General features: G+C 61.3%; 4 protein-coding genes and 4 long non-coding RNA genes across 17 annotated transcripts; 3 read left to right on the top strand and 5 right to left on the bottom strand.

Annotated features, from left to right (window-relative positions):
* Positions 1-1,460: 1,460 nt before the first annotated feature.
* Positions 1,461-3,535, bottom strand: LOC127464769 (uncharacterized). Of its 5 annotated transcripts, XR_007901611.1 has the most exons (5): positions 3,484-3,535; positions 2,900-2,941; positions 2,358-2,399; positions 1,801-1,863; positions 1,461-1,488 (listed from the first exon to the last, which is right to left on the bottom strand). It is a non-coding gene; the product is annotated as an uncharacterized LOC127464769 (long non-coding RNA). The 5 variants fall into 5 exon arrangements; XR_007901610.1 differs by lacking the exons at positions 2,900-2,941; positions 3,484-3,535 and adding an exon at positions 3,047-3,094 and having other exon boundaries at positions 2,358-2,420; XR_007901612.1 differs by lacking the exon at positions 1,461-1,488 and having other exon boundaries at positions 1,773-1,863; positions 2,337-2,399.
* Positions 3,536-8,562: 5,027 nt separating this feature from the next.
* On the bottom strand, positions 8,563-10,193 carry LOC127464776 (uncharacterized). Its single transcript, XR_007901617.1, has 4 exons — positions 9,930-10,193; positions 9,582-9,764; positions 9,349-9,524; positions 8,563-8,705 (listed from the first exon to the last, which is right to left on the bottom strand). It is a non-coding gene; the product is annotated as an uncharacterized LOC127464776 (long non-coding RNA).
* A 10,713-nt stretch (positions 10,194-20,906) lies between these two features.
* On the top strand, positions 20,907-38,178 carry LOC127464775 (alanine aminotransferase 1-like). The gene is made up of 6 exons (XM_051775255.1): positions 20,907-21,289; positions 24,315-24,394; positions 26,770-26,894; positions 29,521-29,692; positions 32,371-32,430; positions 38,018-38,178. The coding sequence occupies exons 1-6, from the start codon at positions 20,959-20,961 to the stop codon at positions 38,162-38,164; spliced, it is 915 nt and encodes a 304-aa protein (XP_051631215.1). The 5' UTR covers positions 20,907-20,958; the 3' UTR covers positions 38,165-38,178.
* A 3,865-nt stretch (positions 38,179-42,043) lies between these two features.
* Positions 42,044-63,085, bottom strand: LOC127464770 (alanine aminotransferase 1-like). Its single transcript, XM_051775248.1, is given in 13 exon segments — positions 42,044-42,422; positions 44,272-44,384; positions 45,662-45,817; positions 47,657-47,831; positions 50,258-50,394; positions 50,504-50,583; positions 53,237-53,297; positions 53,299-53,382; positions 53,384-53,482; positions 56,479-56,609; positions 57,847-57,955; positions 58,073-58,162; positions 62,864-63,085. Coding segments are annotated over 13 exon segments (1,533 nt in total). The 5' UTR covers positions 63,071-63,085; the 3' UTR covers positions 42,044-42,331.
* LOC127464771 (collagen alpha-5(IV) chain-like) lies at positions 44,358-45,645 on the bottom strand. Of its 4 annotated transcripts, none has more exons than XM_051775251.1 (3): positions 45,195-45,645; positions 44,911-45,120; positions 44,358-44,836 (listed from the first exon to the last, which is right to left on the bottom strand). In XM_051775251.1, the coding sequence occupies exons 1-3, from the start codon at positions 45,564-45,566 to the stop codon at positions 44,483-44,485; spliced, it is 936 nt and encodes a 311-aa protein (XP_051631211.1). In that variant the 5' UTR covers positions 45,567-45,645; the 3' UTR covers positions 44,358-44,482. The 4 variants fall into 4 exon arrangements, with proteins under 4 accessions (XP_051631211.1, XP_051631212.1, XP_051631209.1 ...); XM_051775252.1 differs by having other exon boundaries at positions 44,358-44,712; XM_051775249.1 differs by having other exon boundaries at positions 44,358-45,120.
* Positions 49,308-50,179, top strand: LOC127464773 (uncharacterized). 3 transcript variants are annotated; one of them, XR_007901614.1, is made up of 4 exons: positions 49,308-49,433; positions 49,574-49,793; positions 50,049-50,087; positions 50,150-50,179. It is a non-coding gene; the product is annotated as an uncharacterized LOC127464773 (long non-coding RNA). The 3 variants fall into 3 exon arrangements; XR_007901613.1 differs by lacking the exon at positions 50,049-50,087 and adding an exon at positions 49,948-49,986; XR_007901615.1 differs by lacking the exon at positions 50,049-50,087 and having other exon boundaries at positions 50,150-50,171.
* On the top strand, positions 50,676-51,328 carry LOC127464774 (uncharacterized). The gene is made up of 3 exons (XR_007901616.1): positions 50,676-50,765; positions 50,827-50,927; positions 51,229-51,328. It is a non-coding gene; the product is annotated as an uncharacterized LOC127464774 (long non-coding RNA).
* A 2,052-nt stretch (positions 63,086-65,137) lies between the features above and the next one.
* LOC127464772 (uncharacterized) lies at positions 65,138-67,419 on the bottom strand. The gene is made up of 2 exons (XM_051775253.1): positions 66,338-67,419; positions 65,138-65,823 (listed from the first exon to the last, which is right to left on the bottom strand). Exons 1-2 carry the CDS (start codon positions 67,298-67,300, stop codon positions 65,779-65,781), a joined length of 1,008 nt encoding a protein of 335 aa, XP_051631213.1. The 5' UTR covers positions 67,301-67,419; the 3' UTR covers positions 65,138-65,778.
* Between the last annotated feature and the right edge of the window lie 3,157 nt (positions 67,420-70,576).

The raw sequence follows: 70,576 nt of genomic DNA, 5'->3' as shown, positions 1-70,576 counted from the left end.
CCCCCAAATCCCCCGAACCCCCCAAACCCCACCGGGGTGACCCCAAACTCCCCAAACCCCCCAAACACCACCGTGGTGACCCCAAAGCCCCCAAACCCCTCCGGGGTTACCCCAAACCCTGCCGGGGTGACCTCAAAGGCCCTGAACCTCCCAAACCCCACCGGGGTGACCCCAAAGCCCCCCAGACCCCCCAATCCCCTCCGGGGTGACCCCAAAACTCCCGAACCCCCCAAACCCCTCCGGGGTGACCCCAAACCCCCCCGTACCCCGATGGGGTGACCCCAAAGCCCCCAAACCCCCAATCCCCTCCGGGGTGACCCCAAAGCCCCCAAACCCCGCCGGGGTGACCCCAAAGCCCCCCAAGCCCCCGAACCCCGCCGGGGTGACCCCAAAGCCCCCAAACCCCTCCAGGGTGACCCCAAAGCCCCTGAACCCCCCAAAGCCCCCAAATCCCGCCGGGGTGACCCCAAAGCCCCCAACTCCCCAAACCCCTCCGGGGTGACCCCAAAGCCCTCCACACCCCCAAACCCCACCGGGCTGACCCCAAATCCCCCAAACCCCTCCGGGGTGGGCCCAAAGCCCCCAAACCCCGTCGGGGTGACCCCCAAACTCCCCAAACCCCACCGGGGTGACCCCAAAGCCCCCGAACTCCCCCAAAGCCCCAAACCGGGCCGAGGTGACCCCAAAGCCCCCCAAAGCCCCCAAACCCCACCACGGTGACCCCAAACTCCCCAAACCCCGCCGGGGTGATCCCAAAGCCCCCAACCCCCCCGAACCCCTCCAGGGTGACCCCAAAGCCCCCAAACCCCACCAGGGTGACCCCAAAGCACCCCAAAGCCCCCCAAACCCTGCCGGGGTGACCCCAAAGCCCCTGAACCCCCCAAAGCCCCCAAACCCAGCCGAGGTGATCCCAAACCCCTCCGGGGTGACCCCAAACCCCCCAATCCCCTCCGGGGTGACCCCAAAGCCCCCAAAAACCCCCAAACCCCGCCGAGGTGACCCCAAAGCCCCCCAAGCCCCCAAACCCCTCCAGGGTGACCCCAAAACCCCCAAACCCACCAAACCCCTCCGGGGTGACCCCAAACCCCGCCGAGGTGACCCCAAACTCCCCAAACCCCGCCGGGGTGACCCCAAACTCCCCAAACCCCCCAAACCCCACCGGGGTGACCCCAAAGCCCCCGAAAACCCCCCCAAACCCCGCCGAGGTGACCCCAAAGCCCCCCAAACACCCCAAACCCCTCTGGGATGACCCCAAAGCCCCCAAACCCCGCCGGGGTGACCCGGGAACAGGGACCCAAAACCTGGGAATGGGGATCCAAAACCTGGGAATGGGGACCCAAAACCTGGGAACAGGATCCAAAACCTGGGAAGGAGGATCCAAAACCTGGGAATGGGGACCCAAAACCTGGGAATGGGGACCCAAAACCTGGGAAAGGGGATCCAAAACCTGGGAATAGGATCCAAAACCTGGGAACGGGGACCCAAAACCTGGGAATGGGACCCAAAACCTGGGAACAGGGACCCAAAATTTGGGAATGGGGACCCAAAACCTGGGAATGGGGACCCAAAACCTGGGAATGGGGACCCAAAACCTGGGAAGGAGGATCCAAAACCTGGGAATGGGGACCCAAAACCTGGGAATGGGGATCCAAAACCTGGGAATGGGATCCAAAACCTGGGAATGGGGACCCAAAACCTGGGAATGGGGATCCAAAACCTGGGAATGGGGATCCAAAACCTGGGAATAGGATCCAAAACCTGGGAATGGGGACCCAAAACCTGGGAATGGGGACCCAAAACCTGGGAATGGGGACCCAAAACCTGGGAATGGGGATCCAAAACCTGGGAACGGGGATCCAAAACCTGGGAACGGGGACCCAAAATTTGGGAATGGGGATCCAAAACCTGGGAACAGGATCCAAAACCTGGGAATGGGGACCCAAAACTTGGGAACAGGATCCAAAACCTGGGAATGGGGACCCAAAACCCGGGAACGGGGACCCAAAACCTGGGAATAGGATCCAAAACCTGGGAATGGGGACCCAAAACCTGGGAATGGGATCCAAAACCTGGGAACAGGATCCAAAACCTGGGAATGGGGATCCAAAACCTGGGAATAGGATCCAAAACTTGGGAATGGGGACCCAAAACCTGGGAATGGGGACCCCAAAACCTGGGAATGGGGACCCAAAACCTGGAATAGGATCCAAAACCTGGGAATGGGGACCCAAAACCTGGGAATGGGATCCAAAACCTGGGAACAGGATCCAAAACCTGGGAATGGGGATCCAAAACCTGGGAATAGGATCAAAAACTTGGGAATGGGGACCCAAAACCTGGGAATGGGGACCCAAAACCTGGGAACGGGGATCCAAAACCTGGGAACGGGGATCCAAAACCTGGGAACGGGGACCCAAAACCTGGGAATGGGGACCCAAAACCTGGGAATGGGGACCCAAAACCTGGGAACAGGGACCCAAAACCTGGGAACAGGGACCCAAAACCTGGGAATGGGGACCCAAAACCTGGGAATAGGATCCAAAACCTGGGAATGGGGACCCAAAACCTGGGAATAGGATCCAAAACCTGGGAATGGGGACCCAAAACCTGGGAATGGGGATCCAAAACCTGGGAATGGGGACCCAAAACCTGGGAATGGGGATCCAAAACCTGGGAATAGGATCCAAAACCTGGGAATGGGGACCCAAAACCTGGGAATGGGGACCCAAAACCTGGGAATGGGGACCCAAAACCTGGGAATAGGATCCAAAACCTGGGAATGGGGACCCAAAACCTGGGAATGGGGACCCAAATCCCGGGAACAGGGACCCAAAACCTGGGAACAGGGACCCAAAATTTGGGAACGGGGACCCAAAACCTGGGAATGGGGACCCAAAACCTGGGAATGGGGATCCAAAACCTGGGAACGGGGACCCAAAACCTGGGAATGGGGATCCAAAACCTGGGAATGGGGACCCAAAACCTGGGAAGGAGGATCCAAAACCTGGGAATGGGGACCCAAAACCTGGGAATGGGGATCCAAAACCTGGGAACGGGGATCCAAAACCTGGGAACGGGGACCCAAAATTTGGGAATGGGGATCCAAAACCTGGGAATGGGGACCCAAAACCTGGGAATGGGGACCCAAAACCTGGGAATGGGATCCAAAACCTGGGAACGGGGACCCAAAACCTGGGAATGGGGATCCAAAACCTGGGAATAGGATCCAAAACCTGGGAATGGGGACCCAAAACCTGGGAATGGGGACCCAAAACCTGGGAATGGGGATCCAAAACCTGGGAATGGGGACCCAAAACCTGGGAATGGGGACCCAAAACCTGGGAATGGGGACCCAAAACCTGGGTATAGGATCCAAAACCTGGGAATGGGGACCCAAAACCTGGGAACAGGGACCCAAAACCTGGGAACAGGATCCAAAACCTGGGAATGGGGACCCAAAACTTGGGAATGGGGACCCAAAACCTGGGAACGGGGATCCAAAACCTGGGAATGGGGACCCAAAACCTGGGAATGGGGACCCAAAACCTGGGAATAGGATCCAAAACCTGGGAATAGGGACCCAAAAACTGGGAACAGGAATCCAAAACCTGGGAAAAGAGATCCAAAACGTGGGAAAAGGCATCGGGATTGTCCCCAGGGATGGGGGGGGACATTCCCGGGGGTATTTGGGGATAGGGATTGTCCCCAGGGATGGGGGGGGGGGACATTCCCGGGGGTATTTGGGATCGGGATTGTCCCCAGGGACACGGGGGGACATTCCCGGGGGTATTTGGGATCGGGATTGTCCCAAAGGATGCGGGGGGGGACATTCCCGAGGGTATTTGGGATCGGGATTGTCCCGAGGGACACGGGGGGGACATTCCCGGGGGAATTGGTGCCCAGGAATTGGGCAGGATATCGGGAAAAGGGACAGGAAAAGGGGGATAACGGGGGGAAACGGGCACGGGGTGGGCACCGGGATTGGGGAATGGGGCTGGAAAAGGGGAATAATGGGGGGAAATGGGGTTGGAAAAGGGGGATAATTGGGGGAAAAGGGGCTGGAAAAGGGGATAACGGGGGGGAAATGGGGTGTCCCGGGCACGGGATGGGCACCGGGATTGGGAAATGGGGCTGGAAAAGGGGGATAACGGGGGAAACGGGGCTGGAAAAGGGGATAATGGGGGAAAATGGGGTGTCCTGGGCACGGGGTGGGCACCCGGAGAGGGGAAACGGGAATGGAAAAGGGGGATAACCGGGAAATGGGGCTGGAAAATGGGATAATGGGGGGAAATGGGGCTGGAAAAGGGGGATAACGGGGGAAAAGGGGCTGGAAAAGGGGGATAACGGGGGGAAAATGGGGTGCCCCGGGCACGGGGTGGGCACCGGGATTGGGAAACGGGGTTGGAAAAGGGGGATAATGGGGGAAACGGGGCTGGAAAAGGGGATAACGGGGGGAAATGGGGCTGGAAAAGAGGATAATGGGGAGAAAGGGACTGGAAAAGGGGGATAACAGGGGAAAATGGGGCGTCCCGGGCACGGGGTGGGCACCGGGATTGGGAAATGGGGTTGGAAAGGGGGGATAATTGGGGAAACGGGATAGGAAATGGGGCATAATTAGGGGAAACGGGGCTGGAAAAGGGGATAATTGGGGGAAACGGGGCTGGAAAAGGGGGATAACCGGGGGAAATGGGGTGTCCCGGGCACGGGGTGGGCACCGGGATCGGGAAATGGGGCTGGAAAAGGGGATAATGGGGGAAAATGGGGCTGGAAAAGGGGGATAAGGGGGGGAACGGGGCTGGAAAAGGGGGATAAGGGGGGGAACGGGGTGTCCCGGGCACGGGGTGGGCACCGGGATTGGGAAACGGGGCTGGAAAAGGGGGATAACGGGGGGAAATGGGGCTGGAAAAGGGGATAACGGGGGGAAATGGGGCTGGAAAAGGGGATAATGGGGAGAAAAGGACTGGAAAAGGGGGATAAGAGGGGAAAATGGGGCGTCCCGGGCACGGGGTGGGCACCGGGATTGGGAAATGGGGTTGGAAAGGGGGGATAATTGGGGAAACGGGATAGGAAATGGGGCATAATTAGGGGAAACGGGGCTGGAAAAGGGGATAATTGGGGGAAACGGGGCTGGAAAAGGGGATAATTGGGGGAAATGGGGCTGGAAAAGGGGGATAACCGGGGGAAATGGGGTGTCCCGGGCACGGGGTGGGCACCTGGATGGGGAAATGGGGCTGGAAAAGGGGGATAACCGGGGGGAACGGGGCTGGAAAAGGGGATAAAGGGGGGAAATGGGGCTGGAAAAGGGGATAATGGGGAGAAAAGGACTGGAAAAGGGGGATAAGAGGGGAAAATGGGGCGTCCCGGGCACGGGGTGGGCACCGGGATTGGGAAATGGGGTTGGAAAGGGGGGATAATTGGGGAAACGGGATAGGAAATGGGGCATAATTAGGGGAAACGGGGCTGGAAAAGGGGATAATTGGGGGAAACGGGGCTGGAAAAGGGGATAATTGGGGGAAATGGGGCTGGAAAAGGGGGATAACCGGGGGAAATGGGGTGTCCCGGGCACGGGGTGGGCACCTGGATGGGGAAATGGGGCTAGAAAAGGGGGATAACCGGGGGGAACGGGGCTGGAAAAGGGGATAAAGGGGGGGAACGGGACTGGAAAAGGGGGATAACGGGGGGAAATGGGGTGTCCCGGGCACGGGACGGGCACCAGGATTGGGAAACGGGGCTGGAAAAGGGGGATAACGGGGGGAAATGGGGCTGGAAAAGGGGAGAACGGGGAAAACGGGGCTGGAAAAGGGGGATAATTGGGGGAAAAGGAGCTGGAAAAGGGGGTAATGGGGGGAAATGGGGTGTCCCGGGCACGGGGTGGGCACCGGGATTGGGAAATGGGGCTGGAAAAGGGGGATAACGGGGGGAAACGGGACTGGAAAAGGGGGATAACGGGGGGAAACGGGACTGGAAAAGGGGGATAACGGGGGGAAATGGGGTGTCCCGGGCACGGGACGGGCACCGGGATTGGGAAACGGGGCTGGAAAAGGGGGATAACGGGGGGAAATGGGGCTGGAAAAGGGGATAACGGGGAAAACGGGGCTGGAAAAGGGGGATAATTGGGGGAACGGGGCTGGAAAAGGGGGATAACGGGGCGAAACGGGGTGTCCCGGGCACGGGGTGGGCACCGAGATTGGGAAATGGGGCTGGAAAAGGGGGATAACTGGGAAATGGGGCTGGAAAAGGGGATAATGGGGGGAAATGGGGCTGGAAAAGGGGATAATGGGGGGAAATGGGGCTGGAAAAGGGGATAATGGGGGGAAAACGGGGCTGGAAAAGGGGATAATTGGGGGAAATGGGGCTGGAAAAGGGGGATAATTGGGGGAAATGGGGCTGGGAAAGTGGGATAACGGGGGAAAACGGGTTGCCCCGGGCACGGGACGGGCACCGGGAGAGGGGCAGGAGGGGAACTGGGGCGGGAAAAGGGGGATAACGGGGGGCACCGGGGGGGGGGGAAAGGGGGGCTGAAATCGGGGGGGGGAGTGAGAGGGGGGGACAACCCCGGGCTGGGGGCAGGTCCTGGGGTGGCACAGCAAGGGCGGAGGGACAGACGGACAGACGGGACCCCGCCCACCCCTGCTCGTTAATTAAGGCCCCTAATCATTAATTAAACCCCCTAATCATTAATTAAGCCCCCGTAATCATGAATTAAACCCCCTAATCATTAATTAAGGCCCCTAATCATTAATTAAGGCCCCTAATCATTAATTAAACCCCCCTAATCATTAATTAAGCCCCCTAATCATTAATTAAGCCCCCGTAATCATTATTAAACCCCCTAATCATTAATTAAGCCCCCGTAATCATGAATTAAACCCCCTAATCATTAATTAAGGCCCCTAATCATTAATTAAGGCCCCTAATCATTAATTAAACCCCCCTAATCATTAATTAAGCCCCCGTAATCATTAATTAACCCCCCGTAATCATTAATTAAGCCCCCTAATCATTAACCAGGAGGCCCAAAACATTAACCCGGCCCCCAAAACAACAACCCGGCCCCCGCCCCCCCCCCGCCCCCCCCCCCCCCCGGGAGAGGGGGGGGTGTTTTCCCAGGGATCCCGATCCCGATCCCGGCCCCGGATCCTGCCATGGCGGCCGCGGGCACCTGGGGGGGCACCTCGGGGGGCACCTCGGGGGGCACCTCGGGGGGCACCGCGACCCCCCCGCACCCGGAGACCCCCCTGCTCGAGGGGGGGGAGGAGCTGGCACGGGTGAGACCCCCCCCCCCCTAATCCCCCCCCCGGGACCCCCGGGGTCACCCAGAGCCCCCCAGGGGCACCCAGAGAACCCCCGGAGACCCCCCCCAGGGTCATCCCGAGACTCCCCCGGGGACCCCCGGACCCCCCCGCGGGACCCCCAAGGTCACCCAAGGTCACCCACGGACCTCAGGGGGACCCACGGGTTCCCACCGGACCCGCGGACCCCCACGGGACCCCCGGGGTCACCCCGAGCCCCCACGGGGACCCACGGACCCCCACGGGACCCTCAGGGTCACCCAGAACCCCACGGGGACCCACAGGGACCCTCAGGGTCACCCCGAACCCCCACAGGGACCCACAGACATCCAAGGGTCCCCCACGGGACCCCTGGGGTCACCCAGAACCCCACCAGGGACCCACAGACCCCCACGGGACCCCCGGGGTCACCCTGAGCCCCACTGAGACCCACAGACCCCCACGGGACCCTCAGGGTCACCCAGAACCCCACGGGGACCCACAGACCTCCAGGGGACCCCCCCAAACCCCAGTGGGACCCACAGACCCCAACGGGACCCCCACGGGACCCTCAGGGTCACCCCGAGCCCCACAGGGACCCACAGACCTTCAGGGGACCCTCCAAGCCCCACGGGGACCCACAGACCCCAACGGGACCCCCAGTGTCACCCCAAGACCCCCCCAGGACCCCCAGAGTCACCCAGAACCCCACAGGGACCCACAGACCCCCAGGGGATCCCCATGGGACACCCAGGGTCACCCCGAGCCCCCACAGGGACCCACAGACATCCAGGAGACCCCCAGAGCCCCCCAGGGACCCACAGACCCCAACGGGACCCCCACGGGACCCCCAGGGTCACCCAGAACCCCCCAGGGACCCACAGACCCTCATGGGACCCCCATGGGGACCCCCAGCATCACCCCGAGCCCCACAGGGACCCACAGACCTCCAGGGGACCCTCTGAGCCCCACAGGGACCCACAGGGATCCATGGGACCCCCATGGGGACCCCCAGGGTCACCCTGAGCCCCCACAGGGACCCACAGACCCCCACGGGACCCCCAGAGTCACCCCCAGGGTCACCCCGAGCCCCCACAGGGACCCACAGACATCCAGGGGTCCCCCACGGGACCCCCGGGGTCACCCCGAGTCCCCACAGGGACCCACAGACCCCCACGGGGACCCCTGGGGTCACCCCAAGCCCCCACGGGGACCCACAGACCTCCAGGGGACCCCCCGAGCCCCAGTGGGACCCACAGGGACCCCCATGGGGACCCCCACGGGACCCCCAGTGTCACCCCGAGCCCCCACAGGGACCCACAGACATCCAAGGGTCCCCCACGGGACCCCCGGGGTCACCCCGAGCCCCACGGGGACCCACAGACCCCCACGGGACCCTTAGGGTCACCCCGAACCCCACAGGGACCCACAGACCTTCAGGGGACCCCCTGAGCCCCACGGGGACCCACAGGGACCCCCATGGGGACCCCCACGGGACCCCCAGTGTCACCCCGAGCCCCCACAGGGACCCACAGACCTTCAGGGGACCCCCCGAGCCCCACAGGGACCCACAGGGACCTACGGGACCCTCAGAGTCACCCAGAACCCCACAGGGACCCACAGACCCCCAGGGGATCCCCATGGGACCCTCAGGGTCACCCCGAGCCCCCACGGGGACCCCCCAGGGTCACCCAGAACCCCACAGGAACCCTCGGGGTCACCCAGAACCCCACAGAGACCCACAGACATCCAGGGGTCCCCCACAGGACCCCCGGGGTCACCCAGAACCCCACCAGGGACCCACAGACCTTCAGGGGACCCCCCGAGCCCCAATGGGACCCACAGGGACCCACAGACCCCCACGGGACCCCCAGGGTCACCCTAAGCCCCACGGGGACCCACAGACATCCAGGGGACCCCCAGAGCCCCACAGGGACCAAGGGACACCCACGGGACCCCCAGGATCACCCCGAGCCCCCACAGGGACCCACAGACCTCCACGGGACCCCCAGGATCACCCCAGACCCCCCTCCACAGACCCTCAGAGTCACCCAGAACCCCCCAGGGACCCACAGACCCTCATGGGACCCCCACGGGACCCCCGGGGTCACCCTGAGCCCCATGGACACCCCAAATCCCAGAATTCCACAATGCCACGGACACCCCAAATCCCACGGACACCCCAAATCCCAGAATTCCACAAGGGACTCACGGACACCCCAAATCCCAGAATTCCACAATCCCCACAATCCCCTGGGCACCCCAAATCCCAGAATTCCACAGGGGATTTGTGGCCATCCCAAATCCCACAGACACCCCCAAATCCCAAAATTCCACAGGGGACTCACAGAATCCCCAAATCCCAGAATTCCACAATCCCCACAATCCACGGACACCCCAAATCCCAAAATTCCACAATCCCACAGACACCCCAAATCCCAGAATTCCACAGGGGACTCACAGACACCCCAAATCCCAGAATTCCACAGGGGACTCACAGACACCCCCAAATCCCAGAATTCCACAGGGGATTCGTGGCCATCCCAAATCCCACAGACACCCCAAATCCCAAAATTCCACAATCCCACAGACACCCCAAATCCCAAAATTCCACAGGAGATTCACAGACACCCCAAATCCCAGAATTCCACAGGGGACTCACAGACACCCCCAAATCCCAGAATTCCACAGGGGATTCGTGGCCATCCCAAATCCCACAGACACCCCAAATCCCAAAATTCCACAATCCCACGGACACCCCAAATCCCAGAATCCCAGAGGGGATTCATGGCCATCCCAAATCCCCCAGACACCCCCAAATCCCAAAATTCCACAGAGGACCCACAGTCACCCCAAATCCCAGAATTCCACAGGAACCCCCCGGACACCCCAAATCCCAGAATTCCACAAGGGATTCGTCGACACCCCCAAATCCCAAAATTCCACAGGGGACTCACAGACACCCCAAATCCCAAAATTCCTCAGGAAACCCCCCGGACCCCCCCAAATCCCAGAATTCCCCGCCCCCCGGGATCCAGGGAAGCAGGAAGGGGGGGATGGGGATGGGGGAGGACCACCCAGGGGGTGACCCCCCCCTGACCCTCCCCGTGTCCCCCCCCCCGTTTGTCCCCCAGGGCCTCTGCGGGGACCCCCCCGAGATCCCGGCGCTGCTGCGGCAGGTAACGGGAGAGCCCCGGGAATAACCCCCGGGAATGCCAGGAATAATCCCTGGGAATGCTGGGAATAATCCATGGGAATGCCGGGAATAATCCATGGGAATGCCGGGAATAATCCCTGGGAATGCTGGGAATAATCCCTGGGAATGCCGGGAATAATCCCAGGGAATGCCGGGAATAATCCCTGGGAATGCCGGGAATAATCCATGGGAATGCCAGGAATAATCCCTGGGAATGCTGGGAATAATCCATGGGAATGCCGGGAATAATCCCTGGGAATGCTGGGAATAATCCCTGGGAATGCCGGGAATAATCCCAGGGAATGCCGGGAATAATCCCAGGGAATGCCGGGAATAATCCCTGGGAATGCCGGGAATAATCCACGGGAATGCCGGGAATAACCCTCGGGAATGCCGGGAATAATCCCAGGGAATGCCGGGAATAATCCACGGGAATGCCGGGAATAATCCATGGGAATGCCGGGAATAATCCATGGGAATGCCGGGAATAACCCTCGGGAATGCCGGGAATAACCCACGGGAATACCGGGAATAATCCCAGGGAATGCTGTGGGAATAACCCTCGGGAATGCCGGGAATAATCCACGGGAATGCTGTGGGAGTGATTTGGGAACATCCCAGGGAATCTTGGGAATGCTGTGGGATGATCCATGAGCATCACAGGGAATCCTGGGAATGCCGTGGGATTGATCCGGAAACATCCCAAGGAATCCCAGGAATTACTTGGGGGTACTCCAGGAACATCCCAGGGAATCCTGGGAATGCCATGGGATTGATCTGGGAATATCCCAGGGAATCTTGGGAATGATGCAGGGACAATCCGGGAACATCCCGGGGAATCCTGGGAATGCTGTGGGATCGATTCAGGAACATCCCAGGGAATATTGGGAATGCTGCTGGATCAATCTGGGAACATCCCAGAGAATCCCGGGAATGCCGCGGGATTGATCTGTGAACATCCCAGGGAATCTTGGGAATGCCGCAGGGATGATCCGGGAACACCCCAGGGAATCCCGGGAATAACCCCCGGGAATCTTGGGAATGCTGCGGGATTGATCCGGGAACATCTTGGGGAATCCCGGGAATGCTGTGGGGACGATCTGGGAATATCCCAGAGAATCCTGGGAATGTTGTGGGGATGATCTGGGAGCATCCTGGGAAATCTTGGGAATGATGCAGGAGTGCTCTGGGAACATCTTGGGGAATCCTGGGAATGCTGCGGGGGATGATCCGAGAACATCCCAGGGAATCTTGGGAATCTTGGGAATGCCATGGGGACGATCCAGGAACATCCCAGGGAATCTTGGGAATGCTGTGGGGACAATCCAGGAACATCCCAGGGAATCTTGGGAATGATGCGAGGACAACCTGGGAATATCCCAGGGAATCTGGGAATGCCGTGGGGAAATCTGGGAATATCCCGGGGAATCCTGGGAATGATGCAGGAGTGCTCTGGGAACATCTTGGGGAATCCTGGGAATGCTGCGGGGGATGATCCGAGAACATCCCAGGGAATCTTGGGAATGCTGTGGGGACAATCCGGGAACATCCCAGGGAATCTTGGGAATCTTGGGAATGCCATGGGGACGATCCAGGAACATCCCAGGGAATCTTGGGAATGATGCGAGGACAACCTGGGAATATCCCAGGGAATCTGGGAATGCCGTGGGGAAATCTGGGAATATCCCGGGGAATCCTGGGAATGATGCAGGAGTGCTCTGGGAGCATCCTGGGGAATCCTGGGAATGCTGTGGGATTGATCCAGGAGCATCCCAGGGAATCCCGGGAATGCTGTGGGGACAATCCGGGAACATCCCAGGAAATCTTGGGAATGACTCAGGAGCGCTCCGGGAGCATCCCAGGGAACCCCAGGAATGCCGGGGGATCGATCCGGGAACATCCCAGGGAATCCCGGGAATGCTGTGGGATTGATCCAGGAACATCTTGGGGAATCCTGGGAATGCCACAGGATTGATTTGGGAGCATCCCAGGGAATAATGGGAATGCTGTGGGGATGATCTGGGAATATCCCAGGGAATCTTGGGAATGATGCAGGAGCGCTCCGGGAGCATCCCGGGGAATCTTGGGAATGCCGCGGGATCGATCTGGGAACATCCCAGGGAATCCCGGGAATTACTCGGGATTGATCCGGGAACACCCCAGAGAATCCTGGGAATGCTGTGGGATCCATCTGGGAACATCCCGGGGAATCCTGGGAATGACTCGGGAGTGCTCCGGGAACATCCCAGAGAATCCCGGGAATGCTGCGGGATCGATCCAGGAGCATCCTGGGGATCCCGGGAATGTTGTGGGGATGATCCAGGAACACCCCAGGGGATCCTGAGAATGCTGTGGGATCAATCCGGGAACATCCCAGGGAATCTTGGGAATGCCACAGGGACGATCTGGGAACATCCCAGGGAATCCTGGGAATGACTTGGGAGTGCTCTGGAAGCATCCCAGGGAATCCCGGGAATGCTGCGGGGATGATCCGGGAACATCCCAGGGAATCTTGGGAATGACTTGGGATTGATCCGGGAACATCTTGGGGAATCCCGGGAATGCTGTGGGAGTGCTCCAGGAGCATCCCAGGGAATCCCGGGAATGACTCGGGGACGATTTGGGAACATCCTGGGGATTCCTGGGAATGCTGCGAGGACGATCCAGGAGCACCCCAGGGAATCCCGGGAATGCCGTGGGGATGATCTGGGAATATCCCGGGGAATCCAGGGAATGACTCAGGAGCGCTTTGGGAGCATCCCAGGGAATCCGGGAATGACACGAGATCCATCCGGGAACATCCCAGGGAATCTTGGGAATGCCGTGGGATCGATCTGGGAACATCCCGGGGAATCCTGGGAATGCCATGGGAGCACTTCGGGAACATCCCAGGGAATCCCGGGAATGCTGTGGGGACAATCTGGGAGCATCCCAGGGAATCTTGGGAATCTTGGGAATGCCATGGGGACGATCCAGGAACATCCCAGGGAATCTTGGGAATGCCACGGGATCGATCTGGGAACATCCCGGGGAATCTTGGGAATGATGCGAGGACGACCTGGGAATATCCCAGGGAATCCCGGGAATGACTCGGGAGTGCTCCGGGAGCATCCCAGGGAATCCCGGGAATGCTGTGGGATTGATCCGGGACCATCCCTCCCCCCCCGCAGGTGGCGGCCATCTGCGCCTATCCCGCCCTCCTGGAATATCCCGAAATTCCAGAGGGGGCCAAGAGACGAGCCCGGAGGATCCTGGGAGAGCTCCAGGGGGGGAGCCCAGGTGGGAATGGGAATGGGATGGGATGGGATGGGATGGGATGGGATGGGATGGATGGGATGGGATGGGATGGGATGGGATGGATGGGATGGGATGGGATGGGATGGGAGGGGATGGTTTGGGATGGATGGGATGGGATGGGGTGGAATGGGATGGGATTGATGGGATGGGATGGGATGGGATGGGATGGGATGGGATGGGATGGGATGGGATGGATGGGATGGGATGGGATGGGATGGGATGGATGGGATGGGATGGGATGGGATGGATGGGATGGGATGGGATGGGATGGGATGGGGTGGGATGGTTTGGGATGGGATGGATGGGATGGGATGGGATGGGATGGGATGGATGGGATGGGATGGGATGGGATGGATGGGATGGGATGGGATGGGATGGGATGGGATGGGATGGGATGGGATTGGATGGGATGGGATGGTTTGGGATGGGATGGATGGGATGGGATGGGATGGGATGGGATGGATGGGATGGGATGGGATGGGATGGGATGGATGGGATGGGATGGGATGGGATGGATGGGATGGGATGGGATGGGATGGGATGGGGTGGGATGGGATGGGATGGGATGGGATGGGATTGGATGGGATGGGATGGTTTGGGATGGATGGGATGGGATGGGATGGGATGGGATGGGATGGGATGGGATGGGATGGGATGGGATGGGATGGGATGGGATTGGATGGGATGGGATGGTTTGGGATGGGATGGATGGGATGGGATGGGATTGGATGGGATGGGATGGTTTGGGATGGATGGGATGGGATGGGATGGGATGGGATGGGATGGGGGGGTGGGATGGGATGGGAAACAGGGATGGGATGGGATGGGATGGGATGGGATGGGATGGGATGGGATGGGATGGGATGGGATGGATGGGATGGGATGGGATGGGATGGGATGGGATGGGATGGATGGGATGGGATGGGATGGGATGGGATGGGATGGGATGGGATGGATGGGATGGGATGGGATGGGATGGGATGGGATGGGATGGGATGGGATGGGATGGGATGGATGGGATGGGATGGGATGGGATGGGATGGGATGGGATGGGATGGGATGGGATGGGATGGGATGGGATGGGATGGGATGGGATGGGATTGGATGGGATGGGATGGTTTGGGATGGGATGGGATGGGATGGGATGGGATGGGATGGGATTGGATGGGATGGGATGGTTTGGGATGGATGGGATGGGATGGGATGGGATGGGATGGGATGGGGGGGTGGGATGGGATGGGAAACAGGGATGGGATGGGAAGGATGGGATGGGATGGGATGGGATGGGATGGGATGGGAATGGGATCTGCGAGCTCAGCAGATGCCAGGACAGATCCCGGGAGCAGATCCCGTCCCGGATTGGCTGATCCCATCCCCTTGCCAGGTTCCTACAACCTGGAGTACGTGTCGGGCCCCGTGGCCGAGCAGATCTCCCGGTTCCTGGAGCACCGGGATGGGATCCCCTGCGACCCCCGGGATGTGACCCCCTGCAGCGGGACTGCAGCTGCCATCGTGGTCAGGGGCAGGCTGGGGATGGGCTGGGGGATTGGGGACACCTTGGGGGATTGGGGACACCCTGGGGGATTGGGGACACCTTGGGGGATTGGGGACACCCTGGGGATGGGCTGGGGGATTGGGGACACCTTGGGGGGATTGGGGACACCTTGGGGGATTGGGGACACCCTGGGGATGGGCTGGGGGATTGGGGACATCCTGGGGACACCCTGGGGATGGGCTGGGGGATTGGGGACACCTTGGGGGGATTGGGGACACCCTGGGGGATTGGGGACACCCTGGGGATGGGCTGGGGGATTGGGGACACCTTGGGGGGATTGGGGACACCCTGGGGACAGTCTGGGGGCATTGGGGGGACTGGGGACATCCTGGGGACACCCTGGGGGATTGGGGACACCCTGGGGATGGGCTGGGGGGATTGGGGACAGCCTGGGGGATTGGGGACAGTCTGGGGACAGTCTGGGGGATTGGGGACAGTCTGGGGGATTGGGGACAGCCCTGGGACACCCTGGGGACACCCTGGGGGATTGGGGAAACCTTGAGGACACCTTGGGGACATCCTGGGGGATTGGGGACACCCTGGGGACGGGCTGGAGACAGTCTGGGGACAGTCTGGGGGATTGGGGACAGTCTGGGGGATTGGGGACACCCTGGGGACACCCTGGGGGATTGGGGACACCCTGGGGACACCCTGGGGACACCCTGGGGACACCGGGGATGTGGATTTGGGGACACCTTGGGGACAACGGGGAGGGTGGCTTTGGGGACACCCTGGGGACACTGGAGGGGGTGGATTTGGGAACATGGGGGTGGTGGCTCTGGGGACACCTTGGGGACAGTGGGGGGTGGATTTGGGGACACCCGGGGGACAGTGGGGGGGTGGCTCTGGAGACACCAGGGGGGTGGATTTGGGAACACTGAGGGGGTGGCTCTGGGGACACCCTGGGGACACCGGGGAGGGTGGCTTTGGGGACACCCTGGGGACACCGTGGAGGTGGCTTTGGGGACACCCTGGGGACACTGGGGAGGTGGATTTGGGGACACTTTGGGGACACTGGGAGGGATGGATTTGGGGACACTGGTGGGGTGGCTCTGGAGACACCAGGGGGGTGGATTTGGGGACACAAGGGGGGTGGCCTTGGGGACACCTTGGGGACACCGAGATAGATTTGGGGACACCCTGGGGACACCGGGGAGGTGGATTTGGGGACCCTTTGGGGACACTGAGGGGGTGGCTCTGGGGACACCTTGGGGACACTGGGGATGTGGATTTGGGGACACTTTGGGGACACTGGGAGGATGGATTTGGGGACACCGGGGAGGTGGCTTTGGGGACACTCTGGGGACACCAGGGATGTGGATTTGGGGACTCTTTGGGGACACTGGGGGGGTGGATTTGGGGACACTTGGGGGTGGATTTGAGGACAATCTGGGGACACCAGGGATGAAGCTTTGGGGACACCCTGGGGACACCAGGGAGGTGGATTTGGGGACCCTTTGGGGACACCGGGGAGGTGGCTTTGGGGACACCCTGGGGACACCAGGGAGGTGGCTCTGGGGACACCCTGGGGACATTGGGGAGGTGGATTTGGGGACACCCTGGGGACACTGGTGGGGGTGGATTTGGGGACACAAGGGGGGTGGCCTTGGGGACACCTTGGGGACACTGAGATAGATTTGGGGACACCCTGGGGACACCGTGGGGTGGCTCTGGGGACACCTTGGGGACACGGGCAGGGTGGATTTGGGGACACTTTGGGGACACTGGGGGGTGGCTCTGGAGACACCAGGGGGGTGGATTTGGGAACACTGAGGAGGTGGCTCTGGGGACACCTTGGGGACACTGGGGATGTGGATTTGGGGACACCCTGGGGACACTGGGGAGGTGGCTCTGGAGACATCTTGGGGGGGTGGCTTTGGGGACACCCTGGGGACAGTGGGGATGTGGATTTGGGGACACTTTGGGGACTCTGGGGGGGTGGATTTGGGGACACTGGGGGGTGGATTTGAGGACAATCTGAGGACAATGGGGGGTGGATTTGGGGACACCCTGGGGACACCCTGGGGGATTGGGGACACCCTGGGGACACCCTGGGGACACCCTGGGGACACCGGGGATGTGGATTTGGGGACACCTTGGGGACAACGGGGAGGGTGGCTTTGGGGACACCCTGGGGACACTGGAGGGGGTGGATTTGGGAACATGGGGGTGGTGGCTCTGGGGACACCTTGGGGACAGTGGGGGGTGGATTTGGGGACACCCGGGGGACAGTGGGGGGGTGGCTCTGGAGACACCAGGGGGGTGGATTTGGGAACACTGAGGGGGTGGCTCTGGGGACACCCTGGGGACACCGGGGAGGGTGGCTTTGGGGACACCCTGGGGACACCGTGGAGGTGGCTTTGGGGACACCCTGGGGACACTGGGGAGGTGGATTTGGGGACACTTTGGGGACACTGGGAGGGATGGATTTGGGGACACTGGTGGGGTGGCTCTGGAGACACCAGGGGGGTGGATTTGGGGACACAAGGGGGGTGGCCTTGGGGACACCTTGGGGACACCGAGATAGATTTGGGGACACCCTGGGGACACCGGGGAGGTGGATTTGGGGACCCTTTGGGGACACTGAGGGGGTGGCTCTGGGGACACCTTGGGGACACTGGGGATGTGGATTTGGGGACACTTTGGGGACACTGGGAGGATGGATTTGGGGACACCGGGGAGGTGGCTTTGGGGACACTCTGGGGACACCAGGGATGTGGATTTGGGGACTCTTTGGGGACACTGGGGGGGTGGATTTGGGGACACTTGGGGGTGGATTTGAGGACAATCTGGGGACACCAGGGATGAAGCTTTGGGGACACCCTGGGGACACCAGGGAGGTGGATTTGGGGACCCTTTGGGGACACCGGGGAGGTGGCTTTGGGGACACCCTGGGGACACCAGGGAGGTGGCTCTGGGGACACCCTGGGGACATTGGGGAGGTGGATTTGGGGACACCCTGGGGACACTGGTGGGGGTGGATTTGGGGACACAAGGGGGGTGGCCTTGGGGACACCTTGGGGACACTGAGATAGATTTGGGGACACCCTGGGGACACCGTGGGGTGGCTCTGGGGACACCTTGGGGACACGGGCAGGGTGGATTTGGGGACACTTTGGGGACACTGGGGGGTGGCTCTGGAGACACCAGGGGGGTGGATTTGGGAACACTGAGGAGGTGGCTCTGGGGACACCTTGGGGACACTGGGGATGTGGATTTGGGGACACCCTGGGGACACTGGGGAGGTGGCTCTGGAGACATCTTGGGGGGGTGGCTTTGGGGACACCCTGGGGACAGTGGGGATGTGGATTTGGGGACACTTTGGGGACTCTGGGGGGGTGGATTTGGGGACACTGGGGGGTGGATTTGAGGACAATCTGAGGACAATGGGGGGTGGATTTGGGGACACCCTGGGGACACCAGGGGGATGGATTTGGGGACACCGAGGGGGGTGGCCTTGGGGACACCCTGGGGACACTGGTGGGGGTGGATTTGGGGACACTTTGGGGACACTGGGGAGGTGGCCTTGGGGACACCCTGGGGACACCGGGAAGGTGGCTTTGGGAACTCTTTGGGGACACTGGGGGGGTGGATTTGGGGACACCCTGGGGACACCGGGGAGGTGGATTTGGGGACTCTTTGGGGACACTGGGAGGGATGGATTTGGGGACAATGGGGGGTGGCTTTGGGGACACCCTGGGGACACCAGGGATGAAGCTTTGGGGACACCCTGGGGACACCAGGGATGAAGCTTTGGGGACACCCTGGGGACACCGGGGAGGTGGATTTGGGGACACTTTGGGGACACTGGAGGGGGTGGATTTGGGGACACCCTGGGGACACCGGGGAGGTGGATTTGGGGACCCTTTGGGGACACCGGGGAGGTGACCTTGGGGACACCCTGGGGACACCAGGAATGGGGATTTGGGGACACCTCTGGGCCACCGTGGAGGTGGCTTTGGGGACACCCTGGGGACACTGGGGATGTGGATTTGGGGACACTTTGGGGACACTGGGAGGGATGGATTTGGGGACACCGGGGAGGTGGATTTGGGGACACCCTGGGGACATCCTGGGGACAGTCTGGGGGATTTGGGGACATCCTGGGGACAGTCTGGGGGATTGGGGATATCCTGGGGACACCCTGGGGACAGCCTGGGGACATCCTGGGGACATCCTGGGGGATTGGGGACACCCTGGGGGATTGGGGACACCCTGGGGACATCCTGGGGACATCCTGAGGGATTAGGGACACCTTGGGGGATTGGGGACACCCTGGGGACACCCTGGGTGACTGGGGACACCTTGGGGACATCCTGGGGGATTGGGGACACCTTGGGGACATCCTGGGGACAGTCTGGGGGATTGGGGATATCCTGGGGACATCCTGGGGGATTGGGGACACCCTGGGGACACCCTGGGGGATTGGGGGACACCGGGGAGGTGGCTCTGGGGACACCCTGGGGACGCCGGGAGGTGGATTTGGGGACACCCTGGGGACACCAGGAATGGGGATTTGGGGACACCTCTGGGACACCGTGGAGGTGGCTTTGGGGACACCCTGGGGACAGTGGGGAGGTGGATTTGGGGACACTTTGGGGACACTGGGAGGGATGGATTTGGGGACACTGGGGGGTGGCTTTGGGGACTCTTTGGGGACACCGGGGAGGTGGCTTTGGGGACACTCTGGGGACACTGGGGGGATGGATTTGGGGACACCCTGGGGACACTGAAGGGGTGGCTCTGGGGACACCTTGGGGACACTGGGGATGTGGATTTGGGGACACCCTGGGGACCCCAGGGGGATGGATTTGGGGACACAAGGGGGGTGGCCTTGGGGACACCTTGGGGACACCGAGATAGATTTGGGGACACCCTGGGGACACCGTGGGGTGGCTCTGGGGACACCTTGGGGGGGTGGCTTTGGGGACACCCTGGGGACAGTGGTGGGGGTGGATTTGGGGACACCGGGGGGACAGTGGGGGGGGTGGATTTGGGGACTCCCTGGGGACACCAGGGGGATGGATTTGGGGACACAAGGGGGGTGGCCTTGGGGACACCCTGGGGACACCGGGGAGGTGGATTTGGGGACACCTCTGGGCCACCGTGGAGGTGGCTTTGGGGACTCTTTGGGGACACTGGGGGGGTGGATTTGGGGACACCCTGGGGACACCAGGAATGGGGATTTGGGGACACCTCTGGGACACCAGGGAGGTGGCTTTGGGGACACCCTGGGGACACTGGGGGGTGGATTTGGGGACACCTTGGGGACACTGGGAGGGATGGATTTGGGGACACCCTGGGGGGTGGCCTTGGGGACACCCTGGGGACAGTCTGGGGGATTTGGGGACATCCTGGGGACAGTCTGGGGGATTGGGGATATCCTGGGGACACTCTGGGGGATTGGGGACACCTTGGGGACATCCTGGGGACACCCTGGGGGATTGGGGACATTCTGGGGACATCCTGGGGGATTGGGGACACCCTGGGGACATCCTGGGGACAGTCTGGGGGGATCGGGGACATCCTGGGGACACCGAGGACACTCTGGGGGGATCGGGGACACTGGGGGGGTGGATTTGGGGACTCTTTGGGGACACCGGGGAGGTGGATTTGGGGACACCCTGGGGACACCGGGGATGTGGATTTGGGGCCACCCTGGGGACACCGTGGAGGTGGCTTTGGGGCCACCCTTTGGACCCCCCGTGGCCGCCTGTCCCGCTCAGGACGTGCTGTCCCTGCTGGTCGATCCCCGCTCGGCGCTGCCCACGGGGGTCCTGGTGCCCGAGCCGGGCCCCCCCCTGGCCGCGCTGGCCGCGGGGCTGGCGGGGGCCGTGCCCATCCCCTACCCCCGGGAGGGGTCCCGGGAACGGGCCCCGGACGTGGCCGCGATCCGCCGGCAGCTGCGGGACGCGCGGGGCCGCTGCGCCCCCAAAGTGCTCTGGGTCGTCAACCCCGGGGGCCCCTCGGGTGAGTGCGGGGGGCGAAACCCGGCCCGGGGGGGGCTGGGAGCGAGGAAACCCTTCCCGTGCCTCAGTTTCCCCAGTTAAACCCGGCCCGGGGGGAGCTGGGAGCGAGGAAACCCTTCCCGTGCCTCAGTTTCCCCAGTTAAACCCGACCCGGGGGGAGCTGGGAACGAGGAAACCCTTCCCGTGCCTCAGTTTCCCCAGTTAAACCCAGCCTGAGGCTCTCTGTCCCCAGTTAAACCCAGCCTGTGCCTCAGTTTCCCTGCTGGGCTCTGGTTTAACCCCCCCCGTGCCTCAGTTTCCCCAATTAAACCCCTCCCGTGCCTCAGTTTCCCCAGTTAAACCCCTCCCGTGCCTCAGTTTCCCCAGTTAAACCCCTCCCGTGCCTCAGTTTCCCCAATTAAACCCCTCCCGTGCCTCAGTTTCCCCAATTAAACCCCTCCCGTGCCTCAGTTTCCCCAGTTAAACCCCTCCCGTGCCTCAGTTTCCCCAATTAAACCCCTCCCGTGCCTCAGTTTCCCCAATTAAACCCCTCCCGTGCCTCAGTTTCCCCAATTAAACCCCTCCCGTGCCTCAGTTTCCCCAGTTAAACCCAGCCCGTGCCTCAGTTTCCCCAATTAAACCCTCCCCGGGCCTCAGTTTCCCCGATTAAACCCCATCCCACCATTCCCATTCCCATTCCTGGTGCCTCGGTCCCCATTTTCACTGGCTCAGTCCCCCATTCCCAGTGGGAACAGTTCCCCATTCCCACTCCCAGTGACTCAGTTCCCCATTCCCGTTCCCATTCCCAGTGTCTCAGCCCCCATTCCCATTCCCAGTGACTCAGTTCCCCATTCCCGTTCCCATTCCCAGTGGGAACAGTTCCCCATTCCCACTCCCAGTGACTCAGTTCCCCATTCCCACTCCCATTCCCAGTGGGAACAGTTCCCCATTCCCATTCCCAGTGTCTCAGCCCCCATTCCCACTCCCAGTGACTCAGTTCCCCATTCCCATTCCCATTCCCAGTGTCTCAGCCCCCATTCCCACTCCCAGTAACTCAGTTCCCCATTCCCGTTCCCATTCCCGATGTCTCAGCCCCCATTCCCATTCCCAGTGACTCAGTTCCCCATTCCCGTTCCCATTCCCAGTGGGAACAGTTCCCCATTCCCACTCCCAGTGACTCAGTTCCCCCATTCCCGTTCCCATTCCCGAAGTCTCAGTCCCCATTCCCATCATTCCCGTTATTCCCACTCCAGCCCACATGCTCAGCCGGGGTTCCAGGGCTTAGTCCCCATTCCCATTCCCATTCCCATTCCCATTCCCATTCCCATTCCCATTCCCATTCCCATTCCCATTTCTGGTGTCTCATTCCCATTCCCACTCCCATTCCCATTATTCCCATTATTCCAGCCCACGTGCTCAGCCGGGGTTCCAGGGCTCAGCCCCCATTCCCATTATTCCCATTATTCCCATTATTCCCATTATTCCCACCATTCCCATTATCCCGTTATTCCCATCATTCCCAGCCCACATGCTCAGCCCCCATTCCCACCATTCCCACCATTCCCATTATCCCATTATTACCATTATCCCACCATTCCCATTATTCCCATTATCCCAGCCCCAGTGCTCAGCCCCCATTCCCACATTCCCGTTATTCCCATCATTCCAGCCCCCGTGCTCAGCCCCCATTCCCACCATTCCCACCATTCCCATTATCCCATTATTCCCATTATTCCCACCATTCCAGCCCCGGTGCTCAGCCGCCGTTCCCCCCATTCCCATTATCCCGTTATCCCCATTATCCCCGTTATCATTCCCGTTATTCCCGCTATTCCCAGGCCATGTTCTCAGCCCCCGTTCCCCCCATTCCCGTTATTATTCCCGTTATTATTCCCGTTATTCCCACCATTCCAGCCCCCGTGCTCAGCCCCCATTCCCCCCATTCCCATTATCCCTGTTATTATCCCCGTTATCCCCGTTATTATCCCCGTTATTATCCCCGTTATTCCCGCTGTTCCCAGCCCCTGTGCTCAGCCGCCGTTCCCACCATTCCCATTATCCCGTTATCCCCGTTATCCCTGTTATTATTCCCGTTATTCCTGTTATTATTCCCATTATTCCCACCATTCCAGCCCCCGTGCTCAGCCGCCATTCCCCCATTCCCATAATCCTATTATCCACGTTATCCCCGTTATCCCCGTTATCCCTGTTATTATTCCCGTTATTCCCGTTATTATTCCCATTATTATCCCCGTTATCCCTGTTATTATTCCCATTATTATTCCCGTTATTATTCCCGTTATTATTCCCATTATTATCCCCATTATCCCCGTTATTATTCCCATTATTATTCCCGTTATTATTCCCATTATTATTCCCATTATTCCTGTTATTATTCCCATTATTATTCCCATTATTATTCCCGTTATCCCCGTTATTATTCCCATTATTATCCCCATTATCCCCGTTATTATTCCCATTATTATTCCCATTATTATTCCCATTATTATTCCCATTATTCCTGTTATTATTCCCATTATTATTCCCATTATTATCCCCGTTATCCCTGTTATTATTCCCATTATTATTCCCGTTATTATCCCCGTTATTATTCCCATTATTATCCCCATTATCCCCATTATTATTCCCATTATTATTCCCGTTATTATTCCCATTATTATTCCCGTTATCCCCGTTATTATTCCCATTATTATCCCCATTATCCCCGTTATTATTCCCATTATTATTCCCGTTATTCCCGTTATTATCCCCGTTATTATTCCCATTATTATTCCCGTTATTATTCCCATTATTATTCCCATTATTATTCCCGTTATCCCCGTTATTATTCCCATTATTATCCCCATTATCCCCGTTATTATTCCCGTTATTATTCCCGTTATCCCCGTTATTATTCCCATTATTATCCCCATTATCCCCATTATTATTCCCATTATTATTCCCGTTATTCCCATTATTATTCCCGTTATTATTCCCATTATTATTCCCATTATTATTCCCATTATTATTCCCGTTATTATTCCCAGGCCCCGTTCTCAGCCTCCCTTCCCTGCTGGCCCTGCTGTCTCTGGCGTTCGAGGAGCGGCTGCTGCTGCTGGCGGACGAGGTGGGGCAGCCCCCGTGCCCCCCAGTGCCCCCCAGTGCCCCCCAGTGCCCCCAGTGCCCCCCAGTGCCCCCCAGTGCCCCCAGTGCCCCCCAGTGCCCCCCCAGTGCCCCCCCAGTGCCCCCCAGTGCCCCCAGTGCCCCCCAGTGCCCCCCAGTGCCCCCAGTGCTCCCCCAGTGCCTCCCAGTGCCCCCCAGTGCCCCCCCAGTGCCCCCCAGTGCCCCCCAGTGCCCCCCAGTGACCCCCACTGACCCCCACTGACCCCCCAGTGCCCCCCCAGTGCCCCCCAGTGCCCCCCAGTGCCCCCAGTGCCCCCCAGTGCCCCCCCAGTGCCCCCCAGTGCCCCCCAGTGCCCCCCCCAGTGCCCCCAGTACCCCCCCAGTGCCCCCAGTGCCCCCCAGTGCCCCCCCAGTGCCCCCCAGTGCCCCCCAGTGCCCCCCAGTGCCCCCAGTGCCCCCCCAGTGCCCCCCAGTGCCCCCCAGGGACCCCAGTGCCCCCCCAGTGCCCCCCCAGTGCCCCCCAGTGCCCCCCCAGTGCCCCCCCAGTGTCCCCCGTGCCCCCAGTGCCTCCCAGTGCCCCCAGTGCCCCCCCAGTGCCCCCCAGTGCCCCCCAGTGCCCCCCCAGTGCCCCCAGTGCCCCCCAGTGCCCCCCAGTGCCCCCCCAGTGCCCCCAGTGCCCCCCAGTGACCCCCAGTGCCCCCCAGTGCCCCCAGTGCCCCCCAGTGCCCCCCCAGTGTCCCCCGTGCCCCCAGTGCCTCCCAGTGCCCCCAGTGCCCCCCCAGTGCCCCCCAGTGCCTCCCAGTGCCCCCAGTGCCCCCCCAGTGCCCCAGTGCCCTCCCAGTGCCCCCCCAGTGCCCCCAGTGCCCTCCGTGCCCCCAGTGCCCCCCAGTGCCCCCCAGTGACCCCCAGTGCCCCCCAGTGCCCCCCAGTGCCCCCAGTGCCCCCCAGTGCCCCCCCAGTGCCCCCCCAGTGCCCCCCCAGTGCCCCCCAGTGCCCCCAGTGCCCCCCAGTGCCCCCAGTGCTCCCCCAGTGCCTCCCAGTGCCCCCCAGTGCCCCCCCAGTGCCCCCCAGTGCCCCCCAGTGCCCCCCAGTGACCCCCACTGACCCCCACTGACCCCCCAGTGCCCCCCCAGTGCCCCCCAGTGCCCCCCACTGACCCCCACTGACCCCCCAGTGCCCCCCCAGTGCCCCCCAGTGCCCCCCAGTGCCCCCCCCAGTGCCCCCAGTACCCCCCCAGTGCCCCCAGTGCCCCCCAGTGCCCCCCCAGTGCCCCCCAGTGCCCCCCAGTGCCCCCCAGTGCCCCTTGGCAGCCCCCCAGTGCCCCCCCAGTGCCCCCCCAGTGCCCCCAGTGCCCCCAGTGCCCCCAGTGACCCCAGTGCCCCCCAGTGCCCCCCAGTGCCCCCAGTGCCCCCCAGTGCCCCCCAGTGCCCCCCCAGTGCCCCCCAGTGCCCCCCAGTGACCCCCAGTGCCCCCCAGTGCCCCCCCCAGTGCCCCCCAGTGCCCCCCAGTGCCCCCCCAGCGCCCCCAGTGCCCCTTGGCAGCCCCCCTGCCCTGCCCAGTGCCCACCCCATTCCCAGGGCACCCCCTGCCCCATTCCCACCCCATTCCCACCCCATTTCCCCCCATTATCCCTTTCCCAGCCCCTTTCCGTGCCCCGTCACCCACCCCAATCCCAGAGCACTCTCTGCCCCATTCCCACCCCATTTCCCCCCCAGGTGCACCAGGGCACTCCCTGCCCCATTCCCACCCCATTACCCCATTCCCACCCCATTACCCCATTCCCACCCCATTACCCCATTCCCACCCCATTCCCACCCCATTCCCACCCCGTTATCCCTATTTCCCCCCCCATTCCCCATTCCCAGGTGCACCAGGAGGGTTCCCCGTCCCCGTTCGTGTCGTTCCGCCGGGCGCTGGCCGAGGCCGGGCCCCCGCTCTGCCCCATTCCCACCCCATTCCCACCCCATTCCCACCCCATTCCCCCATTCCCAGGTCCACCAGGGCACTCCCTACCCCATTCCCACCCCATTATCCCTATTTCCCACCCCATTATCCCATTCCCAGGTGCACCAGGAGGGCTCCCCGTCCCCTTGGGGTCCGTTCGTGTCGTTCCGCCGGGCACTGTCCGAGGCCGGGCCCCCGCTCTGCCCCATTCCCCCTCCATTACCCCATTCCCACCCCATTCCCCCCCCATTCCCACCCCATTCCCACCCCATTACCCCATTCCCACCCCATTCCCACCCCCATTCCCACCCCATTCCCACCCCATTCCCAGGGCTCTCCCTACCCCATTCCCACCCCATTATCCCATTCCCACCCCATTCCCACCCCATTCCCACCCCCATTCCCACCCCATTCCCACCCCATTCCCATTCCCAGGTGCACCAGGAGGGCTCCCCGTCCCCGTTCGTGTCGTTCCGCCGGGCGCTGGCCGAGGCCGGGCCCCCGCTCTGCTCCTCCGTCCAGCTCGTCTCCTTCTACTCCCTCTCCAAGGGCATGGCCGGGTCAGGGGGGGTGGGAATGGGGTGGGAATGGGGTGGGAATGGGGCGGGAATGGGGCGGGAATGGGGTGGGAAATAGGGATAATGGGGTGGAAATGGGGTGGGAATGGGGTAATGGGCAGGGAGTGCTCTGGGAATGGGGTGGGAATGGGGCGGGAATGGGGTGGGAATGGGGGGGGAATGGGGTGTGAATGGGGGTGGAATGGGGTGGGAATGGGGTGGGAATGGGGTGGGAATGGGGTAATGGGGTGGGAATGGGGGGGAATGGGGTGGGAATGGGGTAGGGAGAGTCCTGGGAATGGGGTGTGAATGGGGTGGGAATGGGGTGGGAAATGGGGTGGGAATGGGGTGGGAATGGGGTAATGGGGTGGGAATGGGGTGGGAATGGGGGGGGAACGGGGTAGGGAGAGCCCTGGGAATGGGGTGGGAATGGGGTGGGAATGGGGTGGGAATGGGGTGGGAAATGGGGTGGGAATGGGGTGGGAATGGGACTGGGAATGGGGTGGGAATGGGGTGGGAATGGGGTGGGAATGGGGATGGGAATGGGGCGGGAATGGGGTGGGGGAATGGGGTGGGAATGGGGTGGGAATGGGGTGGGAATGGGGGGGGAATGGGGTGGGAATGGGGTGGGAATGGGGGGGAATGGGGTGGGAATGGGGTGGGAATGGGGTGGGGATGGGGGGGAATGGGGTGGGAATGGGGGGGGAATGGGGTGGGAATGGGGTGGGAATAGGGTGGGAATGGGGTGGGAATGGGGTGGGAATGGGGGGGGAATGGGGTGGGAATGGGGCAGGGAGTGCTCTGGGATTGGGGTGGGAATGGGGGGGAATGGGGGTGGGAATGGGATGGGAATGTGGTGGGAATGGGGGTGGGAATGGGGTGGGAATGGGGGTGGGAATGGGGTGGGATGGGGTGGAATGGGGTGGGAATGGGGTGGGAATGGGACCAGGAATGGGGTGGGAATGGGGCGGGAATGGGGGGGGAATGGGGGGGAATGGGGTGGGAATGGGGTGGGAATGGGGTGGGAATGGGGTAGGGAGTGCTCTGGGAATGGGGTGGGAATAGGGCAGGGAAATGGGGCTGGAAAAGGAAGAATGGGGGAGAAATGGGGTGGGAATGAGGCAGGGAGTGTTGTGGGATTGGGGTGGGTGATGAGGCAGGGAAATGGGGGTTGGAAAAGGGATAATGGGGGGGAAATGGGGTGGGAATGGGGTGGGAATGGGGCAGGGGGTGATCTGGGAATGGGGTGGGAATGGGGCAGGGAAATGGGGCTGGAAAAGGGATAATGGGGGGGAAATGGGGCGGGAAATGGGGTGGGAAGAGGGCAGGGAGTGCCCTGGGAATGGGGTGGGTAATGGGGTGGGAATGGGGCAGGGAGTGCCCTGGGAATGGGGTGAGGATGGGAGAGAAAATGGGGCTGGAAAAGGGAATAATGGGGGCACTGGGTAGGGGAATTAGAGGGGAAATGGGGTGGGAATGGGGCAGGGAGTGCTCTGGGAATGGGGTGGGAATGGGGTGGGAATGGGGCAGGGAAATGGGGCTGGGAAAAGGGATAATGGGGGGGAAATGGAGGGAAATGGGGTGGGAATGGGGCAGGGAGATCTCTGGGAATGGGGTGGGTGATGGGACACGGAAATGGGGCTGGGAAAGGGGGAATGGGGGGAAATGGGGTGGGAATGGGGCAGGGAGTGCTCTGGGGTACTAGGGCAGGGAAAGGGGGCTGGAAAAGGGATAATGGGGGGGAAATGGGGTGGGAATGGGGTGGGAATGGGGCTGGGGGTGATCTGGGAATGGGGCGGGAATGGGGTGGGAATGGGGTGGGAATGGGGTGGGAATGGGGCAGGGAGTGCTCTGAGATTGGGGTTGGAATGGGACAGGGAAAGGAGGCTGGAAAGGGGGGAATGGGGGGAAATGGGGTGGGAATGGGGTGGGAATGGGGTGGGAATGGGGTGGGAATGGGGCAGGGAGTGCTCTGGAAATGGGGTGGGCACTGGGGCAGGGAAAGGGGGCTGGGAAAGGGATAATGGGGTGGGGGAAATGGGGTGGGAAGGGGGTAGGAATGGGGCAGGGAGTGCTCTGGGATACTGGGGCAGGGAAAGGGGGCTGGAAAAGGGATAATGGGGGGGAAATGGGGTGGGAATGGGGTGGGAATGGGGCTGGGGGTGATCTGGGAATGGGGCGGGAATGGGGTGGGAATGGGGTGGGAATGGGGTGGGAATGGGGTGGGAATGGGGCAGGGAGAGCTCTGGGAATGGGGTGGGAATGGGGCGGGAATGGGGTGGGAATGGGGTGGGAATGGGGCAGGGAAAGCTCTGGGAATGGGGTGGGAATGGGGCGGGAATGAGGTGGGAATGGGGTGGGAATGGGGCAGGGAAAGTTCTGGGAATGGGGTGGGAATGGGGTGGGAATGGGGTGGGAATGGGGTGGGAATGGGGCAGGGAGTGCCCTGGGAATGGGGTGGGTGATGGGGCAGAGAAATGGGGGTTGGAAAGGGATAATGGGGTGGAAACGGGGTGGGAATGGGGCAGGGAGTGCCCTGGGATGTGGAATCCCTCCCCCAATCCCTTTCCCAGCCCCCTTTCCCCCCCTCCCCGCCCGTCCCATCCCGGTGGTTGTTTTCTCCCCCCAGGGGCGGAATCCGGGCGGGATTTTTCGACCTGGTGAACGTGGACCGGCGCGTCCTGCGGGGGTTCTACACGTGGGGGCTGTCGGTGTACCCCCCCGTCCTGGGCATGGCCATGCTGGACGTGGCCATGGACACCCCCCGGGCCCCGCATTCCGCCTACGGGGCCATGCAGGAGGTGGGGGGGGGAATTCCAGCCCAGCCCGTTCCCGTCCCGGCCTCAAACCGTCCTCAGAGCATCCCAATCCCAGATCGATCCCAGTCCCATCCTGTCCTGTCCCATCCCAATCCCATATCAATCCCAATCCCATCCTGTCCTGTCCCATCCCAATCCCAGATCAATCCCAATCCCATCCTATCCCATCCCATCCTGTCCTTCCCCCTCTCATCCCATCCCAATCCCAGATCGATCCCAATCCCATCCTGTCCTGTCCCATCCCAATCCCAGATCAATCCCAATCCCATCCTATCCCATCCCATCCTGTCCTTCCCCCTCTCATCCCATCCCAATCCCAGATCGATCCCAATCCCATCCTGTCCTGTCCCATCCCAATCCCATATCAATCCCAATCCCATATCAATCCCATTCCCATCCCATCCTCAAACCATCCTCAGACCATCCCAATCCCAGATCAATCCCAATCCCATCCTGTCCCATCCCATCCCAATCCCATATCAATCCCAATCACAATCCCATATCAATCCCAATCCCGTATCAATCCCAATCCCGTATCAATCCCAATCCCATCCTATCTCATCCCATCCTGTCCCGTCCCATCCCAATCCCGTATCAATCCCAATCCCATATCAATCCCATTCCCATCCCATCCTCAAACCATCCTCAGACCATCCCAATCCCAGATCAATCCCAATCCCATCCTGTCCTGTCCCAATCACAATCCCATATCAATCCCAATCCCATATCAATCCCATTCCCATCTCGTCCTCAAACCATACTCAGACCATCCCAATCCCATATCAATCCCAATCCCGTATCAATCCCAATCCCATCCTATCTCATCCCATCCTGTCCCGTCCCATCCCAATCCCGTATCAATCCCAATCCCATATCAATCCCATTCCCATCCCATCCTCAAACCATCCTCAGACCATCCCAATCCCATATCGATCCCAATCCCATCCTGTCCTGTCCCAATCACAGTCCCATATCAATCCCAATCCCGTATCAATCCCAATCCCATCCTATCTCATCCCATCCTGTCCCGTCCCATCCCAATCCCAGATCAATCCCATTCCCATCCCATCCTCAAACCATCCTCAGACCATCTCATCCCATCCCATCCCAATCCCATATCAATCCCATTCCCATCCCATCCTCAGAGCATCCTCAGAGCATCCCAATCCCAGATCAATCCCAATCCCATCCTGTCCCATCCTGTCCCATTCCCATCTCATCCCATCCCATCCTGTCCCATTCCCATCCCATCCCATCCCATCCCATCCCATCCCAATCCCATATCAATCCCATATCAATCCCAATCCCATCCCATCCCATCCCAATCCCATATCAATCCCCATCCCATCCTGTCCCATCCCATCCTGTCCTTCCCCCTCTCATCCCATCCCAATCCCAGATCAAACCCAATCCCATCCTATCCCATCCTATCCCACCCTGCCCCATCCCATCCCATATCAATCCCAATCCCATCTCATCCCATCCAAATCCCGTATCAATCCCAATCCCATCCTATCTCATCCCATCCTGTCCCATTCCCATCCCATCCCATCCCCGTTTCCCATCCCATCCCATCCCATCTCATCTCATTCCATCCCATCCCAATCCCATCCCAATCCCATTATCCCAATCCCATATCCCAGCACCGGTGCTCCCTGTGCCGGGTGCTGTCCCAGTCCCAATCCCATATCCCATATCCCATTATCCCCTATCCCATTATCCCATATCCCAATCCCATATCCCATATTATCCCATTATCCCAATCCCATAATCCCATATCCCATATCCCCTATCCCCTATCCCATATCCCCTATCCCCTATCCCATTATCCCCTATCCCATTATCCCATATCCCATATCCCCTATCCCATATCCCATATCCCATATCCCCTATCCCAGATCCCCTATCCCCTATCCCATATCCCCTATCCCATATCCCATATCCCATATCCCATATCCCATATCCCCTATCCCATATCCCATATCCCATATCCCATATCCCATATCCCATTATCCCATATCCCATATCCCATATCCCCTATCCCATATCCCATATCCCATATCCCATATCCCATATCCCATATCCCATATCCCATATCCCCTATCCCATATCCCCTATCCCATATCCCATATCCCATATCCCATATCCCATATCCCATTATCCCATATCCCATATCCCCTATACCCTATCCCATATCCCATATCCCCTATCCCCTATCCCATATCCCATATTATCCCCTATCCCATATCCCATATCCCATATCCCATATCCCCTATCCCATATCCCATATCCCATATCCCATATCCCATATTATCCCATATCCCATATCCCCTATCCCATATCCCATATCCCATATCCCATATCCCATATTATCCCATATCCCATATCCCCTATCCCATATCCCATATCCCATATCTCATATTATCCCATATCCCATATCCCCTATCCCATATCCCATATCCCCTATCCCAATCCCATAATCCCATTATCCCATATCCCATATTATCCCATATCCCATATCCCATATTATCCCATAATCCCATATCCCATATCCCATATTATCCCATATCCCAATCCCAATCCCATATTATCCCATAATCCCAATCCCATATTATCCCATAATCCCAATCCCATATTATCCCATAATCCCGTTATTCCAGCACCGCCGGGCTCTGTCCCAGTCTCTCTCCCGGAATTCCCAGTGGGTTCCCGACGTTCTGGTACGAGAATGGGGGAACTGGGAATGGGGGAACTGGGAATGGGGAACTGGGAATGGGGGAACTGGGAATGGGGGACTGGGAATGGGGGAACTGGGAATGGGGGAATTGGGAATGGGGGACAGGGAATGGGGGAACTGGGAATGGGGGAACTGGGAATGGGGGACTGGGAATGGGGGAACTGGGAATGGGGGAATTGGGAATGGGGGACAGGGAATGGGGGAACTGGGAATGGGGAATTGGGAATGGGGGACTGGGAATGGGGGAACTGGGAATGGGGGAACTGGGAATGGGGAACTGGGAATGGGGGACTGGGAATGGGGGAACTGGGAATGGGGGGAACTGGGAATGGGGGAACTGGGAATGGGGGACAGGGAATGGGGGACAGGGAATGGGGGGACAGGGAATGGGGGAACTGGGAATGGGGGGACAGGGAATGGGGGAACTGGGAATGGGGGACTGGGAATGGGGGAACTGGGAATGGGGGAACTGGGAATGGGGGGACAGGGAATGGGGGACAGGGAATGGGGGAACTGGGAATGGGGGAACTGGGAATGGGGGGACAGGGAATGGGGGAACTGGGAATGGGGGACTGGGAATGGGGGAACTGGGAATGGGGGAACTGGGAATGGGGGACAGGGAATGGGGGGACAGGGAATGGGGGAACTGGGAATGGGGGACTGGGAATGGGGGAACTGGGAATGGGGGAACTGGGAATGGGGGGTTTTGGGGGGGGTTGGATGTTGGGATTTTGGGGTCCCGTTGGGGTGGGGGGTGTTGGGGGGGACGGGATTTTGGGGCCGGGGGGGTTTTGGGGTTCTCTTGGGGCCAACCCAAGAGTTGGGTGTTGGGGGGTGTTCAGGGGTGGGATTTTGGGGTTGTCGTGGTGGGATTTTGGGGTCCCGTTGGGGTGGGGGGGTGTTGGGGCTTAGGGGGTGGGATTTTGGGGTCAGGGAGTGGGATTTTGGGGTCCCGATGGGGTGTTGGGTTCTGGGGGGTGTTATTTTGGGGTCCCCTCGGGTGTTGGGGTCAGGGGGTGTTATTTTGGGGTCAGGGGTGTTATTTTGGGGTCAGGGGGTGTTATTTTGGGGTCCCGATGGGGTGTTGAGTTCTGGGGGGTGTTATTTTGGGGTCCCCTCAGTGTTGGGGTCAGGGGGTATTATTTTGGGGTCAGGGGGTGTTATTTTGGGGTCAGGGGTGTTATTTTGGGGTCTCCTCAGGGGTTGGGGTCAGGGGGTGTTATTTTGGGGTCAGGGGTGTTATTTTGGGGTCCCCTCAGGTGTTTGGGGTCGAGGGTGTTATTTTGGGGTCAGGGGGTGTTATTTTGGGGTCCCCTCAGCTGTTGGGGTCAGGGGGTGTTATTTTGGGGTCAGGGGTGTTGTTTTGGGGTCAGGGGGTGTTATTTTGGGGTCCCCTCAGTGTTGGGGTCAGGGAGTGTCCCCTCCCGGGCTCCGCTGCCCCCCCAATTTGGGGCTCTTTGGGGTGGGGGGTGGGCTCCGGTTTGGGGGGTTCCCGTTGCCCAGTGGAGCCCCCCCGGCCGGGGGGGTGGGATTTGGGTGGGATTTGGGGGGATTTGGGGGGATTTGGGGTGGGATTTGGGGGGGATTTGGGGGGATTTGGGGGGATTTGGGGTGGATTTGGGGGGATTTGGGGGGATTTGGGGTGGATTTGGGGGGATTTGGGGGGATTTGGGGGGATTTGGGGTGGATTTGGGGTGGATTTGGGGGGATTTGGGGGGATTTGGGGGTATTTGGGGTGGATTTGGGGGTATTTCGGGAGGATTTGGGGCCGGAAGGACCCCCGTGCCCCCCAGGCTGGTGGGATGGGATTTGGGGGGATTTGGGGTGGATTTGGGGTGGATTTGGGGGGATTTGGGGGGATTTGGGGTGGATTTGGGGGGGATTTGGGGGGATTTGGGGTGGATTTGGGGGGATTTGGGGTGGATTTGGGGGGATTTGGGGGGATTTGGGGGGATTTGGGGGGATTTGGGGTGGATTTGGGGGGGATTTGGGGTGGATTTGGGGTGGATTTGGGGGGATTTGGGGGGATTTGGGGGGATTTGGGTGGATTTGGGGGGATTTGGGGTGGATTTGGGGTGGATTTGGGGTGGATTTGGGTGGATTTGGGGGGATTTGGGGTGGATTTGGGGTGGATTTGGGGGGATTTGGGGTGGATTTGGGGGGATTTGGGGTGGATTTGGGGTGGATATGGGGAGGATTTGGGGTGGATTTGGGGGGATTTGGGGGGATTTGGGGTGGATTTGGGGGGATTTGGGGGGATTTGGGGGGATTTGGGGTGGATTTGGGGGGATTTGGGGGGATTTGGGGGGATTTGGGGTGGATTTGGGGTGGATATGGGGAGGATTTGGGGTGGATTTGGGGGGATTTGGGTGGATTTGGGGTGGATTTGGGTGGATTTGAGGGTATTTGGGGTGGATTTGGGGTGGATTTGGGGGTATTTGGGGGTATTTGGGGCCGGAAGGACCCCCGTGCCCCCCGGTGCCCCCAGGCTGGTGGGGTGGGATTTGGGGTGGGATTTGGGGTGGATTTGAGTGGGATTTGGGGGGGATTTGGGGGGGATTTGGGGGGGATTTGGGTGGGATTTGGGGGTGGGATTTGGGGGGGATTTGGAGGGATTTGGGTGGATTTGGGTGGATTTGGGGTGGATTTGGGGTGGATTTGGGGGGATTTGGGGGGGATTTGGGGGATTTGGGGGGATTTGGGTGGATTTGGGGGGATTTGGGGGGATTTGGGGGGATTTGGGGGGATTTGGGGTGTATTTGGGTGGATTTGGGGGGATTTGGGGTGGATTTGGGGGATTTGGGGGGATTTGGGGTGGACTTGGGGTGGATATGGGGAGGATTTGGGGTGGATTTGGGTGGATTTGGGGGGATTTGGGGTGGATTTGGGTGATTTGAGGGTATTTGGGGTGGATTTGGGGTGGATTTGGGGGTATTTGGGGGTATTTGGGGTGGATTTGGGTGGATTTGGGGTGGATTTGGGGGTATTTGGGGCCGGGAAGGACCCCCGTGCCCCCTGGTGCCCCCCAGGCCAGTGGGGTGGGATTTGGGGGTATTTGGGGGGATGTTGGGAGGGATTTGGGGGTATTTGGGGTGGATTTGGGGGTATTTGGGTTGGATTTGGGGGTATTTGGGGCCAGAAGGACCCCCGTGTCCCCCAGGCTGGTGGGGTGGATTTGGGGTGGATTTGGGGGGATTTGGGGTGGATTTGGGTGGATTTGGGGGTATTTGGGTGGATATGGGGGGATTTGGGTGGATTTGGGTGGATTTGGGTGGATTTGGGTGGATTTGGGGTGAATTTGGGGGTATTTGGGGCCGGAAGGACCCCCGTGCCCCCCGGTGCCCCCCAGGCTGGTGGGGTGGGATTTGGGGGTATTTGGGGGGATGTTGGGAGGGATTTGGGGGTATTTGGGGTGGATTTGGGGGATTTGGGTGGATTTGGGGGGATTTGGGTGGATTTGGGGGTATTTGGGGTGGATTTGGGTGGATTTGGGGTGGATTTGGGGGGATTTGGGGTGGATTTGGGTGGATTTGGGGTGGATTTGGGGGTATTTGGGGGGATTTGGGGCCGGAAGGACCCCCGTGCCCCCCGGTGCCCCCCAGGCTGGTGGGGTGGGATTTGGGGGGGATTTGGGGGGATTTGGGTGGGATATGGGGGGATTTGGGGGGATTTGGGGTGGATTTGGGGGTATTTGGGGCCGGAAGGACCCCCGTGCCCCCCCGGTGCCCCCCAGGCTGGTGGGGTGGGATTTGGGGGGGATTTGGGGGGATTTGGGCAGGATTTGGGGTGGATTTGGGGTGGATTTGGGTGGATTTGGGGTGGATTTGGGTGGATTTGGGTGGATTTGGGGTGGATTTGGGTGGATTTGGGGGGATTTGGGGTGGATTTGGGTGGATTTGGGGTGGATTTGGGTGGATTTGGGGTGGATTTGGGGGGATTTGGGGTGGATTTGGGGTGGATTTGGGGGTATTTGGGGGGGATTTGGGGGGATTTGGGGTGGATTTGGGGTGGATTTGGGTGGATTTGGGGGATTTGGGGGGATTTGGGGTGGATTTGGGTGGATTTGGGTGGATTTGGGGTGGATTTGGGGGGATTTGGGGTGGATTTGGGTGGATTTGGGGTGGATTTGGGTGGATTTGGGTGGATTTGGGGTGGATTGGTGGATTTGGGTGGATTTGGGTGGATTTGGGGGTGGGGGATTTGGCGGTGGATTTGGGTGGATTTGGGGTGGATTTGGGGGTATTTGGGGGGATTTGGGGGATTTGGGGTGGATTTGGGGTGGATTTGGGTGGATTTGGGTGGATTTGGGGGGATTTGGGGTGGATTTGGGTGGATTTGGGGGGATTTGGGGGATTTGGGGTGGATTTGGGTGGATTTGGGGGGATTTGGGGGTATTTGGGGTGGATTTGGGTGGATTTGGGGTGGATTTGGGGGGGATTTGGGGTGGATTTGGGTGGATTTGGGGTGGATTTGGGGGGATTTGGGGGGATTTGGGGCCGGAAGGACCCCCGTGCCCCCCGGTGCCCCCAGGCTGGTGGGGTGGATTTGGGGGGGATTTGGGGGGATTTGGGTGGGATATGGGGGGATTTGGGGGGATTTGGGTGGATTTGGGGGTATTTGGGGCCGGAAGGACCCCCGTGCCCCCCCGGTGCCCCCAGGCTGGTGGGGTGGGATTTGGGGGGGATTTGGGGGATTTGGGCAGGATTTGGGTGGATTTGGGGTGGATTTGGGTGGATTTGGGGTGGATTTGGGTGGATTTGGGTGGATTTGGGGTGGATTTGGGTGGATTTGGGGGGATTTGGGGTGGATTTGGGTGGATTTGGGGTGGGATTTGGGTGGATTTGGGTGGATTTGGGGGGATTTGGGGGTGGATTTGGGGTGGATTTGGGGGTATTTGGGGGGATTTGGGGGGATTTGGGGTGATTTGGGTGGATTTGGGTGGATTTGGGGGGATTTGGGGGGATTTGGGGTGGATTTGGGTGGATTTGGGTGGATTTGGGGTGGATTTGGGGGATTTGGGGTGGATTTGGGTGGATTTGGGGTGGATTTGGGTGGATTTGGTGGATTTGGGGTGGATTTGGGTGGATTTGGGTGGATTTGGGGTGGATTTGGGGGATTTGGGGTGGATTTGGGGGTATTTGGGGGGATTTGGGGGGATTTGGGTGGATTTGGGGTGGATTTGGGTGGATTTGGGTGGATTTGGGGGGATTTGGGGTGGATTTGGGTGGATTTGGGGGGATTTGGGGGGATTTGGGGTGGATTTGGGTGGATTTGGGGGGATTTGGGGTGGATTTGGGGGGATTTGGGGGGGATTTGGGGGATTTGGGGTGGATTTGGGGTGGATTTGGGTGGATTTGGGTGGATTTGGGGGGATTTGGGGGATTTGGGGTGGATTTGGGTGGATTTGGGGGGATTTGGGGTGGATTTGGGTGGATTTGGGGGGATTTGGGGTGGATTTGGGTGGATTTGGGGGGATTTGGGGTGGATTTGGGTGGATTTGGGGTGGATTTGGGGGTATTTGGGGTATTTGGGGCCGGAAGGACCCCCGTGCCCCCCCCGGTGCCCCCCAGGCTGTCGCTGGAGCGGGTCCTGCTGCTCCTCCCCCGCTGCCAAAGCCCTTCCCGGCCGGAACGATCCCGAGGGACACGGAGCCGGGAACGGCCCCCAGGAACCCACGGGACGGGGGGGGATTGGGGGGATCAATAGATGGATTGTGAGATCCACACATGGATTCGTGGGATCAATTGGACGGATTTGTGGGATCCAGGGATGGATTTGTGGGATCCAGGGTTGAATTGTGGGATCCAGGGATGGATTGTGGGATCCAGGATGGATTGTGAGACCCACAGATGGATTCGTTGGATCAATGGATGGATTGGTGGGATCCAGGGGTGGATTGTGGGATCCCACAGATGGATTTGTGGGATCAATAGGTGCATTCATGGGATCCAGGGATGGATTCATCAGATCCAGGGATGGATTTGTGGGATCCATGGTGGCATTCATGGGTTCCAGGGATGGATTTGTGGGATCCAGGGACGGATTTGTGGGATCCAGGGATGGATTGTGAGATCCCACAGATGGATTCGTGGGATCAGTGGATGGATTCGTGGGTGCATTTGTGGGATCCAGGGATGGATTGGTGGGATCCAGGGATGGATTCATGGGATCAGTGGATGGATTTGTGGGATCCAGGGATGGATTGTGAGATCCCACAGATGGATTCGTGGGATCAGTGGATGGATTTGGGAGATCCAGGGATGGATTGTGAGATCCCACAGATGGATTAATGGGATCAATAGATGCATTCATGGGATCCAGGGATAGATTTGGGAGATCCAGGGATGGATTGTGGGATCTAGGGATGGATTGTGGGATCCAGGGGTGGATTCGTGGGATCCAGGATTGGGTCCATGGGATCCAAGGACGGATTATTGAGATCCAGGGATGGATTTGTGGGATCCATGGTGGCATTCATGGGTTCCAGGGATGAATTAATGAGATCCAGGGACGGATTTGTGGGATCCAGGGATGGACTGTGAGATCCCACAGATGGATTCATGGGATCAGTGGATGGATTCGTGGGTGCATTTGTGGGATCCAGGGATGGATTGGTGGGATCCAGGGATGGATTTGTGGGATCCACAGATGGATTCATGGGATCAGTGGATGGATTTGGGAGATCCAGGGATGGATTGTGAGATCCCACAGATGGATTAATGAGATCAATAGATGCATTCATGGGATCCAGGGATAGATTTGGGAGATCCAGGGATGGATTGTGGGATCCAGGGATGGATTCATGGGATCAATGGATGGATTTGTGGGATCAGTGGATGGATTTATGAGGTCCATGGATGGATTTGTGGGATCCAGGGATGGATTCATGGGATCAATGGATGCATTCATGGGATCCAGGGGTGGATTAATGGCATCAACGGATGGATTTGTGGGATCCAGGGGTGGATTGTGGGATCCAGGGATGGACTAATGAGATCCAGGGATGGATTAATGGGATCAATGGATGCATTTGCGGGATCCAGGGATGGATTAATGAGATCCATGGTGGCATTCATGGGTTCCAAGGATGGATTTGTGGGATCCAGGGATGGATTTGTGGGATCCAGGGATGGATTCGTGGGATCCACAGATGGATGCATGGGATCAGTGGATGGATTTGGGAGATCCAGGGATGGATTGTGGGATCCCACAGATGGATTCATGGGATCAATTGATGGATTCATGGGATCCAGGGATGGATTAACGAGATCCATGGATGGATTCATGGGATCAGTGGATGGATTCATGGGATCAATGGATGGATTTGTGGGATCCAGGGATGGATTGTGAGATCCCACAGATGGATTCGTGGGATCAATGGATGCATTTGTAGGATCCACAGATGGATTCATGGGATCCACAGTTGGATTAATGGGAGCCAGGGATGGACTGTGAGATCCCATAGATGGATTAATGGGATCAGTGGATGGATTGTGAGATCCCACAGATGGATTTGTGGGATCAATAGATGCATTCATGGGATCCAGGGATGGATTCATCAGATCCAGGGATGGATTTGTGGGATCCATGGTGGCATTCATGGGTTCCAGGGATGGATTTGTGGGATCCAGGGATGGATTCATGGGATCAATGGATGGATTTGTGGGATCAGTGGATGGATTTATGAGGTCCATGGATGGATTTGTGGGATCCAGGGATGGATTCATGGGATCAATGGATGCATTCATGGGATCCAGGGGTGGATTAATGGCATCAACGGATGGATTTGTGGGATCCAGGGGTGGATTGTGGGATCCAGGGATGGACTAATGAGATCCAGGGATGGATTAATGGGATCAATGGATGCATTTGCGGGATCCAGGGATGGATTAATGAGATCCATGGTGGCATTCATGGGTTCCAAGGATGGATTTGTGGGATCCAGGGATGGATTTGTGGGATCCAGGGATGGATTCGTGGGATCCACAGATGGATGCATGGGATCAGTGGATGGATTTGGGAGATCCAGGGATGGATTGTGGGATCCCACAGATGGATTCATGGGATCAATTGATGGATTCATGGGATCCAGGGATGGATTAACGAGATCCATGGATGGATTCATGGGATCAGTGGATGGATTCATGGGATCAATGGATGGATTTGTGGGATCCAGGGATGGATTATGAGATCCCACAGATGGATTCGTGGGATCAATGGATGCATTTGTAGGATCCACAGATGGATTCATGGGATCCACAGTTGGATTAATGGGAGCCAGGGATGGACTGTGAGATCCCATAGATGGATTAATGGGATCAGTGGATGGATTGTGAGATCCCACAGATGGATTTGTGGGATCAATAGATGCATTCATGGGATCCAGGGATGGATTCATCAGATCCAGGGATGGATTTGTGGGATCCATGGTGGCATTCATGGGTTCCAGGGATGGATTTGTGGGATCCAGGGACGGATTTGTGGGATCCAGGGATGGACTGTGAGATCCCACCGATGGATTCATGGGATCAGTGGATGGATTCGTGGGTGCATTTGTGGGATCCAGGGATGGATTGGTGGGATCCACAGATGGATTCATGGGATCAGTGGATGGATTTGGGAGATCCAGGGATGGATTGTGAGATCCCACAGATGGATTAATGAGATCAATAGATGCATTCATGGGATCCAGGGATAGATTTGGGAGATCCAGGGATGGATTGTGAGATCCCACAGATGGATTTGTGGGATCAATAGATGCATTCATGGGATTCAGGGATGGATTCATCAGATCCAGGGATGGATCCATGGGATCAATGGATGGATTTGTGGGATCCAGGGATGGATTTTTGGGATCCAGGGATGGACTGTGAGATCCCACAGATGGATTCATGGGATCAGTGGGTGGATTTGTGGGTGCATTCGTGGGATCCAGGGATGGATTTGTGGGATCCAGGGATGGATTTGTGGGATCCAGGGATGGATTCGTGGGATCCACAGATGGATTCATGGGATCCACAGATGGATTCATGGGATCAGTGGATGGATTTGGGAGATCCAGGGATGGATTGGGAGATCCCACAGACGGATTAATGGGATCAATGGATGGATTCATGGGATCCAGGGATGGATTGTGAGATCCAGGGATGGATTCATGAGATCCCAGGGATGGATTTGTGGGATCCAGGGATGGATTATGAGATCCCACAGATGGATCCATGGGATCAGTGGATGGATTTGTAGGATCCAGGGATGGATTTGTGGGATCCACAGTTGGATTAATGGGATCCAGGGATGGACTGTGAGATCCCACAGATGGATCCATGGGATCAGTGGATGGACTGTGGGATCCAGGGATGGATTTGTGGGATCCAGGGATGGATTAATGAGATCCAGGGATGGATCCCTGGGATCAGTGGATGGATTTGTGGGATCCAGGGATGGATTAATGACACCCACCGACGGATCCGTGGCACCCACAGACGGATCCTCACCCCCTCCCCAACCCCATCCCGGCGGGAATTCTCCTCCCCCTCCCCTCCCCTCCCCATTAACCCCCCCCAAACCCCCCCCAAACCCCCCCCACGTGACACGGCTGCTGCTCAGGGTCCTTTATTTTTGGGGGGGTCCCCAAAAACGGGGGAGGGGGGGGGGCAAAACCGGCCCTGTGTCCCCCCCCCCTGCTCAGGGGACACACCCCGGGGGGGGGGGAGGGACCAGCCCCGGGACCCCCCCGACCCCCCCGTCCCTCCCTCTGGAACAGCGGGAAGAGCTCGGAAGGCACTTGGAGACCCCCCGGGGGGGAGGGGGGGGGCAAAAAGGGACGGGGGGGGGGGGGGCAAAGGGGGGGGGGAGGGGCGGCGGGAGACCCCCCCCCCCGGTAATTAAGAGAATTCCCTGACGAACTTGGTGTAGAAGCTGCTGAGCTTCTCCAGCAGGATCTGCAGCTTCTCCGTGGGCGGCAGGATCGTCATCCTGGGGGGGGGAAACGGGGGGGTTTGGAATTTGGGGATACCCCCGGGGCACCCCCGGGGCACCAACAGAGCCAGCTGTGACCCCCTTCGGGATGGGAAGGGGGGAATTTGGGGTGGGGAGGGGGGATTTGGGATGGGGAGGGGGGAATTTGGGGATGGGGAGGGGGGAATTTGGGGAATTTGGGGATGGGCAGGGGGGAATTTGGGGATGGGGAGGGGGGGAATTTGGGGTGGGGAGGGGGGAATTTGGGGAATTTGGGGATGGGCAGGGGGGAATTTGGGGTGGGGAGGGGGGAATTTGGGGAATTTGGGGATGGGAAAGGGGGAATTTGGGATGGGGAGGGGGGAATTTGGCGTGGGAAGGGGAGGATTTGGGGAATTTGGGCTGAGAAGGGGGGATTTGGGATGGGAAGAGGGGAATTTGGGGATGGGGAGGGGGGAATTTGGGGATGGGGAGGGGGGAATTGGGGGAATTTGGGATGGGGAGGGGGGAATTTGGGGAATTTGGGATGGGGAGAGGGGAATTGGGGGAATTTGGGGAGGGGGGAATTTGGGGAATTTGGGATGAGAAGGGGGGAATTTGGGATGGGAAGGGGGGATTTGGGGATAGGGAGGGGAATTTGGGATGAGAAGGGGGGGTGGGAAATTTGGGAGGGGGAGGGGTAGAGGTAATTTGGGATGGGAAGGGGGAATTTGGGGATAGGGAGGGGAATTTGGGATGGGGAGGGGAATTTGGGATGGGAAGGGGGGAATTTGGGGAATTTGGGATGTGGAAGGGGAATTTGGGGTGGGAAGGGGGAATTTGGGATGGGGAGAAAGAATTTGGGGTGAGAAGGGGGATTTGGGATGGGAAGGGGAGGATTTGGGGAATTTGGGGTGGGAAGGGGAGGATTTGGGGAATTTGGGATGGGAAGGGGAGGATTTGGGGATGGGAAGGGGAGGATTTGGGGAATTTGGGGATGTGGAGGGGGTAATTTGGGTAATTTGGGATGGGAAGGGGGGAATTTGGGGATGGGGGAATTTGGGGTGGGGAGGGGGGAATTGGGGGAATTTGGGATGGGAAGGGAGGAATTTGGGGAATTTGGGATGGGGAGGGGGAATTTGGGGATAGGGAGGGGAATTTGGGGAATTTGGGATGGGGAGGGGGAATTTGGGATGGGAAGGGGGAATTTGGGGAATTTGGGATGGGAAGGGGAGGATTTGGGGAATTTGGGATGGGGAGGGGGGAATTTGGGATGGGAAGGGGGGAATTTGGGTAATTTGGGATGGGGAGGGGAATTTGGGATGGGGAGGGGGAATTTGGGATAGGAAGGGGGAATTTGGGATGAGGGGGAATTTAAGGTAAGGAGGGGGGAATTTGGGATGGGGAGGGGGGAATTTGGGTAGTTTGGGATGGGAAAGGGGGAATTTGGGTAATTTGGGATAGGAAGGGGGAATTTGGGATAAGGGGGAATTTAAGGTAAGGAGGGGGGAATTTGGGATGGGGAGGGGGGAATTCGGGTAGTTTGGGATGGGAAAGGGGGAATTTGGGTAATTTGGGATGGGGAGGGGAATTTGGGATGGGGAGGGGGGAATTTGGGATGAGGAGGGGGAATTTAAGGTGAGGAGGGGGGAATTCGGGATGGGGGAATTTGGGTAATTTGGGATGGGGAGGGGGGAATTTGGGATGGGAAGGGGGGGGGTTGGGATGGGAAGGGGGAATTTAGGATGGGAAGGGGGGAATTTGGGATGGGAAGGGGGGAATTCGGGATGGGGAGGAATTTGGGATGGGGAGGGGGGGATTTGGGGAATTTGTGATGGGAAGGGGGTAATTTGGGGATGGGGAGGGGGGGATCTGGGGAGTTTCCCACCGGAAGTGGAAGGTGCCCTCGCGTTGCCCGAAGCCGCTCCCCGGGACGACGCAGATCCCCGTCTCCTCCAGGAGCCTCATGCAGAAGAAGAAGTCCGGGGTCTGGTTCTGAGCCTGGAACGGGCACGGAGCGTGGATTTGGGATCATGGAGCATGGATTTGGGATCATGGATTTGGGATCCAAGGGCAGGGAGGGGCTCCATCCAGGGGGCTCATCCCGCCCGGCCCCACGGGGATCCCGGGATCCAGCCCGGCCGTGGGCGTGGATTGATCCTGCCCGGCACCACACGGGGCAGGAGGGATCCCACACAGACCACGTGGATCCCAGGAGGGATACACAGAGACCCCATGGATCCCAGGAGGGATCCCATCCATCCCCACTGATCCCAGGAGGGATCCCATCCATCCCCACTGATCCCAGGATGGATCCCACCCATCCCCACTGATCCCAGGATAGATCCCATCCACCCCAACAGATCCCAGGATAGATCCCACCCATCCCCACAGATCCCAGGATGGATCCCACCCATCCCCACTGTTCCCAGGATGGATCCCACCCATCCCCACTGATCCCAGGATGGATCCCACCCATCCCCACTGATCCCAGGGTGGATCCCATCCACCCCCACCGATCTCAGACCAGATCCCAGGAATGATCCCATCCATCCCCACTGATCCCAGGATGGATCCCAGGATGGATCCCATCCATCCCCACCGATCCCAGGACGGATCCCAGGATGGATCCCACCCATCCCCACCGATCCCAGGACGGATCCCATCCATCCCCACTGATCCCAGGACGGATCCCACCCATCCCCACTGTTCCCAGGACGGATCCCATCCATCCCCACTGATCCCAGGGTGGATCCCATCCACCCCCACCGATCCCAGGACGGATCCCATCCACCCCCACCGACCCCAGACCAGATCCCAGGAATGATCCCATCCATCCCCACTGATCCCAGGGTGGATCCCATCCGTCCCTGTGGATCCCAGGATGGATCCCACCCATCCCCACTGATCCCAGGACAGATCCCATCCATTCCCACTGATCCCAGGATGGATCCCACCCATCCCCACTGATCCCAGGATGGATCCCATCCATCCCCACCGATCCCAGGATGGATCCCAGGACGGATCCCACCCATCCCCACTGATCCCAGGATGGATCCCAGGGTGGATCCCAGGATGGATCCCACCCATCCCCACGGATCCCAGGACGGATCCTGCCCATCCCCACGGATCCCAGGACGGATCCCATCCATCCCCACCGATCCCAGGATGGATCCCATCCATCCCCACCGATCCCAGGATGGATCCCACCCATCCCCACCGATCCCAGGACGGATCCCGCCCATCCCCACCGATCCCAGGACGGATCCCGCCCGGACCTTGGCGGCGGCGAGTGCCTTGGGCGGGAGGTCGATCCTGGGGAAGGAGTACATGGCGCCCTGCACGGGGTTGCAGTGGATCCCGGGGGTCTTGTTGAAGATCTCCTGGGTCATCTGGGCCTTGTGGGCCAGGGCGTTGAGCACGGCCGTCTTCTCCTGCGGGGCGGGGACACCGGACATCACACCCCGCCCGGCATGGGGGGAGAGACCAGACCAGACCAGACCAGACCAGCAAATCCTGTCCCATCACACCAGGCCCGGCCCGGCATGGGGGGACAGACCAGACCAGACCAGACCAGCAAATCCTGTCCCATCCCACCAAATCCTCTCCCATCCTACCAAATCCCATCCCATCCCACTCAACCCAACCTGGGGGACAGCCCAGCCCAGCCCAGCCCAGCCCAGCAAATCCTATCCCATCCCACTAAATCCTATCCCATCCCACCAAATCCTATCCCATCCCACCAAATCCTATCCCATCCCACCAAATCCTATCCCATCCCACCAAATCCTATCCCATCCCACCAAATCCTATCCCATCCCACCAAATCCTATCCCATCCCACCAAATCCTATCCCATCCCACTAAATCCTATCCCATCCCACTAAATCCTATCCCATCCCACTAAATCCTATCCCATCCCACCAAATCCTATCCCATCCCACCAAATCCTATCCCATCCCACCAAATCCTATCCCATCCCTATCCCATCCCACCAAATCCTATCCCACCCCAACCCATCCCACCAAATCCTATCCCATCCCATCCCACCTGGCCCAGCCTGGGGGACAGCCCAGCCCAGCCCATCCCACCAAATCCTGTCCCATCCCACCCCATCCCACCTGGCCCGGCCTGAGGGACAGCCCAGCCCAGCCCATCCCAGCCCACCAAATCCTATCCCACCCCAACCCATCCCACCAAATCCCATCCCATCCCACCTGGCCCAGCCTGGGGGACAGCCCAGCCCAGCAAATCCCATCCCATCCCACTAAATCCTATCCCACCCCATCCCACCAAATCCCAGCCCAGCCCACCAAATCCTATCCCATCCCTATCCCATCCCACCAAATCCTATCCCATCCCACCTGGCCCAGCCTGGGGGACAGCCCAGCCCAGCCAGCCCAGCCCACCAAATCCCATCCTACCCGATCCCATCCCACCCATCCCATCCTATCCCATCCCACCCATCCCACCAAATCCTATCCCACCCCATCCCATCCTACCTGGCCCAACCTGGGGTCCTGCCCATCCCATCCCATCCCACCTTATCCCCATCCCATCCCATCCCACCTTATCCCCATCCCACCCCATCCCCCCATCCCATCCCATATCATCCCATCTCCATCCCACTCTGATCCCATCTCATCTCCACTCTTTCCCTCTCTGTTTCCCTTTCCCTTTCCCTTTCCCTTTCCCTTCCCTTCCATCCCATCCCATAATCCCATCCCCCAATCCCCCAACCCCACAATCAATCCCCAATCCCCCTGGTACTGCGTGGAATCTCTTGTAGGAAGGGTCCCCGGGCTGGGGCGGGTCCATGACCACACCCCATAATTCCCCAATCCCCCAATCCCCGAATCAATCCCCCAATCAATCCCACAATCCCACAATCAACGCCCCGATCCCTCTGGTACCGCATGGAATCTCTCGTAGGAGGGGTCCCCAGGCTGGGGCGGGTCCATGACCACATCCCATAATCCCATAATCCCCCAATCCCCCAATCCCCCAATCCCCCAATCCCCCAATCAATCCCCCAATCAATCCCCAATCCCTCCGGTACCGCGTGGAATCTCTCGTAGGAAGGGTCCCCGGGCTGGGGCGGGTCCATGACCACGTCCCATAATCCAATCCCACAATCCAATCCCACAATCCCATCCCATAATCCCACCCCACAATCCCATCCCATAATCCCATCCCACAATCCCATAATCCCATCCCATAATCCCATCCCATAATCCCATAATCCCACCCCCAATGCCCCAATCCCTCCGGTACCGCGTGGAATCTCTCGTAGGAGGGGTCCCCGGGCTGGGGCGGGTCCATGACCACGTCCAGGACCACCTGCCCGGGCACGGGCGGGCACAGCCGGACCGACACCAGCTTGGCCAGCTGGTCCTTCACCGCCGGGTCCAGGTTCACCACCTCCATGTACCCGCCCCGCAGACCACACCTGGAGGGCACACCATGGATCGGGATTGTGGGAGCGGGGAGGGATGGGATTATGGGATGGGATTATGGGATGGGATTATGGGATTATGGGATTATGGGATTATGGGATTATGGGATTATGGGATTATGGGATGGGATTATGGGATGGGATTATGGGATGGGATTATGGGATGGGATGGGATTATGGGATTATGGGATTATGGGATTATGGGATTATGGGATGGGATGGGATGGGATTTTGGGATGGGATGGGATGGGATGGGATGGGATGGGATGGGATGGGATGGGATGGGATGGGATGGGATGGGATGGGATGGGATAAATGGGATGGGATGGATGGGATGGGATGGGATGGGGTGGGATGGGATGGGATGGGATGGGATGGGATGGGATGGGATGGGATGGATGGGATGGGATGGGATGGGATGGGATGGGATGGGATGGGATTTGTGGGATGGGATGGGATGGGATGGGATGGGATTTGTGGGATGGGATGGGATGGGATGGGATGGGATGGGATGGGATGGGATGGGATGGGATGGGTGGGGAAACGGGGATGGAGAGGGATCCGTGGGTGGGGATCTGTGGAGAGGAACCCATGGATGGGAATCCATGGGAGGGGATCCATGGAGGGGATCCATGGATGGGAGTCTATGGAGAGAGATCCATGGATGGAATCCATGGGTGGGGATCCATGGATGGAATCCATGGGTGGGGATCCATGGATGGGAATCTATGGAGAGGGATCCATGGATGGGGATCCATGGATGGGGAGCCATGGATTGGGATCCATGGATGGGAATCTATGGAGAGGGATCCATGGATGGGAATCTATGGAGAGGGATCCATGGATGGGGATTCATGGAGAGGGACTCATGGACGGGACTCATGGATGGGAATCTATGGAGAGGGATCCATGGATGAGGATCCATGGATGGGAGTCTATGGAGAGGGATCATGGATGGGATTCTATGGAGAGCGACCCATGGATGGGAATCTATGGGTGGGAATCTATGGAGAGGGATCATGGATGGGATCCATGGGTGGGGATTCATGGATGGGAATGCATGGAGAGGGATCCATGGGGTGGTGACACCTCCATCCCTCCATCTCCTCCATCCCCAATCTCATCCCAAGGGATCCATGGGGTGGTGACATCCCCAATCCCATCCCAAGGGATCCATGGGGTGGTGACACCTCCATTCCTACACCCCCTCCATCCCCAATCCCATCCCAAGGTACCCATGGGGTGGTGACATCCCCAATCCCACCCCAGAGGATCCTTGGGGTGGTGACATCCCCAATCCCATCCCAGGGGATCCATGGGGTGGTGACATCCCCAATCCCATCCCAAGGTACCCATGGGGTGGTGACATCCCCAATCCCACCCCAGAGGATCCTTGGGGTGGTGACATCCCCAATCCCACCCCAGAGGATCCTTGGGGTGGTGACATCCCCAACCCCACCCCAGGGGATCCATGGGGTGGTGACATCCCCAATCCCATCCCAAGGGATCCATGGGGTGGTGACATCCCCAATCCCATCCCAAGGGATCCATGGGGTGGTGGCACCTCCATCCCTCCATCCCTATTCCCATCCCAAGGTACCCATGGGGTGGCGACATCCGCAATCCCACCCCATGGTACCCACGAGGTGGTGACATCCCCAACCCCATCCCAAGGGATCCATGGGGTGGTGGCACCTCCATCCCTCCATCCCCTCCATCCCCAATCCCATCCCAAGGGATCCATGGGGTGGTGACATCCCCAGTCCCATCCCAAGGGATTCATGGGGTGGTGACATCCCCAATCCCATCCCAAGGGATCCATGGGGTGGTGGCACCTCCATCCCTCCATCCCTATTCCCATCCCAAGGTACCCATGGGGTGGCGACATCCGCAATCCCACCCCATGGTACCCACGAGGTGGTGACATCCCCAATCCCATCCCAGGGGATCCATGGGGTGGTGGCACCTCCATCCCTCCATCCCCTCCATCCCCAATCCCATCCCAAGGGATCCATGGGGTGGTGGCACCTCCATCCCTCCATCCCTATTCCCATCCCAAGGTACCCATGGGGTGGCGACATCCGCAATCCCACCCCATGGTACCCACGAGGTGGTGACATCCCCAATCCCATCCCAGGGGATCCATGGGGTGGTGGCACCTCCATCCCTCCATCCCCTCCATCCCCAATCCCACCCCATGGTACCCACGAGGTGGTGACATCCCCAATCCCATCCCAGGGGATCCATGGGGTGGTGGCACCTCCATCCCTCCATCCCCTCCATCCCCAATCCCACCGCATGGTACCCACGAGGTGGTGACATCCCCAATCCCATCCCAAGGGATCCGTGGGGTGGTAGCAGCATCCCCACCCCTTTTCCATGCCCCCCACCCCTTTGCCGTGCCCCCCGGCCGGACTCACTCTCCCATGTATCCCTTGGAGATGGAGTGGAAGGAGGCCAGCTCCACCTTGTCGGCGTAGGGCGCTCCCAGCTGCACCAGCACCTTCTTGAAGGAGTGGAAGGCCGAGCCCTCGGCGTAGATGTTGTCCTGGTACACCTGGAAAAGGGGGGCAAGGGGGGACACGCACACCCCGGGATGTCACCACCCGGGATTCCGGGAGATGTCTGGATTTGGGATCCCCACGTTCCCGGCGTGGCGTCCCCACCTCGTCGGCCAGCAGGAAAAGCTTCTCCTCGTAGGCGAACTTGATGACGTCCTCGATGCACTCCCGGCTCTGCACCTGGCCTGGGGCGCGCCGGGAAGGTGGGAATGGCGGGAATGACGGGGAGGGGGGTCCCAATCCCAGCCCAGGGGTTCCAAATCCCAGTCTGTGGGTCCCAATCCCAACCCAGGGGTCCCAATCCCAACCCAGGGGTCCCAATCCCAGTCAATGGGTCCCAATCCCAGCCCAGGGGTTCCAAATCCCAGTCTATGGGTTCCAATCCCAGTCTATGGGTTCCAATCCCAGTCAATGGGTTCCAAACCCAGTCTATGGGTTCCAAATCCCAGTCTAGGGGCCCCAATCCCAGTCCAGGGGTCCCAATCCCAGTCTAGGGGTCCCAATCCCAGTCCAGGAGTCCCAAATCCCAGTCCAGGGATCCCAATCCCAGTCTATGGGTTCCAATCCCAGTCTATGGACCCCAATCTCAGTCAATGGGTTCCAATCCCATCCCAGGGGTCCCAATCCCAGCCCAGGGATCCCAATCCCAGTCTATCAGTCCCAATCCCAGTCTAGGGATCCCAATCCCAGTCTATGGGTCCCAATCCCAGCCCAGGGGTCCCAACCCCAGTCTATCAGTCCCAGTCCCAGTCTAGGGGTCCCAATCCCAGTCTATCAGTCCCAATCCCAGTCTATCAGTCCCAATCCCAGCCCAGGGATCCCAATTCCAGTCAATGGGTTCCAATCCCAGTCTGGGGGTTCCAATCCCAGCCCAGGGGTCCCAATCCCAGCCCAGGGATCCCAACCCCAGTCTATCAGTCCCAGTCCCAGTCTAGGGGTCCCAATCCCAGTCTATCAGTCCCAATCCCAGTCCAGGGGTCCCAATCCCAGTCCAGGGGTCCCAATCCCAGTCTATCAGTCCCAGTCCAGCCCAGGGGTCCCAATCCCAGTCAATGGGTTCCAATCCCAGTCTGTGGGTCCCAGTCCAGCCCAGGCATCCCAATCCCAGTCTATCAGTCCCAATCCCAGTCTATCAGTCCCAATCCCAGTCTATCAGTCCAAATCCCAGTCTATCAGTCCCAATCCCAGTCCAGGGGTCCCAATCCCAGTCTATGGGTTCCAATCCCAGTACCCCATACCCATTCCCATTCCCATTCCCCCATTACCTGTAGGGTTTCCCGGGGTTGATGATGCACAGTGCCCGTGGACAGCAGTGTTTCCCAGTACCCCATACCCATTCCCATTATCCCATACCCATATCCCATATCCCATACCCCATTACCTGTAGGGTTTCCGGGGTTGATGATGCACAGTGCCCGAGGACAGCAGTGTTTCCCAGTACCCCATACCCATTCCCATTATCCCATACCCATTCCCATTATCCCAAACCCCATTACCTGTAGGATTCCCGGGGTTGATGATGCACAGTGCCCGTGGACAGCAGTGTTTCCCAGTACCCCATACCCATTCCCATTATCCCATACCCATATCCCATACCCCAAACCCCATTACCTGTGGGATTCCCCGGGTTGATGATGCACAGTGCCCGTGGACAGCAGTGTTTCCCAGTACCCCATACCCATATCCCATACCCATTATCCCATTACCTGTGGGATTTCCGGGGTTGATGATGCACAGTGCCCGTGGACAGCAGTGTTTCCCAGTACCCCATACCCATTCCCAGTACCCCATACCCATATCCCATATCCCATACCCCATTACCTGTAGGATTCCCGGGGTTGATGATGCACAGTGCCCGTGGACAGCAGTGTTTCCCAGTACCCCATACCCATTCCCATTATCCCATACCCATTCCCATTACCCCATACCCATACCCCATACCCCATTACCTGTGAGATTTCCGGGGTTGATGATGCACAGTGCCCGTGGACAGTAGTGTTTCCCAGTACCCCATACCCATTCCCAGTACCCCATACTCATTCCCATTCCCCCATACCCCATTACCTGTAGGGTTTCCGGGGTTGATGATGCACAGTGCCCGTGGACAGCAGTGTTTCCCAGTACCCCCATACCCATATCCCATATCCCATACCCCATTACCTGTAGGATTTCCGGGGTTGATGATGCACAGTGCCCGTGGACAGCAGTGTTTCCCAGTACCCCATACCCCATTCCCAGTACCCCATACCCATTCCCATTCCCCCATTACCTGTAGGGTTTCCCGGGGTTGATGATGCACAGTGCCCGAGGACAGCAGTGTTTCCCAGTACCCCGTACCCATTCCCATTATCCCATATCCCATTCCCATACCCCAAACCCCATTACCTGTGGGATTTCCGGGGTTGATGATGCACAGTGCCCATGGACAGCAGTGTTTCCCAGTACCCCATACCCATTCCCATTATCCCATACCCCAAACCCCATTACCTGTGGGATTCCCCGGGTTGATGATGCACAGTGCCCGAGGACAGCAGTGTTTCCCAGTACCCCATACCCATTCCCATTACCCCGTACCCATTCCCATTATCCCATACCCATTCCCATACCCCATACCCCATTACCTGTGGGATTTCCGGGGTTGATGATGCACAGTGCCCGTGGACAGCAGTGTTTCCCAGTACCCCATACCCATTCCCAGTACCCCATACCCATATCCCATACCCCATACCCCATTACCTGTGGGATTCCCGGGGTTGATGATGCACAGTGCCCGTGGACAGCAGTGTTTCCCAGTACCCCATACCCATTCCCATTATCCCATACCCCATATCCCATTACCTGTGGGATTTCCGGGGTTGATGATGCACAGTGCCCGTGGACAGCAGTGTTTCCTGCCCTCGGGCCAGAGCCCTCCGGAGCTCGGCCACGTCCAGGGCCCAGCCCCGGTCCTCGTTGAGGTAATAGTTGACCTGCACCGCGTCCAGGCTCGGCGATGGCGGCCGAGTAGAGCGGGTACTGCGGGATCGGGATCATCACCCCCGTGCGGGACTGCCCCGAGCCCGTCACCAGCAGCTTCAGCACGTTCTGGGGACCGACGGACAGACGGACAGCGCGGTCACCGGGGACACCGGGGGGACACCCACGGGGTGGGAACGGGGACGGGGAGGGGACAGGGACAGTGTGGAGACAGAGGTCATGGATGTGGGGACAGAGTGGGATCAAGGGACACCATGGGGACACCAACGGGGTGGGAATGGGGACTGGGAGGGGACAGGGGGGATTGGGAGAGAGGGTGTGGATGTGGGGAAAGTGTGGGGACACCACTGGGGTGGGAATGGGGACAGGGAGGGGACACAGTAGTGATGGGCATGGGGACACTGTGGGGACACCACTGGGGTGGGAATGGGGACAGGGAGGGGATGGGGGGATTGGGAGAGAGGGTGGGGACGTGGGGACAGTGTGGGGGACACTGCTGGGGTGGGAATGGGGACAGGGAGGGGACACGGCGGTGACGGGCATGGGGACGGCATGGGGACACCATTGGGGTGGGAATGGGGACAGGGAGGGGACAGGACAGAGTGGAGACAGAAATCATGGATGTGGGGACAGAGTGGGATCATGGGAACACCGTGGGGGACACCATTGGGGTGGGAATGGGGACAGGGAGGGGACAGGAGAGTGGAGACAGAAATCATGGACATGGGGACAGAGTGGGGACACCATTGGGGTGGGAATGGGGACAGGGAGGGGACAGGGACGGTGTGGAGACAGAAATCATGGATGTGGGGACAGTGTGGGATCACAGGGACACCATGGGGACACTGCTGGGGTGGGAATGGGGACAGGGAGGGGACAGGGAGAGAGGGTGTGGGGACACAGGGACAGAGTGGGGACACCATTGGGACACCATGGGGACACCACTGGGGTGGGAATGGGGACAGGGAGGGGACAGGGGGGATTGGGAGAGAGGGTGTGGACATGGGGACAGTGTGGGATCACAGGGACACCGTGGGGACACTGCTGGGGTGGGAACAGGGACAGGGAGGGGACAGGGCGGATTGGGAGAGAGGGCCCCGTGCTGTGGGGACAGGGACAGGGTGGGCACAGGGCAGGGGCAGGGTGGGCACAGGGTGCCGTGGGCATGGGGACGTCGGGGGCACGGAGACAACATGGGGACCGGGGGTTGTGGGGACACTGGGATGGCACAGGGACAGGGTGGGCACGGGGACAGGGTTGGCATTGGGATTCTGGGGACACTGGGATGGCACAGGGACACTGGGATGGCACAGGGACAGGGTGGGCACAGGGACAGGGTGGGGACTGGGATTCTGGGGACACTGGGATGGCACAGGGACAGGGTGGGGATTGAGGGGACACTGGGATGGCACAGGGACACTGGGATGGTACAGAGACACTGGGGTCATGGGGACAGGGTTGGCACTGGGATTCTGGGGACACTGGGATGGCAAAGGGACACTGGGATGGCACAGGGACAGGGTGGGGACTGGGATTCTGGGGACTGGGATGGCACAGGGACACTGGGATGGCACGGGGACAGGGTGTCCATGGGGACAGGGTGGCATTGGGATTCTGGGGACAGTGGGATGGCACAGGGACACTAGGATGGCACGGGACACCATGGCCACAGGGACAGGGTGGGGACTGGGATTCTGGGGACACTGGGATGGTACAGGGACGGGTGGGCATGGGGTCAGGGTGGGGACACTGGGATGGCACAGGGACAGGGTGGCCATGGGGACAGGGTTGGCATTGGGATTCTGGGGACACTGGGAGGGCACAGGGACACTGGGGCCATGGGGATAGGGTGGGCATTGGGGGGACACTGGGATGGCACAGGGACAGGGTGGGCACAGGGACAGGGTGGGGACTGGGGAGACACTGGGATGGCACAGGGACAGGGTGGGCATGGGGACAGGGTGGGCATGGGGATTCTGGGGACTGGGATGGCACAGGGACACCGTGGCCATGGGGACAGGGTGGGGACTGGGGAGACACTGGGATGGCACAGGGACAGGGTGGGGACTGGGATTCTGGGGACACTGGGATGGCACAGGGACACTGGGGCCATGGGGACAAGGTGGGGATTGGGATTCTGGGGACACTGGGATGGCACAGGGACACTGGGATGGCACAGGGACAGGGTGGGGACTGGGATTCTGGGGACTGGGATGGCACAGGGACACTGGGATGGCACAGGGACACTGTGGCCATGGAGACAGGGTTGGCATTGGGATTCTGGGGACACTGGGATGGCACAGGGACACTAGGATGGCACGGGGACACTGGGATGGTACAGGGACAGGGTGGGCATGGGGACAGGGTGGGGACTGGGGGGACACTGGGATGGCACAGGGACACTGGGGCCATGGGGACAGGGTGGGCATTGGGATTCTGGGGACACTGGGATGGCACAGGGACACTGGGATGGCACGGGGACACTGGGATGGCACAGGGACACTGGGATGGCACGGGCACACCGTGACCACGGGCAGGGCCAGCGTCGGGCACAGGGAGGAGGAGGAGGACACTGTGCCCTCAGCCCGGGCACGGGGCCACGGGGCCGAGCCCAGCGCCGGCCAACCCCCCTCCCTTCCCCGCCACCCCCGGCGCTGGCACGGGCCACCAAGGCCACCTCCCCAGCCCTCCCCCGGGCCATCACCCCCTTCGGGAGCGGTGCCAGCCCCGCACAAAGCTCCCTTTGTGGGTGCCCGCCGTGGGAACGGCGCGGGGAGGTGGCACCGCGCCCGTGTCCCCAACCCCCCCGAGTGTCCCCAACCCCCCCCGAGTGTCCCCAACCCTCCCGTGTGTCCCCAACCCCCCCGTGTGTCCCCAACACCTCCGTGTGTCCCCAACCCCCCCGTGTGTCCCCAACCCCCCCCGTGTCCCCAACCCTCCCGTGTGTCCCCCCCCTTCCCGTGTGTCCCCAACCCCCCCGTGTGTCCCCCCCGTGTGTCCCCAACCCCTCCCGTGTGTCCCCAACACCCCCGTGTGTCCCTCCCGTGTGTCCCCAAGGTCCCCCCCCGTGTCCCCCCAGCCCCCCCGGGTGTCCCCCCCCGTACCACGATGGCATCGCTGGCCCCGGTGGACAGGAAGATGTCCTGGGCCCTGGCGGGGATCCCGTCCCGCCGCTCGATGTACCGGGCCACGTCCTCCCGGATCAGCTCCACGCCCGGGCTGGCGCTGTACGAGCCTGCCGGGACAGGGCACAGTCAGGGGACAGAGAGGGGACAGTCAGGGGACAGTCTGAGGACAGTCAGGGGATAGTCTGGGGACAACCAGGGCGCTGTACGAGCCTGCCGGGACAGGGCACAGTCAGGGGGACAGAGAGGGACAGGGGACAGAGAGGGGGACAGTCTGGGGACAGCCAGGGCGCTGTACGAGCCTGCCGGGACAGGGCACAGTCAGGGGACAGAGAGGGGACAGTCAGGGGACAGTCGGGGGATAGAGAGGGGACAGTCTGGGGACAGCCAGGGGACAGTCAGGGGACAGTCTGGGGACAGCCAGGGCGCTGTAGGAGCCTGCCGGGACAGGGCACAGTCAGGGGACAGAGAGGGACAGTCGGGGGGACAGTCTGGGGATAGAGAGGGGACAGTCTGGGGACAGTTTGGGGACAGCCAGGGCGCTGTACGAGCCTGCCGGGGCAGGGGACAGTCAGGGGATAGAGAGGGACAGTCAGGGGACAGAGAGGGGACAGTCTGGGGACAGCCAGGGCGCTGTACGAGCCTGCCGGGACAGGGGACAGTCAGGGGACACTCGGGGGACACTCGGGGGACACTCGGGGGACAGTCAGGGCACAGCCAGGGGACAGTCAGGGGACAGCCAGGGCGCTGTACGAACCTGGCGGGGACAGGGGGACAGTCAGGGGACAGTCGGGGGATAGAGAGGGGAGAGAGAGGGGAGAGAGAGGGGACAGGGAGGGGAGAGGGGATAGAGAGGGGACAGAGAGGAGATAGAGAGGGGATAGAGAGGGGACAGGGAGGGGACAGAGAGGGGACAATGAGGGGACAGAGAGGGGACAGAGAGGGGACAGGGCCGGGCAGGGGGGTGGCACTGACCGACGCTTTGGCCGCCGCAGCCCCCCCGGGGACAGAGAGAGGACAATGAGGGGACAGAGAGGGGACAGGGGGTGGCACTGACCGACGCTTTGGCCGCCGCAGCCCCTCAGGGCACAGCCAGGGGACAGAGAGGGGACAATGAGGGGACAGAGAGGGGACAGGGGGTGGCACTGACCGACGTTTTGGCCACCGCAGCCCCCCAGGGGACAGAGAGGGGACAGTGAGGGGGACAATGAGGGGACAGAGAGGGGACAATGAGGGGACAGAGAGGGGACGGGGGTGGCACTGACCGACGCTTTGGCCGCCGCAGCCCCCCAGGGCACAACCAGGGGACAGTGAGGGGACAGAGAGGGGACAGGGGGTGGCACTGACCGACGCTTTGGCCGCCGCAGCCCCCCAGGATCCGCCGCGCCCGCTCCTTGGCGTCGTCGGGGATGGCGGGGTTGGCCATGAGCTCCGGGCACAGGCACAGCGCCGACACCTGCGGGGACGCGCGGGGGGTCACCCGCGGGGCGGGGGGTGACACTGACCCCCCCGGGGTGCTGGTGACACACACACACACCCCACACACCCCCGCACACCCCCCCCGGGGCCGTACCTGGCGCAGGAAGGTGATGGGGGTCTGCCCCATGGCGTGCGCGTCACCGATGTTCGCCTTGATGACCTCCGAGAAGGGCTTGGGGACACCCTGAGGGGACAGCGGGGACGGCGGGGACAGGGGTGGGGATGGGACGGGGACAGGGATGGGACACGGACAGGGATGGGGATAGCAAGGACGGGGATGGGGACGGGGACAGGGATGGGGACAAAAGGGATGGGGACAGCAGGGATGGGGACAGGGATGGGGATGGGGACGGGGATAGGGATGGGGACAGCAGGGACAGGGATAGGGATGGGACGAGGACAGGGATGGGGATAGCAGGGATGGGGACAGAGATAGGGATGGGGACAGGGACAGGGAGAGGGATGGGACGAGGACAGGAAAGGGGATAGCAGGGACAGGAATGGGGACAGGGACAGGGATGGGGACGGGGACAGGGATGGGGACAGCAGGGATGGGGACAGGGATGGGACGAGGACAGGAATGGGGATAGCAGGGACAGGGATGGGGACAGAGATAGGGATGGGGACAGCAGGGACGGGGACATGAATAGGGATGGGGACAGGAATGGGGACAGCAGGGACGGGGATGGGGACACGGATAGGGATGGGGACAGGGATAGGGATGGGGACAGGGACAGGGATGGGGACAGCAGGGACAGGGATGGGGACAGCAGGGACGGGGATGGGGACAGGGACAGGGATGGGGACACGGAGAGGGATGGGAACAGGGATAGGGATGGGGACAGCAGGGACAGGGATGGGGACAGCAGGGACAGGGATGGGGACAGGGACAGGGATGGGGACACGGAGAGGGATGGGAACAGGGATAGGGATGGGGACAGCAGAGACGGGGATGGGGACAGCAGGAACAGGGACAGGGATGGGACCAGGACAGAGATGGGACAAGGACAGGAATGGGGACAGCAGGGATGGGGATGGGGACAGGGATGGGGATGGGGACAGGGATGGGACCGGGACAGGGATGGGGACAGCAGGGATGGGGATGGGGACAGGGATGGGACCGGGACAGGGATGGGGACAGCAGGGATGGGGATGGGGACAGGGATGGGACCGGGACAGGGATGGGGACAGCAGGGATGGGGATGGGGACAGGGATGGGACCGGGACAGGGATGGGGACAGCAGGGATGGGGATGGGGACAGGGATAGGGATGGGGACAGCAGGGATGGGGACAGCAGGAACAGGTACAGGGATGGGACAAGGACAGGGATGGGGACAGGCACATCAGGGACAGGGATGGGGACAAGAGCAGGGACAAGGATGGGGACAGGGGACAGGTAGTGGGACAGGGACAAGGAGGGGATGGGGACGGGACAGGGACAGGGTAGGGTCAGGGAAGGGGATGGGGACAAGGATGGGGACAGGGACAAGGGTTGGGGGACAGGGACAGGGACAGAGATTGGGACAAGGGCAGGGACATGGGGACAGGGATAGGGAACAGGGACAGAGACAAGGGTTGGGGACAGGGAACAGGGACAGGGTCAGGGACAGAGACAAGGGTTGGGGACAGGGCCAGGGTCATGACCTGCCCGTCCCCACCCGGGGACAGCCCCGCGGTGACAGGGGTGGCACCGGCGGGGGAGGGACCCGCGTGTCCCCTGCCCTGGGAGGGGCCGGACACGGCGACAATGGGAGCGGCTGGGACGTGGGGACACGGGACAAACAGTGGGGACACGGGACAAACAGTGGGGACACGGGACAGTCAATGGGGACACGGGACAATCAGTGGGGACCCTGGGACAACCGGGACACGGGGGCCCCAGGAGGGTCACGGGGACCTCGGGACACCGGAATGGGACCCCTGGGGACCCTGGGGACACGGGGACAGCCCGGCACGGGACATCCCCACCCCCAGCCCGGGTGACCGCGGCCACCTCCCGCCCGGGCCGGACTTTGTCCCCCTCGGCGGGACCGGACTCTGCCCCGGGTGGCACCGCCCGCGGCACCGCCCCGGACGTGGCACCTCTGGCACCTCTGGCACTCGTCACCCGTCGGCCTCACCCTCCTCACACCCCCCGGCACCGCTGTCACCTCCCTGTCACACTCCTGTCACCCCCCCTGTCACCCCCCTGTCACCCACATGAGCTCCCACTGCCCCCGGTCACCCACGGCCACCTCTGTCACCCCCCTGACACTCCTGCCACCCTCAGCCACCCCCTGTCACCCTCTGCCACCCCCCTGTCACTCTGGTCACCCCCTGTCCCTCCTGTCACCCACTGTCACCTCCCTGCCACCCCCAGCCCCTCCTGTCACCCCCCCTGTCACCCACACAACCTCCCACTGCCCCCGGTCACCCACGGCCACCTCTGTCACCCTCCCTGACACTCCCTGCCACCCTCTGCCACCCCCCTGTCACCCTGGTCACCCCCACAATCTCCTGTCACCCTCTGTCACCCCCTGCCACCCCCCAGCCCCTCCTGTCACCCCCCTGTCAGCCCACACGACCTCCCACCGCCCCCGGTCACCCCTGTCCCCACCCATCACCCGTGGCCACATCTGTCACCCCCCTGGCTACTCTGGTCACCCCCAGCCCCTCCTGTCACCCCCTGCCACCCCCCTGTCACCGTGGTCACCTCCACAACCTCCTGTCACCCCCCGTCACCCCCCTGTCACCCCCCTGTCACCGTGGTCACCTCCACAACCTCCTGTCACCCCCTGTCACCCTCTGCCACCCCCCTGTCACCCTGGTCACCCTCACAGCCTCCTGTCACCCCCTGCCACCTCCCTGCCACCCCCAGCCCCTCCTGTCACCCCCCCTGTCACCCACACAACCTCCCACTGCCCCTGGTCACCCACGGCCACCTCTGTCACCCCCCTGTCACCCTCTGCCACCCCCCTGTCACCCTGGTCACCCCCAGCCCCTCCTGTCACCTCCTATCACCCACTGTCACCCCCTGTCCCTAGTGTCACCTCCTTGTCACCCCCTTGTCACCCTCTGCCACCCTCCTGTCACCCTGGTCACCCCCACAACCTCCTGTCACCCACTGTCACTCCTTGTCACTCCCTGTCACCCCCAGCCCCTCCTGTCACCCCCTGCCACCCCCTGGCCACCCCCTTGTCACCCTGGTCACCCCCACAACCTCCTGCCACCCCCTGCCACCCCCTGTCACCCCCCTGCCACCCCCCTGTCACCCTGGTCACCCCCTGTCTCTCTTGTCCCTCCTGTCCCCCCCTTATCACCCCCAGCCCCTCCTGTCACCCCCTGTCCCCCTGGTCACCCCCAGCCCCTCCTGCCACCCCCTGTCACCCCCTGGTCACCCCCTGTCCCCCTGGTCACCCCCAGCCCCTCCTGTCACCCCCTGCCACCCCCTGTCACCCCCTTTCACCCCCCTGTCACCCTGGTCACCCCTCGTCACTCCTGTCACCCCCCTGTCACCCCCCTGTCACCCCCTGCCACCCCCCCTGTCACCCATCACCCCCTGTCCCCCCTGCCACCCCCTGTCTCCCCCCCCACGTCCCCCACCCCGCAGCACCCCCCAAATCCCCCAGGGACCCCCCCTTCCATCCATGGGCCCCCCCACCCACGGGTGACACCCCCGGGCGTGGCAAAGTTCCCCCTTGGGGGGGTCCTGGGGGGGTTTCCGGGCTTTGGGGGGGCCCTGAGGGGGTGTCCGGGTTTGGGGGGCTCTTAGGGGGGAGCCTTGGGGGGCTACCTGGGGTTTTGGGGGGTCTGGGGGGGGTCCCGTGGGAGATTCTCGGGTTTGGGGGGGCTTGGGGGGGGCGGGGGTGGCTGACCGCATTTTGGGGGGTCTTGAGGGGGCCCCGTGGGGGATTCTCGGGTTTGGGGGGGTTTTGGGAGGGTCTGGGGGGTGCCCGGGTTTGGGGGGGCTGGGGAGGGTGAAGAGCCTGGGTGGGGGGGTCCAGGGGGTGTAGGGGGGAGGGGGGTTCCCTGGATTTTGGGGGTGCCCGGAGGGAGGGGGACCCCTTCTGAGGGTGGGAGGGGGGGTGCCCGATTTGGGGGTGCCCAGGTCAGGACCCCCCCGATTTGGGGGTGCCCGGTGGGTGAGGGGGTGTCTCCCGGTTCGGGGGGGCTGTTCCCGGTTTGAGGGGGTGTCCCAGGTTTGGGGGGGCCCCGATTGGGAGGGAAGTCCCCGTTTCGGGGGGTTGTCCCAGTTTCGGGGGGACACCCTGGTTTTGGGGGAGGCGTTCCCGGTTTCAGGGGGGGTGTCCCAGTCAGGGAGGAGTGTCCCAGTTTCTGGGGGACACCCTGATTTTGGGGGGGGATTCCCTGTTTCAGGGGGGGTGTCCCAGTCAGGGAGGGCTGTCCCAGTTTCCGGGGGGCTGTTCCCGGTTTCCTGAGGGGTCTCTCGGTTCGGGGTGGGGGGTCTCGGGTTGGGGGGATTGTCCCAGTTTCGGGGGGACACCCTGGTTTTGGGGGGGGTTCCCCTGTTTCAGGGGGGGTGTCCCAGTCAGGGAGGGCTGTCCCGGTTTCGGGGGGACACCCTGATTTTGGGGGGGGATTCCCTGTTTCAGGGGGGGTGTCCCAGTCAGGGAGGGCTGTCCCGGTTTCGGGGGGACACCCTGGTTTTAGGGGTGGGTTCCCGGTTTCAGGGGGGGTGTCCCAGTCAGGGAGAGTTGTCCCAGTTTCGGGGGGACACCCTGGTTTTTGGGGGGGGTGTCCCAGTCAGGGAGGGCTGTCCCGGTTTCGGGGGGTCTGTTCCCGGTTTCCTGAGGGTCTCCCGGTTCGGGGTGGGGAGAGGAGGGGGGCTGGAGGGGTCTCCCGGTTCGGCGAGGGGGGTCCCCCGGCTTTTTGGGGTGCCTTTACCTGCTTCAGTTCCTTCTCGAGCTGCAGGGCGCGGGTGACGATGGGGCCGCGCACGGCGTATTCCACCCGCCGCACCGCGGGGTTCATGGACTCGAGGGTCAGCACCGGGCCCGCCCGGGACCCCCGGGGACCCCCCGACTCCGCCGACGCCGCCATCGCCAGGAGCCTGCGGGGCCGCAGCGCCCTCAGCGCCCGCAACGCCCGCATCCTCCGCCCGCCCCGCCCGGGGGGACACCGGGACCCGGGACACCGGGACACCGGGATACCGGGATACCGGGATACCGGGACACCAGGACACCGGGACACCGGCCCCGGGACACCGGGACACCGGGACACCGGCACCGGGACACCGGGATACCGGGACACCGGGATACCGGGACACCGGGACACCGGGAACCGGGACACCGGGACACCCGGACACCGGGACACCGGTACCCGGGACACCGGGACACCGGGACACCGGGGCACCGGGACACCGGGACACCGGCACCGGGACACCGGGATACCGGGACACCGGGATACCGGGACACCGGGACACCGGGAACCGGGACACCGGGACACCCGGACACCGGGACACCGGTACCCGGGACACCGGGACACCGGGACACCGGGGCACCGGGACACCGGGACACCGGGGCACCGGGACACCGGGACACCGGGACACCGGTACCCGGGACACCGGGACACCGGGACACCGGGACACCGGGACACCGGCACCGGGACACCCGGACACCGGGACACCGGGACACCGGGGCACCGGGACACCGGGACACCGGGACACCCGGACACCGGGACCTGGGACACCGGGACACCGGGACACCGGGACACCGGGACCGGGACACCGGGACACCGGGACACCCGGACACCGGGACACCGGGACCTGGGACACCGGGACACCGAGACCCGGGACACCGGGACACCGGGACACCGGGACACCGGGACCCGGGACACCGGGACACCCGGACACCGGGACACCGGGACACCGGCACCGCCCCGGGCACCCCGACACCCACCTCCGCGAACGGCGACACCCCCCAAAAACCGCCTACCGGGCACCCCCGAAACCCCTCTCGCGGCCACCGGCACCGCCCCCGGGACCAACGGGCAACGAGCAACGGGCGGGGGGCAACCGGCGGAGGGCAACGGGCAACGGGCGCGGGGAGGGGGCACGGGGAGAGGGGGGGGGCACGGGGAGAGGGGAGGGGGGGGGAGAGCACCGGGGAGGGGCGCGGGGAAAGGGACACACCGGGAATGGAACACCGGGAACGGGGCACTGGGAACGGGACACCGGGAACGGGGCACTGGGAACGGACACGGGGAGAGGGGAAGGGGGGGAGGGCACCGGGAAGAGGCGCGGGGAAAGGGACACACCGGGAATGGGACACCGGGAACGGGACACCGGGAATGGGGCACCGGGAAGGGACACCGGGAAGGGACACGGGGAGAGGGGAGGGGGGGGGAGGGCACCGGCGAGGGGCGCGGGGAGAGGGACACACCGGGAATGGGACACACCGGGAATGGGGCACCGGGAAGGGACACGGGGAGAGGGGAAGGGGGGAGGGCACCGGGAATGGGCACAAAACAACCGGGAACGGACACCGGGAACGGGACACTGGGAACGGGACACACCGGGAACGGGACACTGGATAGGGGGGAGAGCACGGGAATGGGACACCGGCAAAGGGACATCGGGAATGGGCACGGGGAATTGGGAACGGAGGGGTGCGGGGGATGGGACGCGGGGAACGGGACGCGGGGAACGGGGCACCGAGAACAGCGGGAACACCGGGAACGGGACACCGGGAACGGGACACCGGGAAAGGGACACCGGGAACGGGCAGCGGGGGGGGTACAGGGGACGGGACACCGGGAACGGGACACCGGGAAAGGGACATCGGGAACGCGACACCGGGAACGGGACACGGGGGGGGGTACAGGGGACGGGACACCGGGAACGGGACATTGGGAACGGGGTAGGGGCATTGGGAAGGGGATATCGGGGACGGGGAAGGGGTTTGGGAGTGGGAATACCGGGAACGGAGCACCGGGAACGCGCACGTGGCACCGGGAACCGGCACATGGCACCGAGGACAACGGGCACCGGCAAAGGGGGTGGCACCGGGCAAGGGGGTGGCACCGGGCAAGGGGCCCCGGGACCGGCACTGGCAGCGAGGGACACTGGGAAAGGGGGTGGCACTTGGCACGGGGCACCGGGAACGGGGGGGGCACCGGGAACGGGACGTGCCGGGGACACGGGACGTGGGGACACGGGGACAGGGGGACACGGGGGTGCGGGTGGCACGAGACCGTGGGGGACACAGGACACGGGGACAGGGGTGACAGGAGACCATGGGGGACACAGGACATGGGGACATGGGACATGGGGACATGGGGACATGAGGACATGAGGACATGGGGACATGGGGACATGAGAACATGAGGGACACAGGGCACGGGGACATGGGGACATGGGACATGGGGACACAGGACATGGGGATATGGGGACATGAGGACATGAGGACATGGGGACATGGGGACATGAGAACATGAGGGACACAGGGCACGGGGACATGGGGACATGGGACATGGGGACACAGGACATGGGGATATGGGGACATGAGGACATGGGACACAGGGACGTGGGGACATGGGGACACGGGGGCGTGGGTGGCACGAGACCATGGGGGACATGGGACACAGGGACATGGGGACACAGGACATGGGACATGGGGACATGGGGACATGAGGACATGGGACAGGGGTGACATGGGACAGGGGTGACATGAGAGCATGGGGGACACGGGACACGGGGACATGGGGACATGGGGACATGGGACAGGGGTGACAGGAGACCATGGGGGACATGGGATATGGGGCCATGCGGCCATGGGACACAGGGACATGGGGACATGAGACTATGGGGGACACGGGGACATGGCGACACGAGGACATGGGATGAGGTGACATGAGAGCATGGGGGACACAGGACATGGGGACATGAGGACACAGGGACATGGGGACACGAGGACATGAGGACACGTGACATGGGGACATGAGACCATGGGGGACACAGGGCACGGGGACATGGGGACATGGGACATGGGGACACAGGACATGGGGATATGGGGACATGAGGACATGGGACACAGGGACGTGGGGACATGGGGACACGGGGGCGTGGGTGGCACGAGACCATGGGGGACATGGGACACAGGGACATGGGGACACAGGACATGGGACATGGGGACATGGGGACATGAGGACATGGGACAGGGGTGACATGGGACAGGGGTGACATGAGAGCATGGGGGACACGGGACACGGGGACATGGGGACATGGGGACATGGGACAGGGGTGACAGGAGACCATGGGGGACATGGGATATGGGGCCATGCGGCCATGGGACACAGGGACATGGGGACATGAGACTATGGGGGACACGGGGACATGGCGACACAAGGACATGGGATGAGGTGACATGAGAGCATGGGGGACACAGGACACGGGGACATGAGGACACAGGGACATGGGACATGGGGACACGAGGACATGAGGACACGTGACATGGGGACATGAGACCATGGGGGACACAGGACACGGGGACATGGGACACAGGGACAGGGGTGACATGAGACCATGGGGACGTGGGACACGGGACAGGAGTGACATGAGACCATGGGGGGCACAGGACATGGGGACATGGGGGACATGAGGACATGGGGACATGGGACAGGGGTGACATGAGAGCATGGGGGACACGGGACATGGGGACATGGGGACATGGGACAGGGGTGACATGAGAGCATGGGGGACACAGGACACGGGGACATGAGACCGTGAGGGACACAGGACATGGGGACAGGGGGACATGGGACATGGGACACGGGGACATGGGACAGGGGTGACATGAGACCATGGGGGACACAGAACATGGGGACATGGGGACATGGGGACATGGGGACATGGGGACATGGGGACATGGGGACATGAGACCGTGAGGGACACAGGACACGGGGACAGGGGGACATGGGACATGGGGACATGGGGGAACAAGGGGGCACGAGGGACAGGGGACATGTGGGACGCGGGGACACGGAGACATGTGGGACGTGGGACTTGGGGACACAGGACATGAGGACATTTGGGGGTTTGGGGGACAACGGGCGACACGAGACCATGGGGGACAGAGGGTGTGGGCACACAGGGACACAGGGACACGGGGACATGAGACCATGGGGACATGGGGGACACGGGGACGTGGAGGGGACACTGGGGGACACAGGGTCGAGGCCATGGGGACATCGGGCCCTTGGGGGTGACCACAGGGGACCCTCGGGGGGGAGGGGACAGGACGGGACATGGGGCTGGGACCCCCCCCGAGCCCCCGCGGGGGGGGAAAAACGGCCACAACTGTCACGGGGGGTGACAACGGTCATGGGGGGGGACACAACTGCCACGGAGGGGGGTGACAGCTGCCCCAGGGGAGGGGACACGACCCCCCCAGTGCCCCCCAGGGCCCCTCAGTGCCCCCCAGCCCCACCCGGGACCCCCCAGACCCCCCCACGAACCCCCCCCCCCAAATCACCCCCTGCACCAGCGGCTCCACCGGCCCCGCCCGCGGCAGCCCCGCCCCCGGCACCACCCAAACAGGGGCATGGCCACGCCCCCTCTGCGCCGATTGGCTCCGCCGGCCCCGCCCGCGGAAGCCCCGCCCCCGGCACCACCCAAACAGGGGCGTGGCCACGCCCCCTCTGCGCCGATTGGCTGCGGGCGCGCGGGGGGGGCGGGGCCAAGAGGGGCACGAGGGGACTGATGGGGGGGAAGGGGAGGGGACTGATGGGGGGGAAGGGGAGGGGCCTGGGGGGGAACCCGTTGACCCCAGAGACCCCCCCATTGGGGACCCCACTGACCATCCTATTGGGGACCCCACAGACTCCCCCCATAGAGGACCCCATAGACCCTCCCCATAGGGGACCCCATAGACCCTCCTATTGGGGATCTCACAGACCCTCCTATTGGGGAATCCCATAGACCCCCCATTGGGGACCCCACAGACCCCCCCTATTGGGGGGCCATATAGAAATTCCCCTATTGGGGACCCCACAGACCCCCCCTATTGGGGGGCCATATAGAAATTCCCCTATTGGGGACCCCACAGACCCCTCCCATTGGGGACCCCCACAGACCCTCCTGTTGGGGACCCCACAGACCCCCCCTCTCACTATGGGGTCACCACTGACCCCCCGATTGGGGACCCCATAGACCCCCCCATTGGAAGTCCATATAGACCCCCCCACTGGGGACCCCACTGACCATCCTATTGGGGGTCCATATAGACATTCCCCCACTGGGGACCCCACTGACCCTCCTACTGGGGACCCCACTGACCCCCCCCATTGGGGACCCCACTGACCTCCCCATAGGGGTCCCCATAGACCCCCCTATTGGGGATCCATATAGACATTCCTCCATTAGAGACCCCACTGACCCCCCTATTATGGACCCCACTGACCTCCCCATAGGGGACCCCATAGACCCCCCCCTATTGGGGAACCCATAGACCCCCCCTCTCACTGTGGGGTCACCACTGACCCCCCCCCATTGGGGACCCCACAGACCCCCCCATTGGGACCCCATAGACACCCCTATTATGGACCCCACAGACCCCCCCATTGGGGACCCCATAGACACCTCCATTGGGGACCCCAGAGACCCCTCCCACCATTGGAGACCCCACAGACCCCCCTATCGGGCAATCCCATAGATCCCTCCATTGGGGACCCCATAGACTCCCCCACTGGAGACCCCACAGACCCCCCCACATTAGGGACCCCATAGACACCCCTATTGGAGATCCCATAGACCCCCCATTGGGGACCCCACAGACCCCCCCCATTGGGGACCCCATAGACCCCCCCCTATTGGGGACCCCACAGACCCCCCCCCTCACTGTGGGGTCACCACTGACCCCCCCCCCCATTGGGGACCCCACTGACCCTCCTGTTGGGGGTCCATATAGACATTCCCCCATTAGAGACCCCACTGACCCCCCTATTATGGACCCCACTGACCTCCCCATAGGGGACCCCATAGACCCCCCACTATTGGGGACCCCACAGACCCCTTCCCTCACTGTGGGGTCACCACTGACCCCCCCCCCATTGGGGACCCCATAGACCCTCCTATCGGGGACCCCAGAGACACCCCCCCACTGGGGACCCCACAGACCCCCCTATTGGGGACCCCACAGACCCTCCTATTGGAGACCCCATAAACCCCCCTATTGGGGACCCCACAGACCCCTCCCCTCACTATGGGGTCACCACTGACCCTCCTATTGGGGACCCCCCTATTGGGGACCCCATAGGCCCCTCCCCCCATTGGGGACCCCACAGACCCCCCCATTGGGGACCCCATAGACACCCTACACACACACTATGGGGTCACCACTGACCCCCCCCCATTGGAGACCCCACAGACCCTCCTATTGGGGAATCCCATAGACCCCCCATTGGGGACCCCACAGACCCCCCCTATTGGGGGTCCATATAGACATTCCCCCATTGGGGACCCCACTGACCCTCCTGTTGGGGAATCCCATAGACCCTCCATTGGGGACCCCACAGACCCCCCTATTGGGGGGTCATATAGAAATTCCCCTATTGGGGACCCCACAGACCTCCCCCATAGGGGACCCCACAGACCCTCCTATTGGGGACCCCCCCTCTCACTATGGGGACCCCCCCTTTAGGGACCCCATAGACCCCCTATTGGAAGTCCATATAGACCCCCCCACTGGGGACCCCACTGACCCTCCTACTGGGGACCCCACTGACCCCCCCATTGGGGACCCCACTGACCTCCCCATAGGGGACCCCATAGACCCCCCCCTATTGGGGACCCCATAGACCCCCCCTCTCACTGTGGGGTCACCACTGACCCCCCCCCCATTGGGGACCCCATAGACCCTCCTATCGGGGACCCCATAGACACCCCCCCACTGGGGACCCCACAGACCCCCCTATTGGGGACCCCACAGACCCTCCTATTGGAGACCCCATAAACCCCCCTATTGGGGACCCCACTGACCCCTCCCCTCACTATGGGGTCACCACTGACCCTCCTATTGGGGACCCCCCCTATTGGGGACCCCATAGGCCCCTCCCCCCATTGGGGACCCCACAGACCCCCCCATTGGGGACCCCATAGACACCCTACACACACACTATGGGGTCACCACTGACCCCCTCCATTGGAGACCCCATAGACCCTCCTATTGGGGACCCCATAGACACCCTACATGCACACTATGGGGTCACCACTGACCCCCCCATTAGGGACCCCATAGACCCCCTATTGGGGACCCCACAGACACCCCCATTGGAGACCCCACAGACACCCCCATTGGAGACCCCACTGACCCCCCCATTGGAGACCCCACTGACCCCCCCATTGGGAATCCCAGAGACCCTCCTATTGGGGATCCCATAGACCCCCCATTGAGGACCCCATAGACCACCCTATTGGGGAATCTCAGGGACCCCCCAATTAGGGACCCCATAGACACCCTTATTGAGGACCCCACAGACCCCCCCATTGGGGACCCCATAAACCCCCCCCATTGGGGATCTCACAGACCCTCCTATTGGGGACCCCATAGATCCCCCTATTGGGGAATCCCAGGGACCCCCCCATTGGGGACCCCACAGACC

Source organism: Manacus candei, unplaced genomic scaffold, assembly GCF_025592945.1.
Source record: "Manacus candei isolate 608988 ecotype Guabito, Panama unplaced genomic scaffold, ASM2559294v1 h1tg000269l, whole genome shotgun sequence".
In the NCBI taxonomy this organism is placed as follows: Eukaryota; Metazoa; Chordata; class Aves; order Passeriformes; family Pipridae; genus Manacus; species Manacus candei.
This window is presented reverse-complemented; position numbering and strand designations above follow the sequence as displayed.

What these genes read in the sequence shown, in the direction of transcription:
- LOC127464772 (XM_051775253.1), bottom strand. Translation starts at nt 67,300, where the DNA reads ATGACCGTTGTCACCCCCCGTGACAGTTGTGGCCGTTTTTCCCCCCCC. An exon ending in CCCCCATGCTCTCATGTCAC is followed by an intron (nt 65,824 to 66,337) that starts CTCATCCCATGT and finishes CTCTCATGTCAC; the next exon opens with CTCATCCCATGTCCTCGTGT.
- LOC127464771 (XM_051775249.1), bottom strand. Translation starts at nt 45,628, where the DNA reads ATGGGCGGGATCCGTCCTGGGATCGGTGGGGATGGGTGGGATCCATCC. An exon ending in GGGATCATTCCTGGGATCTG is followed by an intron (nt 45,121 to 45,194) that starts GTCTGGGGTCGG and finishes CCCTGGGATCAG; the next exon opens with TGGGGATGGATGGGATCCGT.
- LOC127464775 (XM_051775255.1), top strand. Translation starts at nt 20,959, where the DNA reads ATGTGGATTTGGGGCCACCCTGGGGACACCGTGGAGGTGGCTTTGGGG. An exon ending in TGCTGCTGCTGGCGGACGAG is followed by an intron (nt 24,395 to 26,769) that starts GTGGGGCAGCCC and finishes TCCCATTCCCAG; the next exon opens with GTGCACCAGGAGGGCTCCCC. An exon ending in CCTACGGGGCCATGCAGGAG is followed by an intron (nt 29,693 to 32,370) that starts GTGGGGGGGGGA and finishes CCGTTATTCCAG; the next exon opens with CACCGCCGGGCTCTGTCCCA.